We start from the raw sequence: 71,362 nt of genomic DNA, 5'->3' as shown, positions 1-71,362 counted from the left end.
TGGACAGGTGTAGAGGGAGTTGGTTATTAACTGACCGCTTTTTGGACCGATTGGGGTTCTGGGCTTTCATAAACTTGACTCTAGTAGGCAGGTTTGATTAATCTAGACAGGGGCTATAGTTGAGGAAACAGCTTGGTGTCTGTGCAGTTAACACAAATGCTTGTTTGGCCTTTGCTCTGTTGGTGTAAATGTCCGTCTTTACAGCATCAGTGAGTTTGAAGAACCTTATTGCTAGGAGCATAGGCACTTGTGGAATGAATCTCCCTCTGTTAGGTGCATAAATGCCTGCATTCCACACAGGCGGGATTTGATTTAAATCAAATGGATTTAAATCAATCTAAATCACTAGTCTGGAAGACTCGATTTAATCATGGATTTCTACATAAAAGTGCATTCTTGTTGGTTGTCATAACCTTAATACATATTCTTCACAACTCCGAGATAGAGATGTCGGTTTCATTTTTAGAAGGTACGCACTATAGATTTTTTTAAGTGATTTATATTGAAAACTTTTCAGATGAGTTTTACAGCTATATCAGAAAATGAATGATTGTTTGGCTATTTCATTTACCAAAGGTAATTGAAGCAGATAATTATGAAGTCATTGGGAGGTGAACGATCTCCAATTCAACAGGTTAATCATTAATATTTGGAGGATTTTCTTGCCATGCTATTTTAGGAGGAGAACATCACCAGAGAGACATTTAAATTGTTTTATTTAACTAAAACAACATTATGTATTCTGGATTTTTTCTTCAACAGCAAACATATCATATTTAAATAAAACAAGCATATGAATTTTTGAATTTATGAATTTATAAATTTATGAATTTAAACATTCAAGTTTTTTAAAATCAGGTTTGTTTTTGTTAAAATTGTTTTCAACTAAAATAGTTAGATGGAATATTTTTTTAAAAACAAAATTAAATTGACTGCACTTTTAGAGCAAGGTAAGGGATTGACTCTGTGTACACAAATTTGCAGAGGGACAATAGGGTTGAGGTTTGTTATTTCTCACCTCTATATTATTTACTTAAAAACATTTTTACTGATAACAAGCATGTTATCTTTGGAGACACATCCACAGTTTGAGAACTGCAAAACTAAGCATCTCTGATGGTATCTTCTAGACTGATCACTAAGTCCCAGTGGGTAGATAGAAAAATTAACCTAAATAATCTATACAGAAGCCCCTGGAACCGTATAAGATTGGGTCCCTAATCCATGAACTATTGGAACTCATTTACAAAACTTTTCTTAAACATTAATATATTTTCATACTATAGAATTAGAATTTATAATCCCTATTCTCTGATGAGATATCTTTGAGCTATTTATCTTAATTAAAACTATCTTTAGATAGGTTTTTTTTTCCCCCTCAAAAAACATTTTATCAAAAAAATCCAATTTAAAAATATTGGAATCAGGGTGGATAAAAATCACATGCTACCATACAAAATTCCAAACTGACTAGGCCTCTTGAGCAAAAGATACTTCAAAGAGGAAGAGAGAATGAAAAATAGGGTGAAACAAAGCAAAATAACCTCCTTAAACAGAATCTATGGGAGCACGAAGAGCTGTAAATGTTTTCCAGGAAACTTGTGTCACTTACTGCCAACTCCTGCTCTTACGAATGGGAACCCCCCCAGCCCATGGCGATAAAACCTTTCAAATTCCCCACCACAGTGTATCTGCTGTGGGTGGATAGTCTTGTGGGAGCTCAACAGCATGGGCAGAAAATGAGGCTGCTCTGTGCTGCTTTATTATGAAAGAAACGTTATTGTCTGTTCTACGGGAACACTGATCCAAAGGAACCAGCAAGAACATACAAATTAGGAAATCCCACTGCTGGGAAGGCCATGCTGAAATACAGGGATATGCCGATGATGTGAGCAGTGAAGGGAAGTGATATGTTCATCTGCGAGTCGTTTTGCAGCTTTGGAGGCTTGTGTCTGAAGAGGCTAATAACTGGGAGGTGAGGGAGATCATAGCCCTTTGTGCAGCTTTCCTGCCGGGAAGTCCCCGTTGTTATGATCAGATGATTATTAACTGATCAGATTGGTGAAACAATTGCAGATATTATGATAAAAGCATGAGATTTGCTAGAGTCTTAGGGCATGCCCTAATAAAGATTTTCAGCAAAGGGATCATCACCAGGGATCCTAGTTATCCGTGATAAAAAACTAAAATTCTCTGATAAAAAAACTTAAAAATCTGCATTTTTCTGCTATTAAATTAAAAAGCTGAACTTTCATTTCCCTAGCCACAATATGTTCAAGGATCACTTAAACACAAAGTTTTATTGATATACAGTAGAACCCCACTTATCCAAGCCTCCGCTATCCAGCTCTCCATATTAACCAAATCATCAGTCTCCCCGGGGCTGACTAGCCGAGACCCCGCTGTCCAGGGCTGACCACCTGAGTCCACCCGGCCTCTTAAAATAAGGAACAGAAAGCTCTTTGCCAATCCTCCTGATTATCCCAATTTTTGATTATCCAATCTGCGCCCAGTCCCAATTAGATCAGATAAACAAGTTTCCACTGTAAATTTAAAGTGCATTCAAAAATCAACTACAAGAGGGGGAGGCTGTGCACATTGAATAAGTCAGTGGTTCTCAACCGGGGGTACACGTATCTCTGGGGGTACGCAGATATCTTTTAGGGGGTACATCAACTCATCTAGATATTTGCCTAGTTTTACAATAGGCTACATAAAAAGCACTAGTGTCATCTACAAACTCAAATTTCATACAATGACTTGTTTATACTGCTCTAAATACTGTACTATACACTGAAATGTAAGCACAATATTTATATTCCAATTGAGTTATTTGATAATTATGTGGTAAAAATGAGAAAATAAGCAATGTTTCGGTCCTAGTGTGCTGTGCCACTTTTGTATTTCTACGTCTGATTTTGCAACCAAGTAGTTTTTAAGTGAGATGAAACTTGGGGTACTCAAGACAAATCAGACTCCTGACAGGGGTACAGCAGTTTGGAAAGGTTGAGAGCCACTGGACTAAGGGACACTAGTACTTTCAGTAAAATTTAGTTCAAAATTCATATGTTTTTTCCCCCCCACAAAATGTAAAAACTAAAGATTCTCAGTAAAAATGCAAATTCCATATTTTTCAATGGCAAATTGATTTCTAAGGTCCTTGGTCATCCTCAGCTCATGCCATGTTGGCTGTGGCAGCCATTTTAAATTACAAACGCTTTTTTCCTACTGATGTTTTTCTGTTATTGATTAGTTATGGTATTAAACTGTGACCAGGCAGGGTTTATATATTTATATTCCTATTTTCTTAGGTGTATTCAAAACTAAAGCAATTAATTGTGATGGCTTGAGATTGTACAGCTATAATAAGAATTAACATGCTCCGTAGTGGATCACCAGGGAGTATTTACTAACATATTAATTATATGGAAAAATAACATGAAGTTTACAATTTTCTGTTCATGAACAGCAAATTATACTTCTCTCTGCTGATAAGGATAGTTCAGATTGATCTGTGCGTAACAGGACATTGGTGTGTCTCAGAAAGACTGAAAAGGCAGTTTACCTAAACATGCAGCCTAATGCTAATTAAGACACAAAAAGGTCTTTCACAGTCTTCAGCATCTGAAACATCCTGTCTTCTCTTCTCCAGACTAAACAAACCCAATTTTTTTCAATCTTCCCTCATAGCTCATGTTTTCTAGATCTTTAATCGTTTTTGTTGCTCTTCTCTGGACTTTCTCCAATTTGTCCACATCCTTCCTGAAATGTGACACCCAGAACTGTACACAACACTCTAGGTGAGGCCAGTGTGGAGTAGAGCAGAAGAATTACTTCTCATGTCTTGCTTACAACATTCCTTCTAATACATCCCAGAATAATGATCGCTTTTTTTTCCCAACGGTGTTACATTGTTGACTCATATTTAGGTTGTGAACCACTATTACCCCAGAGCCCTTTCCTCTGTACTCCTTCCTAGGCCGTCATTTCCCATTGTCTATGTGTGCAACTGATTGTCCCTTCCAAAGTACTACTTTGCATTTGTCCTTATTGAATTTCATCCTACTTACTTCAGACCATTTCTCCAGTTTGTCCAGATCATTTTGAATTTTAATCCTATCCTCCAAAGCACTTGCAACCCCTCCCTGCTTGATATTGTCTGCAAACTTCATAAGTGTTCTCTCTTTGCCATGATCTAAATCAAGGGTCTCCAAACCTTTTGAATCGCGCACCCCCAGGGCCAGCTCTGCAGAAGCAAAAAGAAAAAAAAAAAGAGCTGCTGCCAGCGTGCCGCCGAGGACGGAGCGGGAGAGCCGAGCTGCCGCCGGCGTGCGGCCCAAGACGGAGCAGGGAGGGCTGACCCGCCGGCGTGCGGCCCAAGACGGAGCGGGGAGCGCTGACCCGCCGACGTGCGGCCCAAGACGGAGCGGGGAGCGCTGACCCGCCGGCGTGCGGCCCAAGACGGAGCGGGGAGCGCTGACCCGCCGGCGTGCGGCCCAAGACGGAGCGGGGAGAGCTGCCCCGCCGGCGTGCGGCCCAAGACGGAGCGGGGAGAGCTGCCCCGCCGGCGTGCGGCCCAAGACGGAGCGGGGAGAGCTGCCCCGCCGGCGTGCGGCCCAAGACGGAGCGGGGAGAGCTGCCCCGCCGGCGTGCGGCCCAAGTCGAAGCGGGGAGAGCTGACCCGCCGGCGTGCGGTCCAAGACGGAGCGGGGAGAGCTGACCCGCCGGCGTGCGGTCCAAGACGGAGCGGGGAGAGCTGACCCGCCGGCGTGCGGTCCAAGACGGAGCGGGGAGAGCTGACCCGCCGGCGTGCGGCCCAAGACGGAGCGGGGAGCGCTGACCCGCCGACGTGCGGCCCAAGACGGAGCGGGGAGAGCTGACCCGCCGGCGTGCGGTCCAAGACGGAGCGGGGAGAGCTGACCCGCCGGCGTGCGGCCCAAGACGGAGCGGGGAGCGCTGACCCGCCGGCGTGCGGCCCAAGACGGAGCGGGGAGAGCTGACCCGCCGGCGTGCGGCCCAAGACGGAGCGGGGAGAGCTGCCCCGCCGGCGTGCGGCCCAAGACGGAGCGGGGAGAGCTGCCCCGCCGGCGTGCGGCCCAAGACGGAGCGGGGAGAGCTGCCCCGCCGGCGTGCGGCCCAAGACGGAGCGGGGAGAGCTGCCCCGCCGGCGTGCGGCCCAAGACGGAGCGGGGAGAGCTGCCCCGCCGGCGTGCGGCCCAAGACGGAGCGGGGAGAGCTGCCCCGCCGGCGTGCGGCCCAAGACGGAGCGGGGAGAGCTGCCCCGCCGGCGTGCGGCCCAAGACGGAGCGGGGAGAGCTGCCCCGCCGGCGTGCGGCCCAAGACGGAGCGGGGAGAGCTGCCCCGCCGGCGTGCGGCCCAAGACGGAGCGGGGAGAGCTGACCCGCCGGCGTGCGGCCCAAGACGGAGCGGGGAGAGCTGACCCGCCGGCGTGCGGCCCAAGACGGAGCGGGGAGAGCTGACCCGCCGGCGTGCGGCCCAAGACGGAGCGGGGAGAGCTGACCCGCCGGCGTGCGGCCCAAGACGGAGCGGGGAGAGCTGACCCGCCGGCGTGCGGCCCAAGACGGAGCGGGGAGAGCTGACCCGCCGGCGTGCGGCCCAAGTCGAAGCGGGGAGAGCTGACCCGCCGGCGTGCGGCCCAAGACGGAGCGGGGAGAGCTGACCCGCCGGCGTGCGGCCCAAGTCAAAGCGGGGAGAGCTGACCCGCCGGCGTGCGGCCCAAGTCAAAGCGGGGAGAGCTGACCTGCCGGCGTGCCGCTGAAGACGGAGCGGGGAGAGCTGACCTGCCGGCGTGCCGCTGAAGACGGAGCGGGGAGAGCTGACCTGCCGGCATGCGGCCCAAGACGGAGCGGGGAGAGCCGAGCTGCTGCCGAAGAATTGAAGGTCCAGGAGCACTGCTGCCACCGCGCCAGTTACTTGGTGACCATGCCTAATACCTGTGACATGAGACACTTTCAGGAAGGATTCATCCTTTTCTAGAGAAGCCACTTTGGCCTGAACAAGGGGTTCAGTCCATCCACTCTCTTTTAGCCAATCTCCAATCACCTTTATGACTTGCCATTTCCAGATGCAGACCACCCACCATAATGACAGATTTGTCCTCTCCATCCCCTGCAGGCCAGGTCCACTGTATCGGTTTGGTTATGGGGAAAAGGGGCTGATTCACAGGGATCACTGGAACTTGGCGTGGTGATGTACAATGTTCCTTATCACATCCATGGCTGGACGAATCATTGCCACAGGCTCAGGAAGGGAAGAAGCCCAGTGCAGGCTGGGGTGAAGTCTTGCACTGGCTGTTTGCTGGCTTGCTAAGCTGCCCCAGAAATGTCTTGATCTCCATTGAAGGTATCCAGACTTGCTGCTTGCTTTACTTGTTCAAGCCATTTGCATTCTTCTTACAAGGCTTGTGTAATGAGCTGGCCATCAGCATGTGCAGCAGGGATGGGAGCACTGGTTTTCGGCAAGATCAATGAAAGGACAATTGTGACGACTATATCATCAGGAAGTGATGATATAGTCGTCTTCACTGATGTTGCTATCTCACAGCCCAGGGTGGGAATTTCACGGACAACTCCCCCCACATGAGTACTGGGATACTGAAAAAGTGTATCCCAGTTCCATGGAAGGAGTCTGTTGCCATGGTGGAGCTGGGAATGTGGTCTATGTTGTTTATGGTCACAGCAGTGAACAGACCAGCACGAAGCTTTAGAGACAGACTGCATTCTCATTCTTGAAGTGTTGGCATGCATGTTTGCCATGCAGGTAGAGATAGCAGTGCTCTGTCGTAGGAGATGGACAATCCATGTTTAAAGAAATTTCTACTGGTTCACTTTTTTCATGTCTGTGCATAAAATGTCAGACCACCATAGACTGGGAAAGGCATTTCTTGAGCTTTGTTGTGGTACAAACTGCTTAATTTGTGCCATGGCTTGCCAGAGCTTAGCCCCAGCACCTCTAGGCTTGGCAATTCATAGCCCTGGCACCTCTGGGCATGCTGCATCAGTTAAGAACATAAGAATGCCCCTACTGGGTCAGACCAAACGTCCATCTAGCCTAGTATCCTGTCTTCTGACAGTGGCCAATGCCAAGTGCCCCAGAGGGAATGAACAGAACAGGTAATCATCAAGTGATCCATCCCCTGTCGCTCATTCCTAGCTTCTGGCAAACAGAGGATAGAGACACCTTCCCTGCCCATCCTGGCTAATAGCCATTGATAGACCTATCCTCCATGAATTTATCTCGTTCTTTTTTGAACCCTATTATAGTCTTGGCCTTCACAACATCATGTGGCAAAGAGTTCCACAGGTTGACTGTGCGTTGTGTGGAAAAAATACTTGGTTTGTTTTAAACCTGCTGCCTATTAATTTCATTTGGTGACCCCTAGTTCTTGTGCTATGAGATGAAGTAAAGAACACTTCCTTATTTCCTTTCTCCATGTCATGATTTTATAGACCTCTATCATATCCCACCTTAGTTGTCTTTTTTCCAAGCTGAAAAGTCCCAGTCTTATTAATCTCTCCTCAGACAGAAGCCGTTCCATGTCCCTAATAATTTTTGTTGCCCTTTTCTGAAACTTTTCCCACCCCAATGTATCTTTTTTGTGATGGGGCGACCACATCTGCCCACAGTATTCCAGGTGTGGGCATACCAGGGGTGTATATAGGGGCAATATATTTTCTGTCTTATTATTCCTTTCTTAATGATTCCCAACAGTCTGTTCACTTTTTTGGCTGCTGCTGCACATTGAGTGGATGTTTTCAGAGAACTCTCCACACTGACTCCAAGATCTCTTTCTTGAGTGGTAACAGCTAATTTAGACCCCATCATTTTATACGTATAGTTGGGATTATGTTTTCCAGTGTGCATTACTCTGTATTTATCAACATTGAATTTCATCTGCCGTTTTGTTGCCCAGTCACCCAGTTTTGTGAAATCCTTTTGTAGCTCTTCGCAGTCTGCCTGGGACTTAACTATCTTTACTAGTTTTATGTCATCTGCAAATTTTGCCACCTCACTGTTTACCCCTTTTTCCGGATCATTTATGAATATGTTGAATAGGACTGGTCCCAATACAGACCCGAGGGGGACACCACTATTTACCTCTCTCCATTCTGAAAACTGACCATTTATTCCTACCCTTTGTTTCCTATCTTTTAACCAGTTCCTCTTATCCCATGACAGCTTACTTTGCTTAATACCCTTTGGTGAGGGACCTTGTCAAAGGCTTTCTGAAAATCTAAGTACACTATGTCCACTGGATCCCCCTTGTCCACATGCTTGTTGACCCCCTCAAAGAATTCTAGTTGAACACTCCTGCCAACAAAGCACTGTTCACATCAGCACTTAATGTAGACAAAACTTTTGTCTTTTGGTGTGTGTGTTTTTAACATCTCTGAACAAGAAAAGTTTTGTCTTTCACTTGCCAGTGTAGACAAAGCCTTACTTTTTCAAGCACTGATCTGTCAGCGGAACTGCATGCCTGTGGACTTGAGGATCTATGCCCAGAGTAGAAGCTTCATGTGTTTACCAAGCCAAGGTCAGATAAAAGCTGTAACCTTGGGAGTGTAATAAAAATTAATAGAAGCCTGGAGTGGCAAGTATTAATTTTTATTACACTCCCAAGGTTACAGCTTTCTCTGACCTTGGCTTGGTAAACGCTGCCACCACCCAAATGTAAAAAACCCCCTTGGATCCAGGAAAGAGCACTTGGGAATTCCTCCCTGTGCGCACGCTCGCGCGCGCTCTCTCTCTCACACACACACCCACCCCCCTCCCCGGGAAGAGCTGAGAGAGAAAACAAAGGAAAGTAGCTGTTGCCACCAGCTAATCAAACAGCATATGCACAAACCTCTTAGGACATCAAAAATCCAATCCTGTTCTTAAAAAAGGTAAATTTTATTAAAAACACAAAGAAAGAAAATACATCTGGAACTTAGGCTTTTGCTAGATTTTAAAAGAGCAATTCCAAAAACCAAGCACCCAAACTAGCTTTCTTAAGGGTTCATCTTAAAAGTTACAAGCAAATAAAAGCATCTGGGATTAGCACAGAGGAGATCCATTAGCCAAAATAAAAAATAAACCTGATTGTGTCTAACTAAACATTCCCTATCCAAATCATTTCCTCTAGATTTGGAAGATGAATTTTCGTACCTGGTTCAAGCCTTACACAGCACTGCAGCCCAGAGAACGACAGACAAAGGGAAAGCTTCTTTCCAATTTTAAAAAGTTCTACATTTCCATTGGCTCTTTTGGTCAGGTGCCCAATCCTTTTCTTTTACCTATGGACTTCTTAACCCTTTATAGGTAAAGCAAGCAGAGAACAGACCAAGAGGATTTTACAGCTAACTGGTTGGCTGGCTGTCCATCAAAGGGAGCTACTCTCCCCTCCCCCACTGCTCGAATCACACCATCATCTAATATACGTATGTCTGTGGATATGGGACGTGCCTTCAGCTTATAGGAACATCTGATATTTTCTAGTAGAGTTTGATAGCCACATCCAACATGCTCTCTTTCTGAGTCTGCTGGATCAGTCAACTCTGCACCTGTATCTTCCTGACAAAGTACACACTTGCCCCAGTCAATAGAGGAATGGCTCTCTGTTGATGGACCTGCTCTTGAATAAGCTTGTCTAAAAGATACATTTGAAGCATTAGTAATAGCCAATAATAATCTAATATCTTTCTCTACTGTGTGCAGTCAGTACCACCCCATCACCAAGCTGCTTTCACATAACCAAAGTACCCTCTGAAAGAAAAAGAGAAATGTGATTAAATTCTGCCAAGACCACACTGACAATCAAAATTAGTACAAAGATGTGTCCTTACGCTGATGTTAAGGTCATGTTGAAGGAAAACTAAGAATACAGCCCTTGTGTGTCCAACTGTAAAGCAATGTTCTTTGCCAATTATGGGAATGTTGTTAAAATGGCTGCCACAGCCAACACAGCATGAGTTGGCAATGGCCCCATCTCTGAAAATCGTTATTAGGTCATGCCCTGTGACTCTGCCAAGTTTCACACTTTTATCGTAAAGCCCACAAGTCTTTTTTTTTTTTTTTTTTGGGGGGGGGGGGGATCTGATTGGCTATATGAATGACCTCCAGCTACGGAGATGGTGATGTTCTTAACCAAAATGGGCTAAGTTATTGCTGGCAATGCTTCTCAGCCTTTAGTATTAGGGATGAATTTAGCCATTGCAGGAAGTTTTATCCAGCTGATAGCACGCCTGCAGGGCAAAGCAGATTTCCTCCTTGACAAAGTCATTTACTTCTCCCAGAGGTGAGGCCAAGTCAGATCGTACCATATGTGATCTAATGCTTTCTGGGAGTGCGAGAAGCAAGCTCTCCTTGTGACAGGTTTACCCTCACTGTTAAATAAATTGTGCATTATTCCAGTCTAAATGTGTCTAGCTTCAGCTTCCCCCTTGGATCTGGTGATACTTTTGTCTGCTAGACTGACGACTCCTCTGTTCTACATCACTAGCAATTTTTAATTCAAGATTGCATGTTTTTATGAGCTCTGCTCTAGTTCTAACACAGGTTAATTCAGGGATGTCCTATGATCGGCGTTATACAGAACATGCTGGGTGATCACAGTGGACCCTTCTGGCTTTATAACCTATGACCGGTGTGTTAAGTCACGTTGCTGCTCCTTGGTAGAAGCAATGGGTTTATTATGGCTGGGGTCAGCTTTTCAAGGCAGCCTTCTTTCTGCTGTAAGTGCAGTGATAAACAAGACCAGGCTCCTGCCATAAGGCGGAGATTGTGTGCTATTAAAATACTGACCGGATCAAAACTGCATGATGCATAATAAATACTGGCCTTTCAAAGCACATTTACAAAAAGGAGGGATTTGCTTTGTTTGTTTTTTGAACACACAGGGAAAGTAGGGGTAGGTGTGTTAATACCATTTCCAAACTTGGATCCATAAAGAAATACGGACTTAGGGGCAATCCTTTTGGTCCAAGAGACTTCACCAAGATCACAATGCAAGTCAGCAGCAGAGCTAGTGAGCTGTAGCTCACGAAAGCTCATGCTCAAATAAATTGGTTAGTCTCTAAGGTGCCACAAGTACTCCTTTTCTTTTAGTTCTACTATGCTATCCTTTGCTCTATCTCCTGACTGGTACCTTCTGGAAAGTGTTCTCTTGTCCTCACTGGTCTGGTTTTAGTTGTGGTATCATGTGACAGCGGTGGGAATTCCAATCTCCCATGGGAATGTTTGCTGTACCTCTTTGCATACTAATAAGCAAGCCATTCTGCCAACACCCAGCCAAGCAGGGAACGCACTTTTGTCAAGCTACAGTGAGCAGAGTTGTATTCCACAGAATGCCTGTGTTTGAAGGCAAGAATTGTGGAAGATTTTCCTCACATGCTTTCAGTCTCCAGCTTCTTTGCTTTTCAGGAGCAAACAGATTTACAAACAAAGCACAGCATTGGATGTTTCCCCAACATTTTATTTCCAGAGATTGAACTTCAATTTCAAGTACAATTTTCCATTCCTGTGCCCTTTCCCCAGATAAAGCAAATGCAGGGGGGAAACAATACGTTTCACTACAGTGATCAGTAAAAAATAAATATTCTAAAACTCCTGGACATCAAGACTTCATGTCATATTTTAAAAGAGCTGGTAGATTATTTTCTTCCCAACCAAAGATTTGATCAATAGAGAAGAGTTCTGTCCCCACAGTATTCAGGTGGGGACGGAGCTAATTCTCTTTAAAATATATTCAGGACTTCAACAACAATAAAAAACCACACTACAATTACTTCTGTACATTACATTACTATGACAGGTTTCAGAGTAACAGCCGTGTTAGTCTGTATTCGCAAAAAGAAAAGGAGGACTTGTGGCACCTTAGAGACTAACCAATTTATTTGAGCATAAGCTTTCGTGAGCTACAGCTCACTTCATCGGATGCATTTCCACTGAATGCATCCGATGAAGTGAGCTGTAGCTCACGAAAGCTCATGCTCAAATAAATTGGTTAGTCTCTAAGGTGCCGCAAGTCCTCCTTTTCTTCTTACATTACTATGTACATTTGTGATACATCTGCCAATTGAATGTTCTCTTGATCAGAATTCAATTGCCAGAACAGAACAGCTTCGCAGCAGTCTCCGGTCCTGCACACCACAGCTACAGATGAGCTACAGTCCATTTCGCCAGGCAGCTTCTTGCTTGGTGCGTTCGCTCGCTCCAACCCGTTAGTGGTGCCAGCAAATGTGCAAACAAAAAATGGGGACATGGAAGTAATGCCAGGTGTAGTCACAGCATCAGATAAGGGGCCGTGTTTAAAAAACACTTGGGAAGAGTCAGAGCACTCTGGGAGCGAAGGCTGTGCCTAATGGGAATGCTTCTGTTTGTCTTCCAGTTTTGCGTGTGTTGTGATAAGGTGCCATACGGGTGGATTCCTAGCTACTCCTTGCTCCACGCCAGAGGGAGGGGTACTGAAGGCCTCACAATGGAGCCATTCTTCTTCTGGCTGCAGAGGTTGCATCGATACCAGCCACAGGGCTATGCCTGCGCGTAGCCAGTCCCTGCTCCAGGGTCCACGAGCAACCACAATGCAAGAGAGACTAGGGCTCCAACAAGGCACTTCTGAGCACAGACAGGAAGCCACTGTTTAGCCTGGCTAGTTTTATGCCCTCTAGTCAACGGGACCAAGTTTAGATACTTCTAAGGATGCTGATGCAATCAGAATTAGGGACTCAATGGCTTGAAAACAGTCAAGTGCCCCTCTGCTTGGACCCACTGCAACAGCTGCCACATGCTATTGTGCCTGAATACCACTGGTGAACGCAAGGATTGCTCTACTGGCCCTCCTGGGGCACGCAAGTGACTCATTTGTCATTTCGAGACTCAAACACAGTGTAGCAGAAATATCAAGGTCTGGCACTGTGAAATGCTGAGCACCTTCAGTTCCCAGTGAAGTCAGTTGCATCTCCCAGGAGGCATTCAGGGCCTCACAGGATCAGGCCTCTAGAAAAGGAGCTTCAAAGTGCAGGACTTGCTTCGGCAGTTCTCATCAGTCTGCTCTTCCGGGGGCACACTTTGAAGGTCAGGCTTATTTTCACAACCCTAGAGAAGGTAGGAGGCAGAATCTAGGTGCTTACATGACCCACTTTCCCCTTTCCCAGACAGCTCAAGTGAGAAAACCTCAACCTTTATGAGAACACGCATTTGTCAAAAAATTAAGGCAGAAGGATCTTACCCCAGTAGTTTGGCTATTTTATTTTCAAATGCACTCTCAGACTGAATCATTAATTAGGAGGACACCAATGTTAAAAACTAGTTAATCCAATGGTTATTTTAATTAATTTTCTTTATCGGAATGATACTCAAATCATAATTTGTCAATTGAGGCCATAACTTGAACTGTAAGGGCCTGATTTGGGTCTCACTCCAGCTTTACCCAGATGTTAGTCTGGCTTCAGTGACGTTACTCCAGATTGACACCACAGCAAAGAGATCAGAATCAGGTATCAAGTGTTTCCAAAAATTTGTTTTACTGTTTTGCAATAGTTTTTGATCTAGCTACGCCTGGACTGACATAGGTGCATATGTATTAGGTCAATTTCCCTGGTCTTTCATCTGAAGTGAAGTTTGGAGCCTCAGACTTGTAACCACAGGTACAGTCCAAGTTATGTCCAGGGAGAGGTTTTCACATTGCCAAGACGACTCACTGTTGGGTAAAGTCCCTTCACCAGCGAAGTTTACACAGTGGGCCAAATTCCTACCTCAGTAGGTACAACTCCAGTACAGGCAATAAAGCTGGGCCAAGTTCAGACCTGGTGCAACTCCACAGACTTCAATGTAGTTACACCAGGATCCCAAACATTTAAGAGGTTATTCTTTATCCCTTGGTCTGCTAGACATTTTTCCCTTTTCAGAGGCAGGTGCTTTGTAGTGGGAGAGTCATAACTTTCCTTCCTTCAGCACAGGATTCTCTGAAATGATAAGGTCCCACTGCAGTGGAATTTTGGTCTGGTATAGTGTATGTATGGTTTTACGTTTCACTTACAAGATGATCTCACTAGTCTGATTACTTCTATGTGAGCATTAGAGGAGTTGGTGGTTACAATTTACAATATACAGATCTCAAATTTCAATGAGGAGCTGTTCATAATTATCTAAAATAGTAAAATAACCATCTACACTACTTTTTAGGTATACCTCTGCTTTCTCAGCCTAACTGATGAGAAGCCAAGACCCTTGGAGCAGGATAAAAGCCCTACCAGATACAGTATCTGCAGAGAATATAGGACTAGGTGATTCAATGTAAGCCATGTGCTTATGTTCAGTTAGTCACTGGCTCTTCTAAACATACATTTCCTAGCTGTGTCCTACCGCAGTCTGGGCTGCATTGCACCACCTCTAGAAAGGGGTGGTATGTTTTCATCTTTCGTGCAAATGCAAACACTGTTGCTGAAAAGGACTGAGAGCAATTTCAGATTGTCCTCAGTGATCCATTAAGAAAAAAGCCACTGTTGTGCTCTCCTGTGTATTACAAATATACAAATAAACCTACTCTAACTATTTTCATGCCATTTCATTGGGTTAGGACAGGGGACCCCAACCTACAGGCCACCAGAGCATTTCATAAGGCCCACACCCTGCTTCAACACAATATACTAATGGCCAATACATTAGCGTTTTGTCATCATGTTTACATCATTTTAGTTTACACGAGTGTGTAAACAGACAATACTTTACATAGAAACAACCTAGCTAAATACATACGAAACAAGCAGAACTTCAAATATAAATCAATACAGATGCCTTGAAATCTGATTAAAATCTGTCAAATCTGTTTGGCCCACCCAAGGGTCGTGCTTAAGTTCCTGTGGCCCACCCGTATAATAAGGTTGGGCACCACTGGGTCAAGGTGTTAAGCAGCAGTTTTCAAATCAACATCTCAGTGCTTAAGATACCAATCTCAGTGCTTCTGATACTGATCCCAGCCTTCCTGGGCCTCTTCCAGAGTCACAGCTGAGGTTGGGCCTGTGGGGTTGTTAGAGGAACCCCCATCGTGGGTGTCTACTGCCCTACAACTCTAGAAGAAGCAAATAACTTTATAAATTCATGATTTTAAGCATAATAAAAATCTGAAAATGAATTTCTCAACTTAAATCCATACAGTATCTTTTTGTAAGGAACATGTACTCACATCTTCAGCAAACCCTCAAATATCTGGGAGAGTTTAAATGAAGTTTCCCCATTAACAAGCGTTAAACTTCATGTTAGTTATTACATGTGGTGTCAGAGAGCAGGCATGACATGAACACTTTGAAACAGGCAGGGGAACTGCAGGAGCTGTGTTAACACAGATACTTCCTACCACTCCAGTTTGAAAGTGTTATTTGAAGTGACAAGTCGCTGTTACTTTCAAGTATAGATGATTTCAATGATGAAACCTTTAGTAAGGATTAGGCAACTCATGGATGTTAACACAGGATAAGTCTTCATTTAGGTCACAGGTGTTGCCTTTGGCAGGTTATCATGGTGACACATGAAGCTGTCATCTACACAATATCAAGCGTGCAGTTAAACTTTGCTGCTCCACAAGGCGACTGGAAAGAAGATGTAAGTAGTAGACCAAACGAGATAGTAGAGAGAGACTATTGAATAGGAAGAGAACAAAACCATCAGGATACCTGCAACAGGAAAGTAGCACAGAAAAGTAGGTCAGATACAATTGACAAGGTTAAACAAATGTAAATATGCATTTCACACACTTCCCCAAATCCCTGCCTTTCTGTCACTGAAAGATTTTCTAGCAGGTTTGAGCCTAAAAGATTCTTCTGTTCACTGCTGGAAATAAGTCCTTTTAAGAAACACCAGACACAGGTTGTTTAGTATGATCTGGTCTTCTCTTGCACCTTTCACAGCATGTAACTCTGCGGCAAAAGGAGCCATTGCCACCACGTATAATGTACTTCATGATCTTAAAAGAGAAAATATATAATCCATGAAAGTACAAGCTGCCAGAGCTACTCTTCTATACACCAGCAAAAACCTACTGCCTTCAAGGAAGTTGTGTTAAAGACTGCGACAGCAAATAGAGAGAAGGGTACTGCTAGACGCAGATGCAATGCCATTCCCATCGCAGAGTCTCTGCTGTGCAGCATACAGCTACTAGTCAAAGTTCTAACACTTCAACGGTCTCTTGTCACACTGCCTTCCTGCAGCACCATGCACAGTGCAGCTGCCAGCCTGGTGAGTTAGTTTCGTGACCCCACCTTTGTATACACACAGTGCTGTGCTTCTACTGTTTCCATGCCATGCCTAGAAGTCTGACAAAATACTTTTCTGGCTGTTTCATGGCTCCATTTCAGGGTTCTATAAATGAATAAAAACATTAATAAAAAATGCAGTTGTCCAGTATGAGCTGCTGGGTATTTTACACCTTCCTCTGAAACATCTGGTACTGGCCATTCCCAGAGAAAGGAAACTGAGCTAGATGGACCATTGACAGGATCTGGCATGACACTTTCTCTGCTTCTGAATCATCTAGGTTTATTTCAGGGAGGAGGGAGCATGACCTAAGAGTTTGATCATAGCAATTGAGAGTTGAGAAACTGGTTCTATTCCTAATCCAAACATGGCCACTATGTGATCTTACACCAGTAACTTCTGTGCCTCTGCCTGTTTGCCAATCCCTAAACACTGAGAAAATGCTCTTCCCCATTTTGTAGTGTGTATTCACAATGTCTCTGGTGACAAGCACTATGGACATTCCATGTATTCTTATTTCTGCTTCTCTTAAAGAGGCACACACTGTATTCAGGCAAGTAAGAACCCCCTCATGTTTCAAACACATGTTGAAGAAGATATATATTTTAGGTTTACAGTATAAAAAAGAAATGTATATTTTCATAGAGCTCCCAAGAACTCTTCGCATTAGTTTACCCTTTCCAGCAGTTCGGCTGAAGGATGAAGTCAGAGAAGGGACTCGATAATGAAGGGCAAAAGCACTATGCCTTCACCCCTTGTGTGTGTGTTATAAGAAACAAATGAGAGCCAAGGTTTTGTGCTGGTTTGTTTTAAAAACTTACCCCCTGCATAGACCATCTTTTTCCAGAGCTGGGACTCCAGTACTTTGTCATGGGGATAGAAGCCCTGGTCAACCATGAACAGGATCATTATCATGGCCACAATCCGTAGAACCACAAGGTTGCCCCCTGTCAAGAGGTATGTGCCCGTCAGGAGGGAAGAAGCATAGGGACAGGGCAGGCCTCGGTACATGAAAGGGATTCCTACAAGAAAGAGGAAGGAATGGGTGACTTTTCCTTTTTAAATGGCCACAAAGCTATAAGACAGAGGATTCTGGGAAATAAAAGAGAATGCTTGGTTCAGCCCTAAAAAGGGGACATGGACAGATTAACCAAAAATTTGAACAGTTCTTCCCCGGTTTTATTTGTAACACCTGACATAAGAAAAATGAACACTTAAAAATCATGTTTCACCATTTACTGTGTGTATTTTTCGTTTCCCTCAGCTGGACATCACCAACGATTAGGGGAACAGATTATCTGGGAGTTCTCACTGTGCCCATCACTCACCATCTCAACGCTAAGAAAATGGATCATAACCGAAAGAAGGACTGCAACCAAAATAGGGTCGTGGGCTAATTTTCCCTCCCTCCTTCCCCTCGAGCAATCGGGACTACGTTTGTTTTCTTCTTTCCTCTCTTCTCCTCCCCAATAGGTTTCCTCCCTCTTGCTTTCCTTTCTTCCACCTTCTCTTTCGTTGCTCTCTCACTCCAGCTATTGAAAGGGAAAATGCAGATGTTCACTGAGCCTTGGAGCACTGGGGAAACCCCAGATGACTGGAGGAAAGTCAATGTTGGGCCAGTTTTAAAAAGGGTTTAAACAGGCCGACCCAGGTAGTTATAGGCCTGTCTGCCAAACATCGACCCAAGAATTAAAAGGCGGCAACGCAATTAACGAAAGTCAACATGGGCTTATGGAAAACAGACCCTGCCTCACTAAACGTGGTATCTTTTTGAGGAGAGTACTTTTATCAACCAAATTTATAACCATGCTACTGTAATTTCCTGAGACTTCTGTAAGGCAAGTGACTCGGTGCCACACCACATTTTAATTCAACAACTAGAACAGTATAAAGTGAACATGGCACACATTCAATGGACTAAACGGGCTAACACAGAGTCTCAACGTGTTACTGTAAATGGGGAGCCGTCACCAAGTGGGTGTGTTTCCACTGGGGTCCCTCAGGGATTGGTTCTTGGCCCTGCGCTATTTCACATTTCTATCAATAACCTGGGAGGAAACATAAAACCACCACTGATAAAGTTTGCAGATGACACAAACATTGGGCAAGTGGCAAACAATGAAGAGGACAGGGCACGGATACAGTTTGGAGAGTTTAATGTGTTGTTAACAGCACAGACAGACACTAAAGTTGAAAGTCTCTAACATATACACAGCATCTCACCCACTCTCTCCCACAGAGGGCAAAACTATATCCTCTGAAAGAAAAACCTGCTGGAGTGGGACAGAGAGACCAGGAAACTCCACAAGGAGAACATGGTGGCCCCGAGGAGCCTGAACCCTTCCTACTGCTCCCCAGCCCCCAGGGGCTGACCTGCTCCCTCCTCCACAGCAGCAGAGATCCATCACTGGGGCCTCCCACACCTCCGAGCACTACCCCTCCCCCTCACACTCCCCCCACCCCCACACACGTGCCACCACTTGCAGCAGAGGATATGAAATAAAACCAATGAGAGTCCACACTGTTTAGAGCGGCCTCAGAAACTCACAGGGCATGGCTGCTTCTCAGCTACAGGAGTTCAAAAAGCAGGACCAGCACAATTCTCTCGTTCCATTTCCTCCCAGCAGGAGGTGCTGCCCGGCCCCTGTTAGCAGAGACTAGACCAGAACTCCTACAACCAGGTGACCGACTTTCAGCCGCATTACACCCTACTTACACGCCCTTATGACTGGCCGTAGCCATGCTCCAGACCCACGCAGAGGAAGGGAGACCACGCACTTACCACTCGAGAAGAAACACAAGCGGGCAAAGACTGCGAGCACATAGACCATCGCCAGCAAGCCATCCAGGATCCCGTGAGCCTGCAGCAGCAGAGCTGTGGCCAGACCGAATGACGTGAAGTCAGCAAAGTCATCCAGCTTGGCACCTGCAGCGAGTGACAAGTAGCTGCTCAGGTTGCGTGGTCGCTGATCCCAGCACCACAAATGGCAGGAAGGGGCAAACAGATTTCCCAAACCCAGCAGTGCTCTTGGGGTGAGTTCAGCATCACCCACTGGGGAACTCCATGGGCTGGACACGACTAGCATCATCACCACCAACACAGCACGTCCCTTACAGAGACTAAAGGAGCTACAGCTGTGCCTTGCTCAGGACCCAGAAGTGTCTAGACAGGGAGATTTCTGACAGCAGGGGTCTCTTTAGTCCAGCCAAGGCAGAATAAGAGCCAAGAGCTGGAAGTAGAAGCTAGTCACACTCAAGTGGAAATAAGGCCCAACTGTGTAACTGTCAAGATAACAAACCACTGGAAGAACAGGTAAGGGGCATGGTGGGGTTACTCTCTGGCTTGGGCTCCAGTGAGGCAGATGATGGCAGGAAAGATGTTCCAGCTTTGGCGGATGGGAAGAGTCAAGTTTTGACCTTTGATTTTACAAACCACTTGGAACAGTCAGCTAGGCACATTTTAAACTGCCCCCACTTTCTGGTGCAACTCCTTTCACCTCAAGAGAGGCCTGCCCTACTGGCTCCTTAGGGCCTCCCTCTGCCCTTCTGCCGAAGAGGAGGGTACTGAGCCTGGAGGATGTGGAGAGGAGACGGATCCTCTTGTCAAAGGGTTCATTTTTCCCCACACTATTTCTGACCCATCCATGATCAAGTTCTACCTGATGAAGAAGGAGCTGAGTTAGGCATTCAGGCTTGGCACCTCCCAGGGCATGCATGAGAAGTTCAGTTTGCAAAGTGGATGAGTTTCTCCACTTTGGGAGCTCTCCTGTCCTCTCAAATGAGCCATATTGCTCCTCCTCGCCTTTCCGCACAGCCGTAGCGGAGCACTGAATTTGGCTGGTTTCACATTCAGTGCACAGTGAGACACACGATTTTCTCTCCCTCAAGGCTACTACGGGTGTGAAAAGGCACCTAGGATCACCACCGCTCCCTCCCCTCCCCACACGCAACAGCCTTGGAAGAGCTGGTGGGGAGCGGTACTGTTAGTTTTCAATCAGCCCGGGAATGCTGGAGAAGTTCCAGAAGAAGCTGGTGTGGTGCTGATATTTAGAAAGGGTAAGTGAGTTGACCCAGGTAATTACAGACCTGTCAGTCTGATCACGGAGCGGCTGACACAGGACTCAATTAATACAGAATTAATAGTGGTGCTGGAAATTATTTTGTTAATACATTTATTGCGGTTTGCCCTGACTCAGCTGCCACACAAGCATTCTTTTATTAGTTCCAAAGGCCACTTGATGTTGGTTACATCCAAAATACAGATGTAAACAGATAAACTCACAGTCAATATCCACCAACAATACAGTGATAAGCAAATAAGTGATAAGCCAAAAAACAACCAGATCAGGCCTGGAAGACACCTTCCCATGAAAGCACGACTCCAGAGAGGTAAGGAAAAGCTCGGACAAGGAACCCGTAGAAAAACCATGCTTTATATACGCTAATGCATGAGGGATGTCATTGCGAATTACTGGACCTTCGCTAAAGTCAGCTGACGCAGTTTATATTGCTTTGTCGTATTTTTCCCGAGCTACTGGTCTAAGCATTTCTAACCAATTATTTACTATGCCTGGGATCCAGTTAACACATTCTCTTTATTTCTGCTGCTTATCCTAAATCTTAAATAAGAAAACTCTAGTACTTCCAGGCCCAATACAAGTCTAACACGAACAATCCTTCATTCTCGTGATCTTTTTTTTTTTTTTTGGTCTCATGCTTCAGGCCTATCACGCATATTAAAATCCACACTCAATTTAAAACCATAGTTTAGTGGGGTCTAATGTGGGCTTATATTCCTATAGAAGGGTAATATAGTCAATGCCAACCAACACGTGTAAATGGAAAGTATATCCTGTCTAACTCTCTCTTTTTTTGACGGGATTACAAGTTTGGTTGCCAAAGGTAACAGTGACTTAATATACTTAGACTTCTGCAAGGCATTTGACATGGAACTGCATGTTATATGCATTAAAAGCTGCCTAACTGATAGATCTGAAAATGTAATTGTAAGCAGGGGATCATCGAGCCGATGTGTTTGTAATGGGCTCCAACTCTTAGCCTGACGCTGTTTCACATTTTTAATCAGTGACCTGGAGGAAAACAAAATAATCAGTAATTATGTTTGCAGAGGCCACAAAACTGGGGGAGTGGTAAATAATGAAGACAGGTCACTGATACAGAGTGATCTGGATCGCTTGGTAAACTGGGCACAAGCAAACAATATGCATTTTAATGTGGCTAAATGTATCCATCTAGGAATAATGAATGTGGGCCATACTTTCAGGATGGGGGACTCTATCCTGGGAAGCAGTGGGGGTCATGGAGGATAATCAGCTGACCATGAGCTCCCAGTGTGACACTGTGGCCAAAAGAGCTAATGTGATCCTGGGATGCATAAACTTTATTACTCCTGAGGACATTCTGCACCACAAAATAATAAATTCTGCACATAGTATTTTAAAATTCTGCAAAATTCTGAAAATTTTATTTGTCAAATAAATGTGGACACTCCAGATTGGCACTGGGAAGCACAGGCCACTGGCTGCACTGAGGTGGGAAATCACTGTGCGGCTCCCCCCAGGATACGGACTCAGCAGTGAGGCTGCACCCAACCCTGACACAGAGCAAGCCAGGCCTATCCCAGAAACACCCCAGGGCCCTGCTCCTCCGTGCCAGGTATACCAGGTGCGGGCAGGCAGGCTCAGGAAGGCATGATCCAAGTGTGGAGGGGCCTAGTGTGGGGGGATCCAGGTGTGGGTTGAGATACTTCGGTGTGTGGCAATCTGGGCGCGGGAGGGATCTGGATGCACAGTGGCTTGTTGGGGGTTTTTGGGTGCAACAGTAATGGGACTCCACAGGGGGATCCAGGTGAAGGTGGTTGAGGCTTGGCAGGGGGGGTCTGGGTGTGGGGAGCTCAGTGGGAGGGTCCAGATGCTGGGGGCTCAGTGGGGTCGGGATCCAGGTGCAGCTGGTTAGGGCTCAGTAGGGTGTGGATCCAGATGCAGGTGGCTCATTGGGGTGGTTTAGGTGCAGGGGGAGTGGGGCTTGTCGGGGGTGGGGGGGTTCTGTGGGGGGGGGGGAGGCTCGGTAGGAGGGTCTGGGTTTGAGGGGGTCTAGATGCACAGGGGTTGGGGGGATGGGGGAGCAGCTCCCTGTACAGTGATCTCTTCCCCTGCAGCTGAGGAGCAATAAGTGCAGGAAGGTGAGGGGGAGAAGGGGAAGGCCAGTTTGCAGAGCTTCCTACAGCCGGGGGAGAAGTCTGGGGGTGGGTCTGACACAGCCCCAGATGCTGTGCGGGGGGAAGAGGAAGTCCCGTCCCCCCCAGCCCAGCTGGGACTAGCAGCTGAGCCCAGCACAGGGTGGGAGCAACCAGCCAGGTCTTCCCCAGTCCCATCCCCTGCCCCACAGTGAGTTACCGCTCTGCCAGCTGCCCTGGGCACCCGAAACATACTGCTGGGGAGGGTCGTATGACCGCTCTTGTGGCTTCCCTTTGCTTCCTCATCAGAAAGTCATTTTCTGTGGGGAAGAAAAGAAATCTGCAGGGGACATAAATTCTGTGCACGCACAGTGGCACAAAATTCCCCAAGGAGTAATAAACAGGGGATTCTGGAGTAGGAATAGAGGTTATTTTACCTGTGCATTTGGCACTGGTGTGACCATTGCTGGCATCCTGGGTCCAGATCTGGTTCTCACAATTCAAGGAGGATGTTGGTAAATTAGAGCGGGTTCAAAGAAGAGCCACGAGAATGATTAAAGGATTTGAAAACCTGCCTTATAGTGATAGACTCAAGAAGCTCAATCTATTTAGCTTAACAAAGAGAAGGTTAAGGGGTGACTTGATCACAGTCTGTAAGTACTTACACAGGGCACAACTGCTTAATAATGGGTTCTTCAATCTAGCAGAGAAAGGGCTAACACGATTCAGTGGCTGGAAGTTGAAGCTAGACAAATTCAGACTGGATATTAGGTCTAAAATTTTAACAGTGCGGGTAATTAACTACTGCAACAATTTACCAAAGGTTGTGGTGGATTCTCTGTCGCTGAGAATTTTAAAATCAAGATTCAGCGTTTTTCTAAAATATCTGCTCTAGGAATTATTTTAGGTAACTTCTCTGGCCTGTGTAATATCGGAGGTCAGACCAGATGATCACAATGGTCCTGTCTGGCCTTGGAGTCTATTAATCTACAAAGAGTAGGTGCCCTTTGGCTTAAGAACTTTCCTGCTTACTTCAGCTGAGGACTGTCAAAGGCATAACCTGTTTCCCTGCCCTGGCACAAACCCACCCGCACCTGAGGACAAGTCAGAGTCCCACACTCCCAAGATTACCAGGTACTGGAGGCAGCCACCATTTACAATTAATCCTGCCAATTCAGATAGTTGGACAGAGCCAGCACTAACCAAGTACTGGCTAAGAGAAAGGCAGTCCTCTGCTTTCCCCACTTCCTGTACTTGCCAAGCTTCCAGTGGAGGCTCCCCATTGACTTGTGCAAGTGTCTTGGTGCACAGCACAGTCAGAAGTAAACCACACCCTAGAGCATGAGACACCAGAATTGGTGCCACCACAAGATGGGTTTGAGTCAATGGGGAAGGACAGGGCATAAATAGCACCAGCACAGTCTAGAGTTATGGGAGACAGGAGGTGCTGCAGGAAAGGAGGAAGAGGAATTGGTCTGGAGAAGGTAATTAAGAGAGCTTCTGTTCTTGCTCTTTCATAACACCAGAACAAGGGACCATTCAATAACATTGAAATGTGACAAATTCAAAACTGATAAAAGAAAATCCTTTACACAGTGGGCCTCATTTACACAGTGAGTCTGTGAAACTCATTGCTAGGCTGTTGTTGAGGCCAAGAAGTTGGTAACATTCAACAAGGGATCGAGAACAAGAATATTCAGCATTACAATAACTAATGCTAACAAAAGAAATTTTGGAAGGGAGGGATATAAAACTGGATGCTGCAGGGCTCAGCCTGATCTCTGATTATATGGGGTTAGAACAAGACATTCACATGGAGGTTCAATTAGCCCACACCTGCCAGCCAAGAGGGTTCGTGCACCTTCCTGTGGCATCTGGTTCTGGGGCTGGGCATGTCAGGGGCAGAATACAGGACTAGAAGGACCAGGGGTCTGAGCTGGTATGGTGTCTTCCTATGTTTCTGCTTTCCTCCCTCTATGTTTCCCTCCTTCCTATGTTTCTGCTTCTCTACTCCCCCGAGCAGATACTTTTACTTCATTCGTCTTGGGGGCCAAAATTATTAGTAGTAGCAATTATTTGTTCTGTAAGACACAAAAGACTTTTACTGCACTAGACAGTTAAACCCAGCCCCAAAGAGTTACTGTCTGCAAGAGAAGAGGAGTTCAAGCTCCGTTTTTAGGACTCGGTCTTCGTTTTCCCTGAAGACCCTTTCTTTTAAAATTGGCACCTTCTTCTATGCTCCCTGGGTGTATCAAAGCCTCATCTGCCAACTTCACTGACTAAAATAAGTGTAGTTGTTTTCATTCCCATTGGCCCTGGAGAGCCAAGCTACAGCAGAGGGAGCAGGAGTCGGTTCTGGCCTGCGTATCGTCAGAACTGTTGACCCCCTGAGCCTTATGGAACAACCTAGCTTGACTCCTGGTTCCCAAGGGCACCTGGCAGGGCTGCCAGTTAGAAAAATGCTGCTTATAAACCAAGCACACCTGATCTAGAGTCGCTGAGAGACAACAAACCTGGAGAGCACCACAACGCCTTTTTCCCAGGAAACCAGTGAGCCAGTGGGGCCAGAGGCCGAGTTGCTCAGATGGAGGCAGTGTCCACAGCTCAACCCTACGCATGCTGCTCTACTCCCAAACATGGACTTACCTGGCTACATGCACAGGACAATCCTACATGGGGCACAGAGAGTCCATCATAGAGAAACAACCTGGGAATGTCCAGGGGCCTGGCTGTATAGTCCTTGCACTCCCAAAGCCCAATTCGGTGTTGCCCTGGGGCAATCATTCACACCAGTCCAACACAGGTGTTAAATGCCACCATTCAGATTTGGGAGCGGGAATTTATACTCACTTTGCACTTGTGTAAAAGACTCCCCCAAGTGCAGGGCAATGGCGAATCTGATCCCAGTGACTGCAGTGGAGGCTTTGGGTGGGTTAAAAGTGTAGCACTGGACTCCAGATCCCTACCCATCTCATGAACTTATCTTTTGAATACTATATTTAGCCCTCTGCCTTTGCAAGGCTGATTCTGTATTCACATACTCCTGTGGTACAGCAGGCCTGGAAAACCTAAACCATACCATATAACTCTCTTCGCGCTGGTCTGAAGGATAACAGATGAAGGCGGACTGCACTGGAAATTTGGATCTAATATACAATTTCTCTCCTCTGCCTCCAAACAGACTCTTCCATTAGCATGCTGCAGGAGTTGACGTAGAGCAATCACTATGGCCCAAATAGTTGGGTGGGAAAAAAAACAGGTGGCAATAGAAAACTAAAGGAGGTTTCTCTCAGTTTCCCCATCAGATCATTTATTGGCGATACAGGGAAGTTGCCTCCCTGCAGAATTAGAAGGGTTTTAAACCCACCCATCGGCAAGACTCACCACTCCAGAGTTTCACATGGATCTTGGGCCAAGCCAGAAACAAGGGCTCTTTGCAGTCAATCTGATGGTGGAAGATGAATGGAGAGCACCCATCCACATATGTGGATCCCCACTGGAAGTGGAGTCAAGGGGAAGAGTGCAGCAGAAGTCTCCATTCCACAGCCTCTGGACAGGGATGCAGTATGTTTCCTCTCTCTGTCCAGACGCCAGGGTCAAGGCCTGTTATTTTCCCCTCCCACACGGAATTTGCTCCCCACCTGTGTTTTCCATACCGACAGCTCAAACTGATATGGCTGTTTTAGTGATTCATAACGGCCTGTCTGCAATGCCATCATTTACGAGAACGACTGGAGAAACTGCTGCTGCTGATTGACTACCAGGAGAGGCACCATGTTAATGGCTATTGAGTTTTGGTGTTTCAATTTGCAACAAGGAAGGCTAGAATTAAAAAAGGACATAATCTGAAATCCTCTGGATTCTAATACGTTCCAGGCAAATTGGGGACTAACTGCGATTCTGAAGAATGCTTTTAAAGCACAGAATCCTGACCGAAATCTCAGAAATTCTACAGGCAAACGACCCTACGTTTAGCAAGAAGCCCCCAACACCAACGTGTGTAACGATTACCTGGCACAACAGTCTCTGTGCTTGAAAACCCACTGTCTGGTTGTGCAGTGATGGGGTAGCAATACAGCCCGTGGGCTAATTTTATCCCTAGGGTGCAATTTATCCTGCCCGACAGGGATGAGTGGACCTGTTATGACTCGTTTGTTCATTAAGTAGATTGGACACTGCCTGTCTCACAGCCTGAGCAACAGGCCTCGTATTCTGAGCTTCTAAAGGACGACAAGATGGAACTCACCCAGGGCTGAGCAAGCATTCAGTTGCCTAGCAACCGCTCCGTCAGCTAGGTCAAGCAGGAACCCGATCAGGAGCAGCCAGCAAGCACAGTGGTATTGCCTAGAGGACAAGAGCAAGGGAAGGACATTAGGGTCTCCATGACTACGTCAGGTTCGGAGGTTTATAACAGGCAACAAGAGCAGGGTTGCTGGGAGACAGCCTGTGAAGCTGGAATGCGCATGGCTCTGCATCAGTGCAGGAGACTGAAGTCAGAGCTCACGCCCAGATCTTCCGATACACGCTGCCTTTCCCACCTCCCAAGCAGTAGCTCTCCCAGGGGCCTGCCCGCACCTCCTGCTGCCTTGTTCACACAGGCTCTCCGGAAGGGGAGGAGCAAATTCCACTCTGTGATGTAGGGGAGACAAGAGTCCTGTTCCGTACACATGCCACTTGCTCAGCCTTGGAAGAAGGGGACGTCCTTGACCTTGACCACAGGCAGGGGCTGATAGGCTTCAATAGGGAAGCATTAGAGGATAATCACACAGGGGAGGAGGAGGGCAGTCAGCAGTGTGTCCGGGATGGCATGGCCTTGACTGAACCGGATTAAAGTGCGTAAGAGCTTCCCAGGGAGATCAAGCAGCCAAAACAGATTTGGCAGGGGAGCGTTGCAAGATGCCTTAGCATGGGGGCAATCATTTTTGCAGCGCAAAATAAGTCCCTCCCCAGCTCTTCACTCTCCTGCTGATGTCCCCCCAACGTGCCTATGGATCTCCTGCATTGTCCTTCCAAGGGCCCCTCTGTTTTTGTTCAAGTTGTGTCTCTGTCCCTCCCAGGTGTAAATGGAGGACAGAATTTGGTCCAACTTAGTAACAGGATACTGACTAGCAGTACAGTGCTGCGACTTCCTGGGCTCTGGGAGTTACTGTAACATCTGGCCAAGGCATCACTCATGGGCGGCGAGAACAACAGACTCAGCCTCCCCTCGTGCAGCCACTGCTGCCGGACCCCTGTTGTGGGTTTGGTGGGGGAAATTTTTGCTTTTTATTATGCCCCATGCAGGTTCTGGGGTGGCTGAGGCAGCAGAATGTGCTACTCAGCTTCCTGGATTCATCAGTAACTCGCTAGACTCCAGGGAGATGAACCCAGGAAGCTGAGTAAGACATACCGCCTCTCAGCCGCCCCAGAACCTGCATGGGGCATAGCAAAATCTCAGGTTCCTCTTCTGGAAGAGAGACAACAACAGCTTTTGAATTTTCCCATGGGGAGGCTTGGGGTCTGCAGAGGGGAGGTGTGGTCGCGGTGGCTCTGGCCAGCCCAGGGCTCCTCTAAGCAGGTTGGGGGGCCCCCCCCTCAGGGCTCCGGCTGGCACGGGGCTCCTTTGGCAGTGGGGGGGGGGCCGCAGGGTGGTTTCAGGGCTCTGGCCGTGGAGGGGAGCAAGGGGAAGGGGTGGAGTGGGGCTCCACTCGCCACTCATGGCTTCGCTGCTTTCATAAGCGCCGCATTTATTCATTCCTGTGCACCAGGCACATCCCTTAGGCTGCTGAGGTACGATCTCCATTTGGTTGCTGTGGTACAAGGTGGTATCCAAACGGCAACAGAATCCCTGCCCTTCAAGGAGTATCTGTTCATCTGTCATCCACATCTACCTAATTTGTTGTGTTCACTTCACCTTGAGGGAGAAAGGGTGAGCGTCTCTCGTCCAAACAGAGCTAATACATTTCCCTGCAGGCATTCGATGATCGCAGAGGTTCCTAAATATGATTCATGAAAAGGGCCTTACCAAATTCACAGCCATGAAAAACATGTCATGCACCATGAAATCTGGTCTCCCCTGTGAAATCTTGCTATTGTAGGGGGGTCACGGTATTGCCACCCTTTCTTCTGCGCTGCCTTCAGACCTGGGCGGATGGAGAGTGGTGGCTGCTCGCCGGCACCCAGCTCTGAAGGCAGCACAACAGAAGGGAACCGTCCTTACTTCTGTTGGCAGCAGCGCTACCTTCAGAGCGGGGTGCCCGGCCCCCAGCTACTGCTCTCATGCCCCCGCTACAATAGTCTTGAGACCCTCTTTTGGGTCAGGACCTCCTGTTTGAGAAATGCTGACGTCTGAAGACATCTGCAAAATTTGCTATTTATGCCATGACCAACTCGTGAAAAATTAGTGATTTCTCCATGATTTAAGTAGACCTCTATTCATAAATGGGATATTTGGGTGCAAACCCCAAATTGTGTGGTTTAATACCACTTAGAAACGACAGTAATAGGTGTTATAGAAATATCCAAAATAGGTACTGGGTTGTCCTATTATGTTCTCTCTTGCACAATTTTTGTTTGCCCCATGGATCAAAATGTTTGTATTGTAATTTCATAGTTTTCACTACACTGCATACCATGAACTCCTGGCCCTTTGCACTGCCAGCCAGGATAGAACTCAGCTCCTCCAGTTATGAAAGCAGAATCTCCTCCCACCTGAGCTAAGAGTTGAATAATAAATGTTCCTTTTGATTTTATAGACTAAGTTTTTTGTTTAAAAAACACCCAAACCTAAATTTGGGGGCTCTATTGCTTGACATCTCCCTTCCCCCCTCACTTTAATATTAACAGGTTTCAGAGTAACAGCCGTGTTAGTCTGTATTCGCAAAAAGAAAAGGAGTACTTGTGGCACCTTAGAGACTAACCAATTTATTTGAGCATGAGCTTTCGTGAGCTACAGCTCACTTCATCGGTTGCATCCCATAAAGTGAGCTGTAGCTCACGAAAGCTCATGCTCAAATAAATTGGTTAGTCTCTAAGGTGCCACAAGTACTCCTTTTCTTTTTAATATTAACATAAATCGTGCATTAGGGAGCCATCTGTGTTACCACAACAGAGTCACGTACACCACAATCAGATCTGTAGTGTGGACAGGAGCTAGCCGTATTGTAACCAGGTCACATAACGAAGCTAAAGCCTGGCATGTGACCAAGGCTCAATTACAGAGCTTTACTCTAGTCAGTGGAACTACGCCAATTTACACTATGGGGGACTGTGACGAAGTGGGACTGTTCTTAATGTTTCCTCTGAATAGTGTGGGGGTGCCTCAGTTTCCCCTAGGCAGTTCTTAAGTATCTAGGTGGTGGGATAAGGGTGTATGATCATTGCAGAGCCCTAGAGGGCAGGTGTGTGCAGGGGTCTGGACACAGAGAATGGCCGACACCCTGTTTCCTGGCAACTGAGGGCCTGGGCCCTTCCCCCCTGCAAGGTGAGAGCTAAAGGGTTGGAAAACAAAGGAATCAGGTGACCTCCTGGCCCGGGAAATGGACAAAGCCCAGAGGAGGAGGGGCTGGAGGGAGTTTCAGTTGCGGGCTGGCTGGGACATGGAGTGAAGGGCAGACGTGGTTGTCTGGCTCACTGCCCCCCAAAATGGACCCAGCTGAGGGGTCCTGTTCTCTGCACCTGCAAGCTCTGTTTTAGACCATGTTCCTGTCATCTAATAAACCTCTGTTTTACTGGCTGGCTGAGAGTCACGTCTGACTGCGAAGTTGGGGTGCAGGACCCTCTGGCTTCCCTAGGAGCCCCGCCTGAGCGGACTCGCTGGGGGGAAGCGCACGGAGGGGCAGAGGATGCTGAATGCTCCGAGGTCAGACCCAGGAAGGTGGAAGCTGTGTGTCCTGAAGACAGGCTGCTCACAGGAAGGCAACTGCCCCAGAGTCCTGACTGGCTTCATGGGGAGCAGTTCCAGAGCATCGCCCAGGGACTCCGTGACAGGGACTAAGAAACCAGCCCTTTTACTGAGCTGTAACCAAGCCTCCAACTCTGTTTTTGTAGCTGCAGACAGGCTTAAAGTGAAGCTAAGGAGAGCAACAACTGCACACTAGACTGCCACGTTGGCTCTGCTCCAGGAAAGTGTCTCCCTGGGATTCCCCCTCCTGAACGAAACAGCACACAAGTGATATCACATGGAAATAACTCTTAGGCCATGCAGTGCTATTTGTTGTTCTATCAAAGAACATTTCAAATGTTTGCCTGGAGGGCAAAAGTCTGGGATGACCACCTCTTTCCTTTTTATTCTATTTTATGAGCAGACACGATTCCCTGTTTGACAAGCCCCGATGAGATTTCAGACCCCGAGTTAGCAGTCTGAACTGAGGCAGATCTCTACAGTGATGTCAACAGGAGCTGTATCTGAGTAGGGCTGCTGGACTGGGCAGTCAATTCCGGATGCACCATATAAATTAACAAGTTCAAGGAATATTTTTAGCTGGGTATCCTTACAGGACAATATAAGTAAAGGCCCCTTTGGCATCCTGCAGAAATTGATGGAAATTCCCACTCATACGGGAGGAAGACAACCTTGAATATATTCCCCTGTGCCTGTTTAACTCTCTTCAATCACTTCGCTGTTTTGTTACCTCGTCAGGTCGCTTTTCTTTCCTACCTACCGTGTTGCTTACTGAGCCTAGAGGAGATACTTTGGCAGCACACTGGTAATGCAGTGCAGAGAAATTTTACGGTACATAGGCCAATTCTTATCCTGATTTACAGTCCAGGCATTCCACTGAAGTCCACAAGGGGGCAGAGGGTATAAATCATGGCAGGACATAGCACAGAAATACCTTGTGGCAACAGCCACCCCTCACCAGCACCGATAGCCGTCACCTTAGAGATGTCAGGGGACATCAACGCAACCTGGTCACCTTAGGCCACGCCCACACGAGGACAAAATGTCACGTTTTGAAATGCACACCTGTTAGCAAATGGTTTGTCTACACAGCACCACAGTGCAGCTACGGGGGTACGAACTGCAGAGCTCACCAGAGCGGCTCTTTAGCTGCCCCCTGCGCACGCTGTGGGTGTGAACTAAAAGGTTCCTAGTTCACATTAACACAGTCCTGGTGGAAAGACTGAATTCACGTGCACTCGGTCCTTTTTGGTTTGCAGCAGGAGTGTCCACAGGGCAGTTAGTGTGCAGACCTTTGGTGCACTCTGCCATTCACACCCCTGTAGTCTTTTCAAACGTAAAGATGGCCTTACCGGCCCAGACCCTTCCCCCAGTGGGGCAAACAGAAGTTTTGCCATTGATTATAATGCGGATTCCCTGTCCCTCCCTCCACCCCTGCCAATTATGCAGTCCTTCCCATGAAATCACGACACTGTGTGAAGCCCCAGACCCAGACATACCCATTTAGACTGCAGAGGATGGAAGACAGACCCATGATCAGGTTAGCCACAGAGAGGGCATTGGCGACATTCTTGCGGACAAACTCCAGAGCCTGGGCTCGGCCTGCTTGCTCACTCAGGAACAGCTTCTTAAAGTGGTGAAATATACCTGGAACCCAGCAGGGGGAGAAAGAGTCAGGACGAGAAGACCTTTGCGGCTGCCTTTCAAAAGGAAATTATTTAAGCACAGATCCTTGAAGAACAGGAGAGGCCCAATGGATCAGCGTTGAGTCTATAGTTAAATTCCCCAAGTATCTGTGAATCGCGTCTAGGGTCAAGCTGAGGGAGTCTTAGAGAAGGCTGATTTTATTGTGTGAACATGGAGCTAGGTTTCTTATAGGGATCCTATTGCAATGTGTCCTGGGACACAGAACAGCTGTTACAAGGGGACAGGAGCTTCTTGGCCTTATAGGTTTTTTTCCTTAAATAAAAGTAAAGCCAATAAAACACTAAATACCAATTGCAGCCCAGTTTGGATTTTAAAGAATTGATGCAAAAGTGGCGGAACAGGGACAAGGACTAGTGCCCCGCAACTCCAATGCTCTATATTTAGATCCTTCCTTCAAAAAAGTTTGTTTTGGGACAGCCTTACAAAGAGGGGAGTTTTCCGGCTATTGGTGTGTAAATTAGTACCTGACTCCTCTTCTTCGTGGGGAGACCCGAGACAGCCAGCAGTTCCTCTGCCATTAAAGGGGTCAGCACTCATCTTGGTGCTTCCTTTGGCAGCTGTCAATGCTGAAGTGCCAGCCTGGCTGTAGCCCTTCTGCCCCACATCATGAGACGATTAACATGAGATTAGCTCCCAGAGGTGTCTTTTAAAAACCATACATGCTGCCCAGAGTATTTTCATGCACTTTCAAGCCTTATAGTTTCACACCTGCCTAATTTCTAGTCACTGCATGTCCTCACTCAGCTCAGCTTCACTCACTTGCAATGATCTGGCCAGTTGCAGCCTTTGCATTCTTATATATGCACACCTGTATAGATTCATAGGGATAGATGCCTTTTGCTTTCCTCTGTCCTTGAATAGCATGTTACAGAGGGGAGGAAAGACTGCAACATTAAGATGTCATCTCAGGTAGTAGCCCAGAAGAATTGCTACCTCTGTAGACTTTTTATTCATAGGAAGGGGACATTCCTGTGCAGGGGGCTAGCACAAAGCCTACGCACCACTGAAGTCATCAAAATTGGGTTTAAATGGAGCATAGGGCTTGTGCTGGCCAAAAGTGATGGGAGTTTATGCACGTTAGTTTTGAAAGACATTGGGGGGGGGGGGGGGGACCACATCAGTTGAGTTCTAAACCACCGCAGCCAGAGATAACATCACAAATGAGCAATTCACTCTTCAGATGTCCAGCCCAGCTGCCCCAGTGGCTTTCATTCACCCCATTCTATAACCATGTGCCACAATTATACAATTGAATATGCATTTTTTTAAAAAGCTTATCAGAAAATTCTTAAAGCTGTTTCTATTTTACTCCCCCACACCCAACCACTAAAAGAAACATTTTTACTTAGGAAAAAAACCAAAAACCAAAACTTACAATAAAACCAACCCCACGTTTTAAGCTCTATTTATCTTATATACCTATAGGGCTACTCTTTAGAGAAAAAGGTTAAGGGTCATGTCCTACTAGTGTGTTTTGCACCCTGCCCTTGACGTGTTTCCAAAGCCAGGCAAGTTCATGAGATTCTTCATCTGAAAGAAAACAGCATGTCAGAGCAAAAGCCATCAATGTGAAACGAGTCAGATTGGTGTATACGGCTTTACCGCCCTCCCTTCAAGCCCTCCCAAGGCTCATACTGGGACAATACAGTAAAAGCCAGTAACGTGTAAGACACATCTTTATCAAAGTTTCACTAGCACTTGCTCTCGTGAAAACAAGTTTCCCACGAGGCAGCCATTGGGCCCCCATTTGGAGGTACCATCTGCAGTCAGGCTTATTCTTTTTAAACTTCAGCGGCCTGCTCACTTGCTTGATCTTTGTACAAAAGCACAAGTTAGTTTTTAAAAAATAACTGTTAAACATCCCATCAAAACTGTAAAGCTGTGTCCATTCTAGGCAAAGTCAGAGGAACCGAGGGAACTAGTCCACTTAAACCTAATACTTGAGCAGATAAAACATGCACCTGGAGGACTACGAAGTCTATTTACCCCACATTAGAAACAACCCCATTTAGATTAACATAAAACACAGCAAAAAATTGGTTAGAAGAGGCACCATTTACATCAGTGTGTGCATTTGAAATGTTTGATTGACTAAAACCAAACTGATTGTCAAAGTAATGCTCATGAATCACTGAAATGAGATACCTACTAACAGATCTCCCAAGGTAAAAATGTTTCCTGTACTTAGGGCTTGTGGGGAGCTGTCAATTACATCCAAATTTTCAAATGAACTTCCTGAAAAATATTCTGTAAGAAATGAAATGTAAAGGACAGATTCTTTTGTAACCATCAAAAGCTGAAGAGCTGGGCTGTTGGTTCATTTAGCATCTGTTCCATTTTTGTAGGCTGTGTTCTTTTACCACAAGCTAAGAGAAATGTCAAAGGTTACAGACACCATGGAAAGAGAGGCAAGTAACATACAAGAAATCGGGGTGATTCCATATGAATTAAATGCATGTCTATTTGTAGATTTGGGACCAAATTTGCCACCTCACTTTGGCTGCTCTGTACTGTTACAATGATTAAAAGCAGCAATAAACCAGTCTTCAACAACCATTTAAACCAAGTTTGCAGCCACCTAGCTCCTTTATGCTGCAAACTTGGTTTAAATGGTTGTTGAAGACTGTGGTGTGGTGATGAAAAATGTACTGGTGATACTGGCTCATTATATTTGCAGGGATAAGGCTGTTTACAAGATTACACCCGTGCACTCCCACACAATTCAGTAGATACAACCAAGGGAAGAGTCTTGTCTCTCTATCTCGAGTGCTTTTTTAATTGTGCTGCTGGTTGGAGATTGGGAACAGCAATAAAGAAATAACATTTTTAAATAGATTATAATTGCACTTTAACTTTTCATCTCAGTAATGTAAAGACTCCAATATCACTGTTTATCAAAGAAATAGAAGGCCGCCTATATGCACAAAAAAAAACACCACAAAACGGCAGGGAAGGGCAGGAACAAAAGAAAAAAATCCCCTGCCCTAACTTGTCCACCTTTGTGCAACTATGGGAACTGAAAACAGCAGCCAATGGTAAGAAGCCAGTTTCAATCATTTTATTCAATCGCTCATTTTCTTCTCTGGAGCAAAATTCATCCCTTTGTAACACCATTGACTTTAATAGGTTTGTACTAGGCTTGAATGTAGTTTTGTATGTTACAAGCGACTTGGCATCAGATCTTGTATTGGGCATTCCATTGAAAACTGGGGCTCTGGGTTTTCAGCAACTGAAACTAAGCCTGGGGCAGAAGACCCACTTGCAAGGGCCTATGTACCATTTAAATCCCATTTAACTCTTGAAAATAGGGTTTATGTAGGACTTAAGAACACCAGGGTGCCTTGCAAGCGACCCTCCATACAGGGTGGGTATCACCCAGAGTGAAAGACTGAGCCTTCTATTCTGAGACCCACTCATTCCAGCCTGCAGAGTGTTTTCCTGGGTTACACACATTCCGCTTTGTACCAGTTTGCTTTGTTTTATGTTAATTCACCTGCATTCTATATATTCCAGCAGGAACCTTTAGCACCGGGACTTCGTTTCCTCTCTCAATTAGAAGGGAACTTTTTCTCCCTCTCTATTGCAAGGACAGTGCAGTCATGTTGTAGGGAGAGTTGCAAATTATCTTGACCTTTCCCTACCTGGATTTGGGGTCTACCCAAGATGAAATTTTTGTCTTCCCTATGTAATTTTGCAGAAGAACCTCAGATGATCCTTGGAGGATTCCTATTCAGGTACAGACCCAGCCAGATCCTGTTTAGCAACATACTCTGGAGGCACAATGGCAGGATGGGCATAATATAGTGCATGTTTTATGTGCTAAAATAGTATTTTAAGTGAACAGCTCTCTTCATTCATATCCCAAAACACCAGTTAACAGCTCCTTAGTTTGGTGCAATAAGTGGACATCACAATTCATACTATACCTCTCAAATGGAACACATCTGTGATGTTTAAAGACAAAAAAAAGACTTCTTTGCCTATAAATTATTTCATCATCAGGTACTATTCCCTCTGCCTTTGAATGCCTAGTGTATTGAACACTGAGCAGTCACACACACCCCTGCCCCTACTCAATAATCACCACCCACCTGATTTTATTTGTTGCTTTTGTTGGAATTCAGCAACTAACATGCAGCCAAATGCAACAGATGCAACATTAACAAGAGACCCTCACAGCGTATTAAATTTAAAAATCTAACCACGGATATTCAGTTTTACTCCTTCAGCTTTTCCAGCTGAATTAAACAAAATACTTAAATCTATTTAAGGAACAACCCCTGATAGGACACCTGTTCTCACCCCATACCAAATGGACCTTTCCCCATCTCTATGATTTTCTGTCACAGTTGAGAGGTAGGCCGAAAATTATTGCAAATGTCATGAAAGTGTTTTGTCTTCAGACACACAGGTGGATCTGGCTCATGCTAGAAAATTCCCAGAATGAGCCTTGCAAGTGTCTTTTCCTTAGATGCCAATACCGTTACAAGTCCAAAATTTAAAAACATCCAAGATCTCTGCTGGGATTTTTTTTTCATTATTATGATTTGATGTACAACAGCTGTTCTCCCACATTATGAGCTTCTTCAGAAGAAACAGAACCTCTGAACTGAATCTGCCAGGCAGCGGCTTGCTGGTTTTTTTTTATTCTACCACTGATACTGGCTCAAGTTTTATTTATTATGAAACAGTTATTTTCACAGGGAGCATACAACAGGGTCTTGACTGAGCGTTAACAGAAACCTACCAAAGGCCTAGAGGCCTGATTTTCCCCTCACGCACACTGGTACAAACCCAGAGTAACTCACTAATGTCAGCGGAGCTACATCACCATACAGAGGAGGTGAGACTCATGCCCTATGCAGTCCTTCACGTCCATGCAACGTGGGTATAAATAAATCCCCCACGCCAGATGTCTTCATTCACTTACACTCATTTAGGGCCTGATATTGCATTCCCTACTCAGGCAAGGCTCCAACTGACTTTAATGAAGCTTTGCAGAAGAAAGCCCTGAAGGATCCAGCCTTTGCACACTAACCCTGGCTAACTCTTGGGATCAATGTCACCCCAATCCCAAGGGGGCCTGTATAAACTCCAGTACACCACTAGACCCGTAACAAGGGGCCTTGTTTAGGCCCTCTGCACTAGGATGACTTTCACTCTTTATAACCTCATTCTTACAAGATAAGTTTGAGAAAACACAATATCCTAAACCAAAATTAGGGCATTCAGAAGAGTTGTCTTAAAAAGGAGGGCTGAGCAGGGTTGTTTACATAGGTTAATTCTTTGCGTCACTCCATAGTTGCAGGGGGACTAATTAAGTCAGGCCATTAAATAAAGAACTCTAAACCTATTATAAGCCCGTACTGTGACATCAGTGAAAATCCAGCCTTATTAAAGTAGCCTCAGAACTGTCATCACTGACCCTTCTTCAGCCCATAACATCTGGAAAGAAGTGTCAGGAAAAAATAGCAGGATATATTCCTCAGCGCCGCAATAGCAGCCAGCTTGATGGTCTTCAGTCAGATCACAAGTGAGTAGCCTTGAGGGCTACCTGGTGAATTTCAAGATGCTTAGATAGATATTCTTGGTAGTTATCCAACAAAGCAGCCATCAAAACTGATAATTCACTAGACGTATGAGACAACCTTGAGCACATACATTATGCCTATTTATGCCAACAGAGTTCGACAGCGTGACAGAGAATGGACTCCACAGTGTAACTTTTAAAATTATTTGTCCTCTTCCTCCCCTCTCATTTCCCTGCTCCCATAGAGGTCAACACAAGTTTTGCCATTGACTTTAATGGAACTGGACTGGGCCCTCAAGTTATAGGACCTGATTCATCTCACCAGATGCATACAAGTCTAACTTCCACTGACTTGCAGTAGTGTCACTCGTTAGTCATTCTGGTGTAAGTAAGAGCAAAAAACAAGAGTAACTCCACTGAAGTCGAGTTACAGTGCTGTAAAACGGAGGAAAGTGAGAGGAGAATCAGGCCCATAGACTTACGTTAACTCCTTTCAGCCATGTCACAAAATAGGTCAGACATTTAGTTTAAATAAGCTAAATCCTTACTCCAAACTCCCCTTTGAATAGATTGTCTCTGAGTTTTGCTGGTGTAGATCCAGAGTAACTCTGCCAGGATTACTTGTCATTTTCAATGTACATCAGGCTAAATAAGATCTGAATCCAGTCCATTACCTTCAGTGGTCGGAATAAGGGCTGACGGATGTGGCCCACAGAAGTGTATTCTCCTATTATTCTCTTTCAAGTTAAATATCAGCCCATCCCCCAAGAGTTAAAACTTAGTTCTTCTGAAGAGCCCTGTCAAATTAATGAAACCTCCCGGCCCAATATGAACTGCGGGGTTACTAACCACCTCAGAGTTGTTGCAGACAGGAATCCTCCCCAGCAGAAATCTTGGATTTTAACAATCAGTGAAAACAGAGAAAAGCAGCAACAAAAGGATCAGAATCTTGATATCCAACGATGCTTTTGGCATCACAATGGCCGGCTGCTGGCATCAGCAGTAACAGAACATGGAGAGAGGGTGCTCAAAGGGTTTTAAAAACAAACCAAAAAAAAAAAAAAAAAAAAACAAATCCAAGTATGAAATTGGCATTTCTTTACCTTTCTGTTGTAAAAAAGGGATTATCCACTGGCCTCCAGTAAGGCAAGTTTGTTCCACTTTTGAGCAGTGTCTTTCACAATAACCTGTGTACACTTGCATCAACTGCGATTACTTGGGGGAAGGAGGTTAAAACATTCAACCAATGAGTGTTAACTATCAACATCCCACTCCCATGTCCACAGGGCCTGATTCTCCTATCGCATCAATGAGACTCCACTGGCTTCAGCAACGTTTCCCCAGTGTGACAGGAGGATCAGGCTCAGTGTGTCCGGCGTGGCGTGAGGCAGTCTAGCCTCCCCACATTAAAGGCACAATCCAGCTCCCACTGAAGTCAATGAGTCTTTCCAATGGGGCCAGATCAGGTCCCCATGCCATATGGGCCACATTCTACCTTTGGATGCACATGGGCCTCTCCTGTGGAAGTCAGTAGAAGTTCTCAGTAGAGGCCAAAGGCAGGCTGGGCTCCTGCAACTTCCCTCTAATTTTTCCCATCCATGGGCAGAATGAATTTTGTTATGTGCACCAATATGGAGGTGATGTTTGGTGGGATTGGGGTTAGGAGTGTGGAAGGGGGCTCAGGGCTGGGGGTGCAGGCTCTGGGGAAGAGTCAGGGATGAGGAGTTTGGGGTGCAGAAGGGGGCTCAGGGCTGGGGCAGAGGGTTGTGGTGCAGGGGTGAGAGCTCCAGCTGGGGATGCGGGCTCTGGGGTGGGGCCAGGGATGAGGAGTTTGGGATGCAGGCTGTCCTGGGCCTGGGGCCAGAGGACTCCCCCCCAGCCCTCTCCCCACCAGCAGCAGCTCTGGGGCAGGGGCAGAGGCCCATGGCAGCCCTGCATTCCCCAACTTGCTCCCCTCCCCCCACCTGTGCGGCCCTTTATAGCTTGCTGCGCGGCCGCGCAGCTTAGCAGGAACTTTGGGCGCCTCTATTTCCGAATACAGAACACCATTGCTAGAGATAGGAGAATGCCTCTGGTTCTTGGAGCATTTCCAACGTGAGCTGTCCAAGCCAATGAGCTCATTATACATGAATTGTCCCAAGACAGACCAAGAAGGCAAATCCTCACTAAGTCATCCAGGTTGCAAGCAACATATTGCCTAACCTATACCCTTCTACAGAGAAAATCTTCTTGTGGAAATTCCCACTTCAAATAGTCTTTTCTCTGAGTTTCCAATCTTGAATTTAAAAAACAAAATGCTAGCTCAGCAAAATGATATTGAGACCCTAGTGAATCTGAAGAAAAATTCTGTCTCTCTCCATCCAGCTAACACTCGGTGGTGCCAAGAAAGTGTCTGAAAAAGGGAACGGGGGTTCTTTGTGCACAGTACACACAGTACTATGCAAGTGGGCTTCTTGCACGGCTGGCTTATTTTAATTGTGACATGGTTTAACGTGGCTTTCAAAATTGTAGCTTTTTGTGGCTTCCTGCAGGAACAGCTAGACAGAGAGCAAACATGCCTCTTCGTATAAACTGAAAACAAGATAGCCAAGCTCGGATGATCCACAGTAGAAGAGTCAGAAAGAGGTTTAAAACAATAAAATAGTTCTAGGATAGGTTTAGATCGTATTCAAATCCAATGTAAGTCTAGCAGGAGGCACTCTTCTGGCTGAAATGAATATAGTTATTTCTCATAAATTTACACATTGGCATATTGAAAAGGAAGTGACACGAGATAATGCAGGGTTTCCCCCAAGATTTTAGGTAAAGGTGTGGACAAGTTCCCAGATGTCTGAATATGCAGCCTCAAATGTACAATAGAGCATAGTTGGCTCCCTGTGGAGTTAGTTTTAGAGCTGGTTAAGAGGGGAGCAAAGTCTTTAAGGAACAGGGATGAATGGAGGAGTTGGTGCAGAAAATGACATCATCAACCCCTCCTTAGAGCTTAGGGGAAACTCTGCAAAGGAAGAGGAGAACAGTGAAGGCTCTAGAAGGTTTTCCAGTGTCCCTGCTGGGCATGCTCAAAGTGGTGCCATTGAGCAGGGGAAACAAATTCAAAGTCAATTCTAAGAGCATGCAGTTTCACCTGCCAGGAAGCCATTGTGGGCCTGATTCTCAGGTGATGTAAACGGGTGTAGCGCCAATGACTTTGCGCCAATTTGCACCAGCTGAGATCCTGGCCCTGCAGGAGGTAGTTTTATAGTTTATGAATATTGGTGACCTACCTCTCTTACAGGTTCAGATCCAAAGTATGCCTGTTAAGGTGACACACACCCCTTTTTGGTCCCCTTCACTCAGTTTTATACCAACAGTGACAATTCTCCACTAGGTAAGAGGGAATCGGAGTGACTTGCAAAGGAATAGGGGAAATGTGTCTCATAGGTAAATGGCAGGATAGGAGATTTTGCTTCTTGGAATAATGTTGCTGCAGTAGACTCCTATGAAGATTAAGTGGTAAACTGCTATTTTTGTTTCCAGTGAAGCAACTGTTTGTGCTTCCAACCCAGAAGGGCCTTCCTGTCCATCAGGAACCTACCATATTCTGGATCACCACCTTGTACTTGAAAAAAAGTCATCTAGGTTTCAAAACATGAGCTTTGTTATGGTAGCCTCAGAGCTTTTTAACAGCTGGCATGGGTTGATGCAAAGGCTGAGTCTAAGAACCCCTAGAAACTGTGGTCAGACTAAATTAAAGTAACTCCTCCCACTCTCCCCAATTTGGAGAGCTAAACTCAGGGCTTGTCTACACTACCTGCTGGATCAGGTATAGACGCGATAAATCGACCGCTGAACGCTCTTCTGTCGACTCCGGTACTCCACCAGAACGAGATGCACATGCTGAGTCGATGGGAGAGCGTCAGCTGTCGTCTTACCACAAGTAGATCTAAGACGTCGACATCAGCTACGCTATTCACGTAGCTGAAGTTCCATATCCTAGATTGACCCTGCGCGGTAGTGTAGACAAGCCCTCAGAAAAGCCAGCATGCTTAGATGCTATGATCAATACATTTTCCTTCAGTTAATCCCATGAAAAGGGACATCAAGGTTGGTAGACCCAAAGAGCTAACTTGTATTTGCAAAAACCTACATAATTCATTAACAGCTCAATACTTAAATGCTATTTTCTCAGATAAGAAAAAACCCATGCAAGTCACCCAGCAGTCATGCATGCAAGTTTTAAAGAACATAATTCTGATAAGGGAATTTCAGTATCAAGTTCCCAAAGGGTGATTAATCAGCAAGAAAAATGGAACTTAAACCTCAGTGTCCTTTTAAAGGACAGATTTGCAGTAAAATTCCCCTTAGTCTCACTATAACTAATTTTGTATGACTTCAATTATCTCAGTCTACCAAGCAAAAGCCTTTCAGCAAAGTTACCTTTAAAATATGAACGTGCTTCCCCCTCTCTCACCTGTTCACGAAAGCATGAAATGTGCTGCTTACAAAGCAAGTTATCAATTTCCAGCCACAATTAAACAAGACATGTCACCCCTCTGTTCTCTAATAATACAGGGAGCTGAGTGGCAAAGAGACAACAGCCTGATCTGCATTCCCTGCCTGCACTATCATCCCCAAGGACCTGCCTCTCCACTGTCTTACGTCTTGTGCAGCCATTTACACCTATGCAAATGGGGGTAGAACACACAACTTCTCACTCACATAAACTAGTGTTAATCAGCAGTAACATCAATGAGGTTAATGGCATTACACTAGTTTTTCCACCACAAAGTGCAATCAGAATCAGTCGCACAGGATTTAAACACTATCTCTGCTAACTCCGTTGTTCATGCTGATGTGAATGGGACATAATTAAGAGACTGTCTATTCCTCTACCTTCTACAGCAAGGTCCCCTGATTTCTATAGGACCCCAGTGCTGAAACGTAGAAATTCTGCAGCAGCTTCAGGAAAATGTGGTTTCTTTTAAAGGCTTTTTTTCAATTACATATGAAAATGCTTCACACAATCACTACGGAAGCTCCTGCATTATTTATATCTACATTAAAATGAATTTCTTTTCCACTCCCACAATATTTGCAAAGCACTGTGTATTGGCAACTCAACTGCAGTGCAGAAGATGTCAGGGAGAAGCTGAGGTTTTGGCAACTAGGAAGGCATGGGCTGGACATATTAGCTGAATTAACTTGCTAGAGTGAAAGAGTTAAACAGGAGCATTTGAATTTTCATCATCAGCCATCAATAGCCAACACGCCACTGACATGAATGGGGCTAGTCACCATCTCTCAGATGTTGTTCCCAGCCGGCTGCATAATCAGCAAGACAATTTTGCATTGATGTAGGCTCAGTTCACACTTAAAAGGTTATCTGGCAAACACAGGGATGAGCACTTTTTAAAAAAATGAAATGCACTTCTGTGGCACAGGATGGATTCTGTGACACTGTCAAATAGATGGGTATAATTAGACATATTGAGACTGGGGAGACACCCAAGGCCAGATTCTGATCTCACTTATCCTGCTTTTACACCAGCATAATGCCATCGACTTCACGTGGTGTTTGCCCTGATTGACATCACTACCAGAGAAAACACACAGTCTGGGCTCAGGGTCACAAGAATGATTCAGGACAAGTTTCAAAATTGCATCCCAGGTACACAGGACAGCACGGCTGTATTGCTCTCGTGTAATCCTTCTGTGGGGCGGGGGGGGGAGGGAAGAGGGGATTTCACCCACGATTAATTTCAATCGAACGCTGGCATCTTAACCCAATGGAGAAACTGTTGCACGGAGAGGCTGTGAAAGCTAATCTCATGCTACAAATCCAGTCATTCTGCAACCAAGCAAAACAGAAATTACAGTTTACGAAATTTAAACCCGTCTCCATTCAAACCTTAAAGACAGTGGTTTTGCATGACTCAGCTACATCCAGTGTATTCCTTGGCTGTTAGAAGGAAGTATTTAAAATAGGATCCAATTCCTGTTCCCCAATGCAATCACCTCTCTTGTTCAAAGCAGACGGAACTCACCCTTACCAACTGCACAGGAGTACACAATTGCTAGTTCAAGCTGACTGCAGTCTGCGTTAGGCTAGCAGGGAGAAAAAGGATAGTAGGAGAGAAGCAGCTATCACATGAGCCAGCTAGATTCTCTCATAAGCAGCACACAGAGCCTCTCTAGTTGTATACCTCCAGTGGAGTGAATGTGAAAAAAAGGAAATAGTCAGAGACATTTAAAAACTAGCAATATCACACAATCCTGATACTGTAGGGCCATTCAGGAGAGGATTTCTAAGTAAAAATGCTCCCTTGGCACATACTGTGTTTTAGGGGAGCTGAAGAAATGCTAATTCAGAACCTGTGTTTTCCTACTTGTTTCCTCATTAGGTGGAGGGCAGCATGTGACAGCATAGGGACCGGCTATCTTGGAAGGGAACTGTCGCTGGGGGGTTGTTTGGTAATTAGTAGTTACACGATCATTCAAATCAGATTGTGAAAGTTCAGAAGTAAAGATGGATCATGCCCAGGAATGGTTGTGTGAAAAACCTTCTAGAACACAGACATGGCGACCAGTGAGGAAAGAGAAAACTCAAACCTACGTTAAAACAACCACAAACAAACCAACCTCAGCAATATCAAGGAAGGAACTTTATGGACATCACAGAATCACACATTACAGACCAAATACTGCCTTTGGATGCGTGTGCACAGCTCCTAATGACTTCAAGGAGAGTCGCATGCACCCATCGCAGAATATAGCTATTTGGCTCCTTGGTCAGCCTATCACAAACGGAGACAGAAAAGGCCCTGATCCAAGAGCCATTAAATTCCATGGAAAGACTCATGGATTTCAACAGGAAATGGACTGGGCCCCAAGTACAAGAACAGTGTCAGGCTTAACTTTCAATCTCCAGGCTTTGTTCCTTGTCAAACCAACACTTACAGTGCACTTGGGGGGGGGGGGGGATTTTAATACACACAAACACATGTTAAAATTACACTGAGACCCCAGCAGGCCAGGCTGGTCAGAATGTTAAATGATTATGTTTAATATTTTAAGCTCTTTGAGACAGAAACCATGTCTTCCTCTAGGTTTGTACATTAAGTGCAATGAAGTCTCCTGTTCTTGGGACTTCAGATGACAGGAGCTACTGCCATTAATAAGAGGTCAAGTTTTATTTTTTCCATGAAGTACTGAAAAGAAGGGGAATGACTTTTGGCTGAATTCATCTTTTTACACCTTGTCTCAGTTGTACCAGAGTAATAAACCCCACATGCCAGTGGATTGTTAATCACAAGTAATTATTAAGGGCTTGTCTACACTGGCAATTTCCAGGGCTGCAACTTGCTTGCTCAGGGGTGTGAAAAAAAACACACCCCTGAGCGCAGTAAGTATCACCGCTGTAAAGCGCCCGTGTAGACAGTGCCCCAGCGCTGGGAGCTGCGTCCCCCGTGGAGGTGGCTCTGCTGTGACCATACAAGCCATGTTACGTTGCCACTGTAGACTAGCCCCAAATCTTACATCTACATGTTGTGTAGTTCTTTGTGTGGCTAAGCCTGGTAGGCCACATTTCAGCCCAAGGGCTGGCTGTACCCTTATACTTCGGCCAGGGGGAGAGGGGGAACTAAAGTCACCAGGAACAGGCAGGAAGAAAGGGTGTGGAAAGCAGGGCACGGTGACTCTGCTCTGTGCTCCTTTCCTCTATAAACGGTCCCTCCACAAGCATCCACAGGGCTGGGGCTCTGCGGAGTACGATGGGGTGTGCTGGGACCAGATGCTCCACTTGAAGCTGGTGGATTCTGAGAACTCCAGCTTCCCCTTCAATTCCTCATCTAGGACAGTATGGGGTGAACATGTGTGGGAGGTGCAGAGCCAGTGTCAGAATGGCTTCGGAAGAATCGAGCGGTTGGCAGAGGGGGAAATGGGAAACCCAGGGACCACTGCCTGCCTATGCCACAATCCCAGGATCTGTGGAGTTGCAGTCTGGTAGCTCTGCAGGATTTCAGACTACAACTCCTTCCCTCTGCTCAAACCGTAATCAAAGCCAGAAAAAAGGTCCCATTAAGAAGGGCAACACAACTGGCCAAAAATGACCAGAAGTGGGTGAAAAGTTTTGAAATTCTGACCCCAAAACAAGTGATGGGCAGGGGGTGTACAAAAACATTCACAAATTCCCACCATTTTCCAACCAGCTGCAAGAACTACTGGACAAGCTTGGTGGTTGTCTCTTTGCAGTTTCTGGTCTAAAATGAAATCTTTTCTCCCCTCGTCCTCATCTATACACTAACAAACCTCTGGCAACTAAACATCTTTGCATGATAAATCGAACATTTGCTCCATGCTTCCTCTCTGGTTCTCAAGTTTTATGGATGCTGGTTTGTTTGTTGGTGTTTTCAGTGGAAAAAAAAGAGTTGGATCAGTAGATCAGTATGCAGAAAGGAGTAAGACATGCTCAAAGTTTCAAGAAGTACTCACCAGAAGGGGGCGACACCATCCACATCTTTGCTGAATTATTATGGGATACTGCACTCTTCTACTACTGAAGACTAATAAAAACATTTACAGAGGTTAGATCATGCTCACAGCATCTAGTGATCATTGCCCAAATTGCTCATCTCAGTTACCAAATGGGTATTATAAAAGGCCAATTAACTGGGGAAGGCTCTGCCTGCATCTAAATACACCCACTGTGTGCGGGACTTGTTACCAAAGCAAAACAAAAAACACTTTCAAGTGCTCTTGTACCAAATACCCAAACTTCCCTAGTGGCCAGAAGTACAAAAGCTACACACCAGAGACGGGCATATCCTTCGGAACAATACAGCTCAGCATTTCTGCTTGCCGGCACAACACCTCATTAGCATGAGGCCAAAGCTTGCTTCACACAGTTAAACAAACAATGCTCTCAGCTGACAGAAGCAGGCTCAACTAGCAAATAGATTGCTTCCTGGTCTCCTGTGACAGCCCCCACCGCTGTGCTTCCGCAGGAGCATTTGGTCCTAGAACCCCCTGAAAGCAAAGCGCTGAGATTCTGTGCGTGAGTTTGAGCTTTGTCATTGCTGCATAAAGTGAGCATCCACATGGCACTACTAAACTCACAGGCTGGGTCTTCCAAGGGGCCGAGATGAGTTGGGGGTTTAAATCCCACTGATACGGAGTGGGAGCAGAATTCCTAACCCAGCCTGCACTAGGCTCAGAATGAAACTTCCTAGGACTGATCTGGGGACAATTCCACAGGGTATTATGGTAATTACTGTAGTCTGAAAGGAAGATTAGTGCTTGTGCAATTTCAAGACAAAACTTGCTTATATAAAAGAATCCCTGAGATTTGAAAGACAATTTATTAAGTTTAGAAACGCACTGTTAAATAATTAAACAACCCTTCCCTCTTACACAGAGAAAAACTTTAAGGAAACTGATAATTAACATATAGATACAGTAAGAGTAAGTGGCAGAGATGGACTAAAAGTGATTTTGCTATAAGGCCCTGTTCGAAAAACAAGATTTAAGCCTGAAGAAAAGTTTATCCTCTGCTGGATCCAGTTACATGTCCCTGCAGTCGGAGACTTCCCTGGTATTTTCATCCCGCAGTGCATTGCGCTCCTGAAATCCCAGGGTTCAGAGACTGCTCCGAGGTTTCGGAGATGCAATGTTATCATTCTAGAGCAGGGGCGGGCAAACTTTTTGGCCTGAGGGCCGCATCAGGTTTTGGAAATTGTATGGAGGGCCAGTTAGGGGAGGGAGGCGTGCCCCCCCCCCCCAACTTCTTGCCCCCTGACAGCCCCCGGGGACTCCTGCCCCATCCAACCCCCCCTGTTCCCTGACTACCCCCCTGAGACCCCTGCCCCCATTCAATCCCCCCTGTTCCCTGCCCTCTGACCACCCCGACCCCTATCCACCCCCCCACCCGCTGACCAACCCCCCAAACTCCCCTGCCCTCTAGCCAACCCGCCCTTCTCCCTGCCCCCTCACCGCGCAGCGCAGAGCCCAGGGTCAGGCCGGGCTCTGCAGCTGCTCTGCCCCAGGAGCTCGCAGCCCCCCCACCCGGAGCATCATGTTGCCGGCCGGCCGTGCAGTGAGTGGAGGCTGCAGGGGAGGGGCCGGGGGACAGCCTCCCAGGCCAGGCAGGAGGGTCCCGCAGGCCAGATGTGGCCTGTAGTTTGCCCACCTCTGTTCTAGAGCATGAAAACAGGGAAGTTTTAAAGTGCAAGGATGAGTGAATTGAGGGACAATAGCAGATGGATCCAACCAGGGTCGGCCTTCACTGCCCAGAGCGGGTGGGGGTGTGGTCAAAAGACAAGAAGCAGGGTGGGGCTGTGAGGCCGGCCATGGAAGGGAGTTTGGGACAATGGGGGGAGGCAGCGGGGCCCAAGGGCGATGGCTGGGGAGCCCAGGGGGAACAGCGGGGACCGGGAGGATGGGTGGGGAGGCAGTAGAGGCCGGGGTCATGGACTAGGGGAGGCAGTGGGAGCCAGGAGCAATTGGGAGGGGAGGGGGACACAGCTGGGGGCCAGGAGCAATGGGAGGGAGGTCCCGGGGAGGCAGAGTGGGCCAGGAGAGACAGGGGCAATGGCAAAGGGGGAACTTGCATGTGTATTGGAGATGTAGCCACCTGCAGCATCTGGCAAGTGGTGTGGAGAAGGGGTGAATGTTAGGGGAGGCCAGATTGCACATGTGACAGCTTTTCAAAAGTTTAGAGGGAAAGGAAGGTCTGAGCTGCAGTTCGGGGATGGAAGGGGGCTCAGAAGGTTGGTGTAGTTCAGAGAAAACTTTGGAGCAACCCTCTGGGCTAGTCTTCTTCTCGTTCCACCCTCCACACCAGAGCTTGTCAGGTAAAAAACTTGCAAGTGCTCCTTCTAACCTCAGAACATGATCAGGCCCTTTTTTATTGGCAGTGGGTAGATTTTTAGCCACTCTAAATCCTTTTGAGCAGCGTAATCCATCACACAAGTACCACTTCCTTTGTAAGAGACACCTACTAAATCCAGTGCCTTTATCCCACCAAGTCACTTGCAATAAGAGCCCATGGCAACAGAATGCCAACACTGGAATGTGTTACCTAGGGAGGTGGTAGAATCTCCTTCCTTTGAGGTTTTTAAGGTCAGGGTTGACAAAGCCCTGGCTAGGATGATTTAGTTGGGGATTGGTCCCGCTTTGAGCAAGGGGTTGGACTAGATAGCTCGTGAGTCCCTTCCAAGCCTGGTATTCTATGATTCTATGAACCAGGAGGAAAAAGGCCTGACTGTAAGGGACCAAAGTGATCAGTTTTGCAAATCACTCAGACAGCTCTTGCATTTATTGCACTTTGGCCTGGACAGCATGAGAAATCTCCCGTCAGTCCCAGCCACTGGAAGGGAAAGGAGGAGCTTGGCTGGTCAAGCTGTGTCCATCTTTTGTAAATGCCTCACCTGGACCGGACATTCTTCTACTGCTTTACTAAAAGCTACTCAATCTGCAGGGTAAGCTTAGAAGAAAAACAAGTTTTCCTCTGGGAAGGCTCCCCCCGTGGAGAACAATAAGAAAGCACCATAGGCAGCTCTGGTTGTCCCCACCAAGAAGGTAACAGGATAAATTGGACAATCTGGGCTATTAATATCTTCTGCAGACAAAGCAGCCCCAATGCCATTATGAAGGCGATTAGACGGCGAGGAGAGAGCATTGCCCGGCAGCCCATAGTCAGTGACCATTAGGGGCCCTGGGCCAGGTTCTCCTTTCATTTACCCTCGTGGGAATCAAGGAATGGCACCAAAGTTATTGGCATAATACTGATGTAAAAATCAGGTGAAGGGAGAGGAAACTGTTCTAAAAAGTCAGTCAGCTGCGAACCAGCTGAGCGGCGAACAGCAGAGAGGCTAACAGAGGGAGTTTGCCTGGGATCTGCCTGAGAGGAGGTACGCTAAGGGCTGCATTAGGGAGGCTGTGTTGGTGAATATCTGAGTGTCTGTAGTGGGGACAGTTTGACCGTGTGCTTGATTGGTTGTTTGCAAAGTGTGAATTGGGTGTGCTTTGTTCGAGGTGAGCCTTGAGTGGGCCTGACTGTTATAAAAAGCCAGTCAGCTGCAAACCAGCGACCAGCAGAGAGGCTAACAGAGGGAGTTTGCCTGGGAGTTCACCCGGGGAGAGCTCACTGAGGCTTACATCTTGCCGGCTTCTCTGAATAGTCACTACAACTCCTGAGAGGTTTCAGAGTAGCCGCCGTGTTAGTCTGTATTCGCAAAAAGAAAAGGAGGACTTGTGGCACCTTAGAGACTAACCAATTTATTTGAGCATAAGCTTTCGTGAGCTACAGCTCACTTCAGCAGTGCATAGACAATCCAGGAAGTTTTTGGAAAGCGTAGGGGACAATTTCCTGGTGCAAGTGCTAGAGGAGCCAACTAGGGGGGGCGCTTTTCTTGACCTGCTGCTCACAAACCGGGTAGAATTAGTGGGGGAAGCAAAAGTGGATGGGAATCTGGGAGGCAGTGACCATGAGTTGGTTGAGTTCAGGATCCTGACACAGGGAAGAAAGGTAAGCAGCAGGATACGGACCCGGGACTTCAGGAAAGCAGACTTCGACTCCCTCAGGGAACGGATGGGTAGGATCCCCTGGGGGACTAACTTGAAGGGGAAAGGAGTCTAGGAGAGCTGGCTGTATTTCAAGGAATCCCTGTTGAGGTTACAGGGACAAACCATCCCAATGAGTCGAAAGAATAGTAAATATGGCAGGCGACCAGCTTGGCTTAATGGTGAAATCCTAGCGGATCTTAAACATAAAAAGAAGCTTACAAGAAGTGGAAGGTTGGACATATGACCAGGGAAGAGTATAAAAATATTGCTCGGGCATGTAGGAATGATATCAGGAGGGCCAAATCGCACCTGGAGCTGCAGCTAGCCAGAGATGTCAAGAGTAACAAGAAGGGTTTCTTCAGGTATGTTGGCAACAAGAAGAAAGCCAAGGAAAGTGTGGGCCCCTTACTGAATGAGAGAGGCAACCTAGTGACAGAGGATGTGGAAAAAGCTAATGTACTCAATGCTTTTTTTGCCTCTGTTTTCACTAACAAGGTCAGCTCCCAGACTGCTGCGCTGGGCATCGCAAAATGGGGAAGAGATGGCCAGCCCTCTGTGGAGAAAGAGGTGGTTAGGGACTATTTAGAAAAGCTGGACGTGCACAAGTCCATGGGGCCGGACGAGTTGCATCCGAGAGTGCTGAAGGAATTGGCGGCTGTGATTGCAGAGCCATTGGCCATTATCTTTGAAAACTCGTGGCGAACTGGGGAAGTCCCGGATGACTGGAAAAAGGCTAATGTAGTGCCAATCTTTAAAAAAGGGAAGAAGGAGGATCCTGGGAACTACAGGCCAGTCAGCCTCACCTCAGTCCCTGGAAAAATCATGGAGCAGGTCCTCAAAGAATCAATCCTGAAGCACTTGCATGAGAGGAAAGTGATCAGGAACAGCCAGCATGGATTCACCAAGGGAAGGTCATGCCTGACTAATCTAATCGCCTTTTATGATGAGATTACTGGTTCTGTGGATGAAGGGAAAGCAGTGGATGTATTGTGTCTTGACTTTAGCAAAGCTTTTGACACGGTCTCCCACAGTATTCTTGTCAACAAGTTAAGGAAGTATGGGCTGGATGAATGCACTACAAGGTGGGTAGAAAGCTGGCTAGATTGTTGGGCTCAACGGGTAGTGATCAATGGCTCCATGTCTAGTTGGCAGCCGGTGTCAAGTGGAGTGCCCCAAGGGTCGGTCCTGGGGCCGGTTTTGTTCAATATCTTCATGAATGATCTGGAGGATGGTGTGGATTGCACTCTCAGCAAATTTGCGGATGATACTAAACTGGGAGGAGTGGTAGATACGCTGGAGGGGAGGGATAGGATACAGAGGGCCCTAGACAAATTAGAGGATTGGGCCAAAAGAAATCTGATGAGGTTCAGCAAGGACAAGTGCAGAGTCCTGCCCTTAGGACGGAAGAACCCAATGCACAGCTACAGACTAGGGACCGAATGGCTAGGCAGCAGTTCTGCGGAAAAGGACCTAGGGGTGACAGTGGACGAGAAGCTGGATATGAGTCAGCAGTGTGCCCTTGTTGCCAAGAAGGCCAATGGCATTTTGGGATGTATAAGTAGGGGCATAGCGAGCAGATCGAGGGACGTGATCGTTCCCCTCTATTCGACATTGGTGAGGCCTCATCTGGAGTACTGTGTCCAGTTTTGGGCCCCACACTTCAAGAAGGATGTGGATAAATTGGAGAGAGTCCAGCGAAGGGCAACAAAAATGATTAGGGGTCTGGAACACATGAGTTATGAGGAGAGGCTGAGGGAGCTGGGATTGTTTAGCCTGCAGAAGAGAAGAATGAGGGGGGATTTGATAGCTGCTTTCAACTACCTGAAAGGGGGTTCCAAAGAGGATGGCTCTAGACTGTTCTCAGTGGTAGCAGATGACAGAACAAGGAGTAATGGTCTCAAGTTGCAGTGGGGGAGGTTTAGGTTGGATATTAGGAAAAACTTTTTCACTAAGAGGGTGGTGAAACACTGGAATGCGTTACCTAGGGAGGTGGTAGAATCTCCTTCCTCAGAGGTTTTTAAGGTCAGGCTTGACAAAGCCCTGGCTGGGATGATTAAACTGGGAATTGGTCCTGCTTCGAGCAGGGGGTTGGACTAGATGACCTTCTGGGGTCCCTTCCAACCCTTATATTCTATGATTCTATGAATTCAGCCACTTTCTCTGGTGCCGAATGACAGCTGAGCCCAAACTCCCCAGCTCATGCACTGGTGAGGCCAGGCCTCCAGACCCCAGAGCATCTTCTCACTCTCTGGTGCCTCACGTCAAGCTGCTGCATGCACCTCAGAGACGCTGCAGGGCACAGGGCTGTGCTCCAGCTTCACTGTTCGTCTTGATTCCAGGTGCTAGCGAATGCCAAGGCCAAGGGCTCTGCCTCCCAGTTTTGATGTGTTTGCCCAAAGCGTGATGTTAGGACACGTCTCATTAGAGTTGGTATGGCAACCCCCATCTTTTCATGTTCTCTGATATTCTATGATTCTATGATTCATCGGATGCATCGAAAGCTTATGCTCAAATAAATTGGTTAGTCTCTAAGGTGCCACAAGTACTCCTTTTCTTTTTACTGTATGTAAGAGAGCAGTATGACTACTCAGAGCTCAAGTATGAAACTGCAGAAAAACCCGAGTGTCTCTGGATTAAGTTTAGAACCGTGAGCAACAAGGGTGAGGTCGTGGTGGGAGTCTGCTATAGACCACCGGACTGGGGGATGAGGTGGACGAGGCTTTGTTTCGGGTACTAATGGAAGTTACCAGAACGCAGGCCCTGGTTCTCATGGGAGACTTCAATCACCCTGATATCTGCTGGGAGAGCAATACAGCGGTGCACAGACAATCCAGGAAGTTTTTGGAGAGTGTAGGGGACAATTTCCTGGTGCAAGTGCTGGAGGAACCAACTAGGGGCAGGGCTCTTCTTGACCTGCTGCTCACAAACCGGGAAGAATTAGATGGGGAAGCAAAAGTGGATGGGAACCTGGGAGGCAGTGACCATGAGATGGTCGAGTTCAGGATCCTGACACAAGGAAGAAAGGAGAGCAGCAGAACATGGACCCTGGACTTCACAAAAGAAGACTTTGACTCCCTCAGGGAACTGAGGGGCAGGATCCCCTGAGAGAACAACATGAGGGGGAAAGGAGTACAGGAGAGCTGGCTGTATTTTAAAAAGAAAAGGAGTACTTGTGGCACCTTAGAAACTAACAAATTTATTTGAGCATAAGCTTTCGTGAGCTACAGCTCATTTCATCGGATGCATTCAGTGAGCTGTAGCTCACGAAAGCTTATGCTCAAATAAATTTGTTAGTCTCTAAGGTGCCACAAGTCCTCCTGTTCTTTTTGCTAATACAGACTAACATGGCTACTACTCTGAAACCTGTATTTAAAAGAATCCTTATTGAGGTTACAGGGACAAACCATCCTGAAGTGTAGAAAGAATAGTAAATATGGCAGGCGACCAGCTTGGCTTCACAGTGAAATCCTTGCTGATCTTAAACACAAAAAAAGAAGCTTACAAGAAGTGGAAGATTGGACAAATGATCAGGGAAGAGTATAAAAATATTGCTCGGGCATGCAGGAGTGAAATCAGGAAGGCCAAATCACATCTGGAGTTGCAGCTAGCAAGAAATGTTAAGAGTAACAAGAAGGGTTTCTTCAGATATGTTAGCAACAAGAAGAAAGTCAAGGAAAGTGTGGGCCCCTTACTGAATGAGAGAGGCAACCTAGTGACAGAGGATGTGGAAAAAGCTAATGTACTCAATGCTTTTTTTCCCTCTGTCTTCACAAACAAGATCAGCTCCCAGACTACTCCACTGGGCAGCACAGCATGGGGAGGAGGTGACCAGCCCTCTGTGGAGAAAGAAATGGTTCAGGACTATTTAGAAAAGCTGGACGAGCACAAGTCTATGGGGCTGGATGCGTTGCATCCGAGAGTGCTAAAGGAGTTGGCGGATGTGATTGCAGAGCCATTGGCCATTACCTTTGAAAACTCATGGCGACCGGGGAAGTCCCGGACGATTGGAAAAAGGCTAATGTAGTGCCCATCTTTAAAAAGGGGAAGAAGGAGGATCCTGGGAACTACAGGCCAGTCAGCCTCACCTCAGTCCCTGGAAAAATCATGGAGCAGGTCCTCAAGAAATCAATTCTGAAGCACTTACATGAGAGGAAAGTGATCAGGAACAGTCAACATGGATTCACCAAGGGCACGTCCTGCCTGAGTAATCTAATTGCCTTCTATGATGAGATGACGGGCTCTGTGGATGAGGGGAAAGCAGTGGACGTGTTGTTCCTTGACTTTAGCAAAGCTTTTGACACAGTCTCCTACAGTATTCTTGCCAGCAAGTTAAAGAAGTATGGGCTGGATGAAAGGACTATAAGGTGGATAGAAAGTTGGCTAGATTGTCGGGCTCAACACGTAGTGATCAATGGCTCCATGTCTAGTTGGCAGCTGGTATCAAGCGGAGTGCCCCAAGGGTCGGTCTTGGGGCCGGTTTTGTTCAATATCTTCATAAATGATCTGGAGGATGGTGTGGATTGCACCCTCAGCAAGTTTGCAGATGACACTAAACTGGGAGGAGAGGTAGATACGCTGAGGGTAGGGATAGGATACAGAGGGCCCTAGACAAATTAGAGGATTGGGCCAAAAGAAATCTGATGCGGTTCAGCAAGGACAAGTGCAGAGTCCTGCCCTTAGGACGGAAGAATCCCCTGCACCGCTACAGACTAGGGACCGAATGGCTCGGCAGCAGTTCTGCAGAAAAGGACCTAGAGGTGACAGTGGATGAGAAGCTGGATATGAGTCAACAGTGTGCCCAAGAAGGCCAATGGCATTTTGGGATGAATATGTAGGGGCATTGCCAGCAGATCGAGGGACATGATCGTTCCCCTCTATCTGGCATTGGTGAGTCCTCATCTAGAGTACTGTGTCCAGTTTTGGGCCCCACACTACAAGAAGATGTGGAAAAATTGGAAAGCGTCCAGCGGAGGGCAACAAAAAGGATGAGGGGACTGGAGCACATGACTTATGAGGAGAGGCTGAGGGAACTGGGATTGTTTAATCTGCAGAAGAGAAGAATGAGGGGAGATTTGATAGCTGCTTTCAACTACCTGAAAGGGGGTTCCAAAGAAGATGGATCTAGACTGTTCTCAGTGGTAGCAGATGACAGAACAAGGAGTAATGGTCTCAAGTTGCAGTGGGGGAAGTTTAGGTTGAATATTAGGAAAAACTTTTTCACTAGGAGGGTGATGAAACACTGGAATGTGTTACCTAGGGAGGTGGTGGAATCTCCGTCCTTAGAGGTTTTTAAGGTCAGGCTTGACAAAGCCCTGGCTGGGATGATTTACTTGGGGTTGGTCCTGCTTCGAGCAGGGGGTTGGACTGGATGACCTCCTGAGGTCCCTTCCAGCCCTGAGATTCTATGATTCTATGGTAGGAGAATCTGGCCCTGGATTTGCCCCCCAGTGAGGGCAAATAGGATCTGACTGTCCTGACGCTGAGAACACCTCGCGGAGTCACTCCTGATCGGGGCGGCGGCAGAAGAGGCCAGGGAAGGCTCTGGCTCCCGTGGGCTGCCCTCGGACCCGCGGCTGCGGAGCTGCCGCTGTATTATGCCCCATGCAGGTTCCGGGGCGGCGAGCAGGCGGCATGTACTATTCAGCTTCCCGGATTATCTCCCTGGACTCCAGCGAGTTACTGATGGACCCTGGAAGCGGAGTAAGACATACCGCCCCCTCGGCCGCCCCGGAACCTGCATGGGGCATAGCACAGCTGCTTCGGACCAAGCCGGAGGCTTTTCCAGGCAGCCGCTTGGTCTCTGCGGAGGGGGGCGCGGCGCGGCCAGCCCCGGACTCCGCCGGCCGCGGGGGTCTCGGGGCTGCTCCGGGCGCGGGGGAGGAGCAGGGGGGCTCGGGGCTCGCCTCCCCTAAGGGGGGGGCTCCACCCGCCGCCCATGCTTGCCCCTACTGCATTCAAGGCACGGTCCACAAACCAGACCCAGCCTCACATCCAGGCCTGTTACCGCTTTGAAAGACGGGAAACCGAGGCACGGAGACGTGACTTACCCAAATCAGTGGCAGAGCCAGGACTGGAGTGAAGCGTTTCTTTGCTCCTAGCCCTCTGCTGAGAACAGCGACCTGGCGCACTCCTTCATTTTATAGCCAATGCCCGTCTCAGATGCCGGAGTCACGGAGCCGGGCGGGGCTAATTTACAGGGCAGAGGCTTTTTGCAAATCATGGTGGACTAGCGGGGTGGGAGGAGCGCTGGAGATCGCGGGCGCAGTGCTTGGACCAGGGTTTACTGCCTTCCGCGACGGGGCGGCCCGAGGGGTGCAGCTGCAGAAGCGGCGGGGCGCTGGTGGCCCGGTATGTTCCAGCCCCAGCCCCGCCGCTGCACTGCGGTAGTGTAGACAAGCCTCAGCGCGGCCCTCCAGGACAGCCGAGGGTTACGATGTAGATTTCAGTTCGTGTCGGTTTCGGTGCAGTTTGGTGTTGGTGCCTGGGGCATCGCGGGGAAAGTGGACCAAGAAGCAAATATTTTTTCTGCGAAATGGGCAAGACCTGTCATGCCGCCTTCGGTTCTGAAGCCGCATAGAACAGTTTTGCAGCGCTGACAATTGTGGTGGAGAGCTGGGAGCAGGTGTTCCCAAGGGAAGGTAGTTGGGGGCCTAGATAAAACCCTTCAGAGACTGGGGGCGAGGAGTAACTTGGCACAAAGGCACTGAGGGTTGTGGGGGCAAAACGAGGCCCCAGGCAGTTACTGGGTTACTGCAGCTAAGATCACTTGGGGGGAACATGTCGTGCCTGAGGGTGTGAGGAAGGGATGGAAAGGGAGTAAGGAGGGGGGGCAGGGGAATAGGCTGTGGCCGAAGGAACAACAGGCTGCTGCTAAGAGGGTCCAAGGTGGCTGAGTGGGGCCAAGGCGGGTCAGGGCGCAACAGGCTGAGGCGGGGGGGGGAGGGGGGGCTAGGGAGATGACGGCCTGGAGCTGGGGTCGAGCGAGACAGGCTGCAACTGGATGGAGGGGAGTCCAGGAGGGTGAGGGGGAGACAGGCGGCAGCCAGAGGGTAGCAGGGCTGGGTGGGGGGGTTGGGATGATGTGGGGCAGACCGGGGGTGTCAGGTGCAGGGCTGGGGGCTTGGGGTGATGGGGGCAGAATGGGGGTGCGGGACAGAGGAGGCTGGAGGCGGGACTGGAGTGCAAGGTGGGGCTGATAGGGACAGGGCGGGGTGGGGGGATGGGGGCAGGATAGGGGAGCGGGCAAGCCAGGGGTGCAGGGCTGGCTGGGAGGGGGTCAAGGGTGCAGGGCTGGGGGCTTGGGGGTGATGCGGGCAAGCTGGGGGTGAAGGGCTCGCTGAGGGGGGTCGCGGGGTGCAGGGCTGGTCCCGCTCCCCGCGCACGGGTGCTCGCAGACGCTGGACAGCTCCCGGGGAGACCCGGACCCGGACCCGGACCCGCCCGTACTCACCGGGGGGCGGCGCTCCGCACTCCGACTTGACTCCGGCTCCGGCTGCTGCTCCCGGCGGCCCCGCGGTCGCTTTTATGCCCGCTCCCCTCCTCCATCCCCGGGAAAATTCCACAGGAAGTGACGGCTGGGGCCTCCGGAGGGAGGGAGGGACGGGAAGCAGCCCCCTGCACCGGCCCCATGCATCCCCTGCACCCCCTGCCCGTGGCCCCCGAGCCCCAGTATGCCGCCCCCTGTACACCTGCCCTGTGCCACCCTCAGCAGCCCCCTACATCTCCTATGCCTTCCCCCAGCAGCCCCTATACACCCCTACTCTGCTACCCGCAGCAGCCTCCCCCCCATATATCCGCCGCTTTACTGTTCCCCGGGAATCTCTGTACACCCCCTATGCTGCCCCCAGGCAACCCCTTTACCACCACCAGGAGCCCCCTTTATCAACACTGTCACTATATCACCCCCAATAGTCCCCTATACATCTCCTCATCTTGCCCTCAAGCATTCCCATACTGCCCCAAGAAGCCCCTTACACTGCTCCCTGCCACCCCCACCCCGCATAGCCTGCTATATTGCCCCCATACAACCCCTAACAACCCATTAAAAAGAACAGGAGTACGTGTGGCACCTTAGAGACTAACAATTTATTAAAGCATAAGCCTTCGTGAGCTACAGCTCACTGCATCGGATGCATAGAATGGAACATATAGTAAGATTTTATATATATATATATATATATACACACACATACAGATAAGTGGAAATTACCATACAAACTGTGAGAGGCTAATTAGTTAAGATGAGCTAGTATCAGCAGGAGAAAAAAGCTTTTGTAGTGATAATCAGGATGGCCCATTTAGACAGTTGACAAGAAGGTGTGAGGATGCTTAACCTAAGGAACTAGATTCAGTATGTGTAATGACCCAGCCACTCCCAGTGTCTATTCAAACCCGTTGTATATCTTACTGTATGTTCCATTCTATGCATCCGATGAAGTGGGCTGTAGCCCACGAAAGCTCATGCTCTAATAAATTTGTTAGTCTCTAAGGTGCCACAAGTCCTCCTGTTCTTTTTGCAGATACAGACCAACACGGCTGCTACTCTGAAACCTAACAACCCTTTATACATCCCCTATTTAACCCCCCATCCTGCCCCAACATCTCCTTATATATTCACCAATACAATCTCTGTACTGCCCGACAAGCAGCCCTGTGTACATCGCTCGATAGGTAACCTTCCCATACTCACCCTGGAGCCGTCCAGCTGAGGTAACTGCCTTCACGCCTCAACAGCTGCCCTCCTGAGGCAGCTCCCCTGCTAAAAAAAGAATTGGAATTGCCCATGATATTTTTTTTAATTTAGCACTGAAATTGTATTAACTCGCTGTTTAAGGACAGGTGGTTGTAGATAGAAAAGGTGAAAAGCAGCTATTTGAAAGTCTTCTGTTTGTTCACAGGCCTTATTTCATTTTCAAGGGTGAGGAGAAAACCTCAGAGACCATCTACATCAGTGCAGAATTCTGCTCACAAACAACCTCCTGGCTTTTTATTCACAAAGGGGACTTGGGGGTTGCCATGCTCAGCATTGCAGTGCCTAAATTTTAGGCACCTTGCTACCTCGTGGAATCCACAGTTAGGCACCTAGACAATGCATGGGGAGAGTAAAGTGCATAGGAATGGGATCCACAGAAGCCAGCGTGCTAGCCAGAGAGGGGTCTGGCCTGAGCCCCACCCCTCAAAGTGTGTGTGTGGATCAGAGGGAGCGCCCATCTCTATTTTGGGTTCTCGGCTGTGATCCCTTTCCTGCAAAAAACGTGTGTGTGTGGGGGGGGGGACACTGTTACTGTCTCCCCTTAGAACTTTTAGCCCAGAAGTCAGAGCACTCACCCAGGATATGGGACCCTGGGTTCCAATCCCCCTGCTCCAAGGCATATGTAATTATGTATGCACCATGGAACTGTATCAACAGAAGCGATTGAGGAGCCCTGACCCAAGAATACCCCATAGGCCAGTAGTCAGGGCACTGTCTGGGGAGGTGGGAGACCCACATTCAAATCCCTTCTCCACAGCAGGCCGAGGAAGGAAATGAACCCAGGCCCTGGGTGAGAGCACTAACCACTGAGCTAAAAGGTATAAAGGGGAGGGTGTTGACGGGGGTCCAGCTCCCTCTTCCCTCTCCGTTCCCAGGCACAGTTCACCGGAAGATAACAGTCCAGAGTCCAGTCTGCAGGCAATGGGAGGGGTTTACTGGGGCTAAACAAGCAAGCGTATTCCAAAGCCCTTCACAGCAGTCGGGCCAAACGCTATATACCAATAGAGTTTTCTTCTTCGCCTCCCACAATCAGAGTTCTATACACCGATAGAACCCCCTTCGTCTCCTAACCCCTAGCTCCGCACACCGATGGACCCCCCCTCTTCTCTCACCTAGTCTTGTAGTGCCCCTCCCCTTCCAATATATGGTCGTGTTCCGTTCAGGGGGTCTGGAGTCTAGGGGCAATAAGACCACCTCTTTCGTACTTGACAGGAGGGGTAAGGAGCGGGGTTACTTTTGGCCGCGGTCACTCTCTCCTGGACTCAGTGTCTCTTCCTTACACCTTCCAACTGCTTGGTTACCATAGCAACCCCTTGCTCGATTGGGTCCTCTTATCTTCTCTTGTTACTGAAAGGCAAGGCTGGGGGGGGGGGGGCGGGGCAGCTTTGTGCTTTCACTTCCATTCTCTTGCTTATTCCGCCTGTTTAAACTAAAAGCAAGGCCAGAAGCAAGATTATTATTGTTTAGTCTTTATCCTATTTACTTCACATTCTTCTAACAGGGTGCTTCCTCCTCTGGTGGCTTTTTGTGCCCCCCCCCCCCCCCCCGAGGGACCTGCGGATGAGACAGGCCTAGTTTGAGGATCATGCTGGGGTTTAGGAGTGAGGAGAGTGCCAAGACCAAGGCAGCTGTCCACCTGTTCACTGGCAGAAATGTAGGTATGATGGGACTTTAATGGCTGAATGTCAGCACCCTGGAACCTTAGGCACCAGCTGAATGGGGTTTTTGAGGATCTCAGTGGTGCTGATGTCCTTTTGTGGCTCTAGCCCAAATACATTGACTATTGAGGGATGAGAGGTATAAAGCTCCAATTACTATGTACTGTTTAAGGCCCCATCTATGCTTAATTAATGTTTTCTGCAGTGGCTATTAATTTAAAAAATACTTCAGGTCAAAAGGGTTTTAACCTCATTTGGCCCCATCTGTGTTGTGCAACTAAAATTTGTTAGCCTGAAGGGTTTTCAGGACTGCTTCAGGACCCCTGGTTAAAATGAAAGTCTGGGATTTTCAAGGAAGCTAGAGAGTTAGTTGCCCAAATTAATGAGAATTGGACACCAAACTCCCTTTGACTCCTTTGAAAATCTGAACCCAAGTGTCTGTTTGATTGATCTATGAGCAGGTAGCCAGAGAAACATCCACTCATATTTTGGAAATGTTCTATTTTTCATCAGAACCAGGTGGATCTCCCCTACTGATGTTCTGAACCAAGTTTGTCTATTGACCAGAGCGACTGAGATCACATTTCCACAGTCACTGCTTCTGAGGGGTGGATGTTGTTCTCCTCCACTTCAGGTCTTGGTGATTTCTCTTCCCTGGACACTCAATTACAGACCTAAAACTCACAATTATTCAACAACTTCAAAAACAGACTCCAACGAAAAACAGCAGAAATGGAATTAATCTGCAAACTGGACACCATTAAATTAGGCTTGAATAAAGACTGGGAGTGGATGAGTCATTACACTAACTAAAAACTATTTCCCCATGCTAATTTTCCCCCTACTGTTACTCACACCTTCTTGTCAACTGTTTGAAATGAGCCATCCTGATTATCACTACAAAAGTTTTTCTTTTCTCTTGCTGATAATAGCCCACCTTAATCGATTGGTCTCGTTAAGAGTTGGTATGGCAACCCCCATTTTTTCATGTTCTCTGTGTGTGTATGTGTATATATATATATATATATAAAAATATCTTCCTACTGTATTTTCCACTGCATGCATCTGATGAAGTGGGCTTTAGCCCACGAAACCTTATGCTCAAATAAATTTGTTAGTTTCTAAAGTGCCACAAGGACTCCTTGTTCTTTCTGCCGATACAGACTAACACGGCTACCACTCTGAAACCTCTTAATTCTGCTGCTTGATAATGCATGATAAAGATGAAGCAGTGAAAATATGTATATGGCTTCAGGTTTTAATTTCTTAAGTTTGTCAGAGATTAAGAGCCCATTTCTGAAGTCCTTAATCAAAGGTCCCTGCTGAAGTCAAAATCTGTGAGAATGTTACCAGTAAGGACTTCAGTATCATTAAGTCTTTTAGAAGTCATATTTTGCTAGGATTGATCAAAGCTGCACAGAATCTATGTTGGCGCCACACTGGTTCTTCCCAGATTTGCCACATTCAGTACAATTCTTTGGCATCTCAATTGCCTGATGTAAAACAAACTGGTAATCAAAACAAGCCACTTCGTCCTCTTACCTGCTCCATGTTTTATGAGGAACTTCAGATGCAAGCAATCTGTTTTGTTATTCATTAGTTCCTGATGCAGTGCATCGTGGTTGTAGATCAGTGTGTGGTTAAGTCCCATAGATATTTTCCTGTTTGTTAGCTATTGAGAGAGTGACATTTCTTCACAGGTTAAAATCTCATTCTCATAATCATAGTTTTTGGTAACATTATATACAGCTTCCTCTTTTATCCCTTTGTTTCTTTTTCTTTGTTTTTTTTTTCTTTGCACACCAGTTTGCCAGGTTTGTCCAGCTCTTCTCCTCTGTGCTTTGTTTCATGGCTTCTCTTCACGGTTGACAGCTTCTTCTGAGAAAAGCACTATCAAGAGTCAGTTGTCTTCTTCCCGAACATCACACCAGCTAGCCTAGGATCTTCTTAGCTGGTCACTTAGGGTATAGATCCCTTTCGAAAAGAGGGACCTAATTCTTGGCAGTGGATTTATAAGAGTCATCAGAGGAATCAAAATGAGCTTTCTCATAGGCCACCATGCCCTTGGCAGGAAATGAACGGTTAGGAGAGAAGAAGCCTGGTTCAGTGGTTAGGGCAGTAGCTTGGAAGACTTGAACCCAGGTCTTTGCTCCATCACAGACTCACTGTGTGACTTTGGACCAGTCTCTTGAAGGTAGAATCTTTGACAGGACTTTGGTGTTGCAATGCTGAGCATCACGTTGCCCTAGTATTCCCAGGAACAACACTGTGATTCACAAAGCCACCTAAGGACCTAGATGCCCTAAACAGAATAAGTGGAGAGAGATGGGGCCTTAGACCAGGATGTGCAAAAGCCAGCTTGCTAGGTGGAGAACCGCCTAAGCTAGCCAGTGGGAAATGCTGACAAGGGGGTGTTAATCCCCACCCTTCTCATGGAGCTAGGCACTTGTCTCTGGTAGTGGTACAGGAACCAACTGCCTGGAGTTCCAGGCCTTAGGTATCTACATTGTTTCCTGCATGAAGGAGTGAGGAACCCGCCTGGCTCCACACAAAACAGCTGAAGGAAGAGTGGGTGGTTTCCACCTTGTCACTTTGGCCCAGTGGCTGGCGCACTCTCTGGGGTGTGGGAGACTCAGGCAGCGGTGGATTATCCATGGGGCCCATGCCCAGGGGCCCCTGTCACTTGGGGACCCCCGGAAAAATGGGCACCCCAGCAGAAATCTGCTGCTGGGTAGCAGAAGCCCAGAGCCCTGGCAGAAGCCATGGGGTGGGCAGGGAAACCCCAGCTCCCTGACCCCGGCAGAAGCACCAAACGGGCAGGGCAGGGGAAGCCCCCGCTCCCCAACCCCAGTCCCCAGCAGAAGTGCCAGCCAGGGAAGCCCCAGCACCCAGACCTTGACTGCAGCCCTGGGACAGGAGGAGCTCTCGCTCCCTGCCATGGCCCCAGGGCCATGGCAGGGGGAAAGGGCTTCTCCGGTCTTGGGGCAGCACTATGGGGTGGGGTTGTGGGTGGAATAGGGGTGGAGCTGCGGGGGAAGGGGCAGAATGGGGTGGGGCCATGGGCAGGGCCGCAGGAGGAAGGGGCAGAATGGGGGCAGGGCCACAGGTGGAAGAGGTGGAGTAGGGCCATGGTTCTGGTGCCAGGGCCCCCCCACTTGCTCTGGCCCAGGGCCCCAGGAGACCTTAATCCGCCTTTGGACCAGGTTCAATTCCCCTCTCTGCCAGAGGGGGAGAAAGGATTTGAACAGGGGTCCCACCTCTCAGGAGTGCTCTAACCACTGGGCTCTGGGATACTCTGCAGTGGGGCTCCCTCATTCTCTCCTGTTGAAGCTGTTCCACTGTGGATAAATACATAAATAGTCACTGGGTCAGAAAGTGAGAATGACTCTGAAGACCAGTAGTTAGGTACGCAGCTACGAGGTGGGAGACCCAGGGTCTAGCCCCCTGCTTCAGTCATTCTTACATTTCTTTATCCAGAGTGGAACAGCTTCAGCAGAAGTGACTGAGGGCACCCCACATTAAAGTATCACAAAGCTCAGTGGTTAGACCACCCTCTGAAGAGGTGCCAGACCCCACTCCAAATCCTTTCTCCCCTGTGGAAGAGGGGAGAATTGAACCTCGGTCTCCCACATCCCAGGTGAGTGCTTTAACCACTGAGCTCAAAGTTCTTACTTAGCTACCCTCTTCCCATACAGCCATATTCTGAACTGGACTGGATCCAGTAGGCAGCCTCTGTGCATGCCTATGGGATCAGGCCCAGCACATGAGTTAGGCGGGTGAACTTCTATCCTCCCCTGGTTTGGAATCCTCCTGGAGTTCAGGCTTGGAGATAGGCAGCCGGATGCCTAGAGGAAGGCAGAAACATTGGCATCTAGGGAACTTTTACCTTGAGAAGTTAGGTGTTGAGTGGGTTTAGGCACCTGCAGGTTCAGCAGGAGTTTTGCAGATGGCAGTGGAGCCAAAACTGGAACTGGAACTTGAACATCTAAACCCGAGACGCAGGCACCCAAATCTGGGGTTTAGGCACCTAAGCAGCTTTGTGGGTCTAGGCCTCTGTCTCCCAGTTCCCCATCTGTGCAACAGGGCTAATAGCACAGCCCTGCCTCACAGGAAAAATACATGAAAGATCGTGAGGTGCGCAGATCTCCTGGTGACTGGGGCCAGGTCAGAACCGTAGCTGGACCTTTCAAACATCAGCGTTCCATGCCAGCCAGCCAGCCGGCCAGAACTCACTTTTACACTCTCCCCACCAAGGTGTCTGTCATTAATCTCCAGATCACCCCATTCATAAAACACCTTAGCCGTCCAAGCATTGCCTCCTTTCACTGTTCTGCTGATGATGATCATGATTAGAGCTGTCTGAGTAATTCATTGTGTCTAGTCATTGCAAGTTGTGTCCTTTATTCATCAAACAATTTTTTGCCAACAACTTTTTTCGCTATCCAACCTGTTGTAATAGTGTCTTCTTCACTGGTGCTATAGCACCCAACGGATACTTCAAGGCTTTCCAGCACAAACTGTTTTAACTGTCTCTGCTCCAACATTCTCACAAACTCTTTCCTCCACAACTTGCTTTGGCTGCATTCCATGCTCTGCAACCTGACACAAAGCATTAAACTCCCGCTCATCTTTCTGCTGACTGGTTTTCAAAACACATAGTACAAACAGGGAGACTCCAGATCTGTACAAATCTCTTCTGTTTTTCCTGTGCAATGTGCTCACATATGCTGTGATGAAGCTCTGGGCCTGATTCTCTGTGTATTTTACACAGGTTTGCAGGAGCATAACTCAGCTAGCTTGGTTCCTTATTGCCTGGCACATTGTGTCATCATTTACACCTGTACAAAGGTGTTGTGTGAAATACTACCACCTCAGAATTCTCCACCCACATTGGCGGTAGCATTTTACACTCATTTAGCACAGGTATAAGTAGCTACCTATGTTGCAAGCAGGGGAATTGGGCTTGTTGATTGAAATGGAATTACTCCTAACACAGAACAAAGTACCCAAAGGGAGAATCAGACCTTGTGTATCTTAAATGTAGCCTGGGAATGGGCATTTTAGACAAACTGTAAAATGACAGTGAGATCCTTCTGTCTCCTCTGGTAAACCCAGGACAAACAGCTACAAAAGGGGGGGGGGGTAGTAATTAGTCCCAGGGGATTAAAAGGCCCCTCCCTATCCACTGAGGAGAGAGAACCAGGAGGCAATAAGGTTCAGCTGGAAAAGGAGTTGCTAGGGAACCAATTAGGTTCAGCTGACTCCAACTACTTCTGACCTTTTTAAACCCTCCCCTGGTAGGGTGGTAGGAGGGAGAGAGTGGGGGAGTGAGAGGAGCAGGGAAGCTGCCAGTAGGCTCTTTGCAGCAAGACACCAGACCTTCCCAGTAGGGAGGCTGCACTCGCTCCCCAGAAGGAAAGGAAAACAAGCACAAGAGACTGACTGAGGAGAGGAGTAGCAGGACCCTGTGCCTCCTATAAGAATTCGCCTTGCCCCAAACCTGAGTCTCCAAGTCTAAAAAGGACTCAACCTACTGAGGCAAACAAGGTATTTTGTCACATGTGGTGTCAGCGGTGGGATGTGGTGAGTGAGTAAGGCTCTGTGGCAAGCCATCTCAGGGCAGGGTAAATCTCACACACACACACACACAAAGGAGGATGTAGTGAAGGCGCTGGTACAGGCCACTGCGGCCCAACAAGAGGCTACCTGGGTGCAGATGCTTGCCCAGCAAGAGTCAGTACGCGTCCAACAGGAGACGAACCAATTACTGATGAACCAGGCGACTCAAGATTAAGCCACCCTGAATGAAGTAGTGAACCAGTTAAAAGCCCTGACCACGCTGATGCACGGGTCCCAGGGGATCCGGCCGCTGCGGGCAAGCAACTATTTACAGCAGATGACTATGGATGACAATATAGGGGCATATCTCCTCGCCTTTGAGAGGACAGCACTGCAGGACGCCTGGCCCCAAGACCAGTGGGCAGGTATCCTGGCTCTATTTCTGTGTGGGGAGCCCCAGAAGGCCTATTTCGACATGACCACAGAGTCAGCTATGGATTAGCACCAGCTGAAGGCAGAAATCCTGGCAAGGTCAGGTGTGACGTCAGCCATATGGGCCCAGCGCTTCCATGAGTGAAAATACCAGGACAGCAAACCACCGAGGTCCCAGCTATTTGATTTAATCAACCTCGCCCGGAAGTTGCTCCACCCCGAGATCCATGGGCCGGAGAAGATAGTGGAAATCCTCTTGTTCGACAGGTACATGAGGGGGTTGCTGCCAGACATACGGGGGTGGGTCCGCCAAAACTATCCCTACTTCTATGATGAACTATTTCAGAGTAACAGCTGTGTTAGTCTGTATTCGTAAAAAGAAAAGGAGTACTTGTGGCACCTTAGAGACTAACCAATTTATTTGAGCATGAGCTTTCGTGAGCTACAGCTCACTTCATCGGATGCAAACCGTGGAAACTGCAGCAGACATTATATACACACAGTTAGTCTCTAAGGTGCCACAAGTACTCCTTTTCTTTTTATGATGAACTAGTTGCCCTCATAGAGAGACACCTACCAGCCCAAGAACTTTCGCGGACCACGGAGAAAGAAAGGCACCAGAATCGGAGACAAGTCTCTGTGCCGAGGCCCTGGTTTGCCCTAGCACCAGGCCGGACTATGGAGGGGAGGAAGGAGGCCGAAGAGCAGCCAGAGGCCCCGGAGAGACTTGAGGACTGGGGGAGAATGGCTTGGGGGATAGAATCATAGAATAGAATCATAGAATATCAGGGTCATCTAGTCCAACCCCCTGCTCAAAGCAGGACCAATTCCCAACTAAATCATCCCAGCCAGGGCTTTGTCAAGCCTGACCTTAAAAAACTTCTAAGGAAGGAGATTCCACCACCTCCCTAGGTAACGCATTCCAGTGTTTCACCACCCTCCTAGTGAAAACGTTTTTCCTAATATCCAACCTAAACCTCCCCCACTGCATCTTGAGACCATTACTCCTTGTTCTGTCATCAGCTACCACTGAGAACAGTCTAGATCCATCCTGTTTAGAACCCCCTTTCAGGTAGTTGAAAGCAGCTATCAAATCCTCCTCATTCTTCTCTTCCGCAGACTAAACAATCCCAGTTCTTCAGCCTCTCCTCATAAGTCATGTATTCCAGTCCCCTAATCCTTTTTGTTGCCCTCCGCTGGACGCTTTCCAATTTTTCCACATCCTTCTTGTAGTGTGGGGCCCAAAACTGGACACAGTACTCCAGATGAGGCCTCACCAATGTCGAATAGAGGGGAATGATCACGTTCCTCGATCTGCTGGCAATGCTCCTGCTTTTATGCAGCCCAAAATGCCGTTAGCCTTCTTGGCAACAAGGGCACACTGTTGACTCATATCCAGCTTCTCGTCCACTGTAATCCCCAGGTCCTTTTCTGCAGAACTGCTGCCGAGCCATTCGGTCCCTAGTCTGTAGCAGTGCATGGGATTCTTCCGTCCTAAGGGCAGGACTCTGCACTTGTCCTTGTTCAACCTCATCAGATTTCTTTTGACCCAATCCTCCAATTTGTCTAGGTCCCTCTGTATCCTATCCCTACCCTCCAGCGTATCTACCTCTCCTCCCAGTTTAGTGTCATCTGCAAACTTGCTGAGAGTGCAATCCACACCATCCCCCAGATCACTTATGAAGATATTGAACAAAACCGGCCCCAGGACCGACCCTTGGGGCACTCCGCTTGATACGAGCTGCCAACTAGACATGGAGCCATTGATCACTACGTGTTGAGCCCGACAATCTAGCCAACTTTCTATCCACCTTATAGTCCTTTCATCCAGCTCATACTTCTTTAACTTGCTGGCAAGAATACTGTAGGAGACTGTGTCAAAAGCTTTGCTAAAGTCAAGGAACAACACGTCCACTGCTTTCCCCTCATCCACAGAGCCAGTCATCTCGCCATAGAAGGCAATTAGATTACTCAGGCAGGACTTGCCCTTGGTGAATCCATGCTGACTGTTCCTGATCACTTTCCTCTCCTCTAAGTGCTTCAGAATTGATTCCTTGAGGACCTGCTCCATGATTTTTCCAGGGACTGAGGTGAGGCTGACTGGCCTGTACTTCCCAGGATCCTCCTTCTTCCCTTTTTTTAAAGATGGGCACTACATTAGCCTTTTTCCAGTCGTCCGGGACTTCCCCCGATCGCCATGAGTTTTCAAAGATAATGGCCAATGGCTCTGCAATCACATCCGCCAACTCCTTTAGCACTCTCAGATGCAACGCATCCGGCCCCATGGACTTGTGCTCGTCCAGCTTTTCTAAATAGTCCCGAACCACTTCTTTCTCCACAGAGGGCTGGTCACCTCCTCCCCATGCTGTGCTGCCCAGTGGAGTAGTCTGGGAGCTGACCTTGTTCGTGAAGACAGAGGGAAAAAAAGCATTGAGAACATTAGCTTTTTCCACATCCTCTGTCATTAGGTTGCCTCCCTCATTCAGTAAGGGGCCCACACTTTCCTTGACTTTCTTCTTGTTGCCAACATACCTGAAGAAACCCTTCTTGTTACTCTTAACATCTCTTGCTAGCTGCAACTCCAGGTGTGATTTGGCCTTCCTGATTTCACTCCTGCATGCCTGAGCAATATTTTTATACTCTTCCCTGGTCATTTGTCCAATCTTCCACTTCTTGTAAGCTTCTTTTTTGTGTTTAAGATCAGCAAGGATTTCACTGTGAAGCCAAGCTGGTCGCCTGCCATATTTACTATTCTTTATACAGTTCGGGATGGTTTGTCCCTGTAACCTCAATAAGGATTCTTTAAAATACAGCCAGCTCTCCTGGACTCCTTTCCCCCTCATGTTATTCTCCCAGGGGATCCTGCCCATCAGTTCCCTGAGGGAGTCAAAGTCTGCTTTTCTGAAGTCCAGGGTCCGTATTCTGCTGCTCTCCTTTCTTCCCTGTGTCAGGATCCTGAACTCGACCATCTCATGGTCACTGCCTCCCAGGTTCCCATCCACTTTAGCTTCCCCCACTAATTCTTCCCGGTTTGTGAGCAGCAGGTTAAGAAGAGCTCTGCCTCTAGTTGGTTCCTCCAGCACTTGCACCAGGAAATTGTCCCCTACACTCTCCAAAAACTTCCTGGATTGTCTGTGCACCGCTGTATTGCTCTCCCAGCAGATATCGGGGTGATTGACGTCTCCCATGAGAACCAGGGCCTGCGATCTAGTAACTTCTGTGAGTTGCTGGAAGAAAGCCTCGTCCACCTCCTCCCCCTGGTCTGGTGGTCTATAGCAGACTCCCACCACGACATCACCCTTGTTGCTCACACAACATCACCCTTGTTGATAAAGCCCAGTAGTCTGAAAAATTGGGGGCTGCCCTGAGCAGGGTACCGATGTTATGCATGTGGTGAATTGGGGCATATCGCTGCCCAATGCCCAAATCTAGAAAAGCCCATGCAATGCGAACTGGGAGACATAGGGGGACCATGTGATCTAATAAATCTAGTAGGGGTTGCGATGGTTCCCTCATCAATACACTAGACCCGTTAAGATGAATGGTATGGAGACCACCACGTTAGTAGACTCGGGAAGTGCAATCACACTGGTCTCGGGAAAGCTGGTCGGGCAGGACCAACTATCCCGGGCCAAACACTCAGGAATATCCTGTGTGCATGGGGATGTCAGTTACTACCTGACCATTCCTGTAAAAATAGAAGTTCTCGGAAACCCCACTAAGGTGACGGTGGAAGTAGTTCCGAAACTCCCCTACCCAGTCCTTATCGGATGAATCTTCCCGGGATTTGATAGCCTACTTCCTGGGGAGAAGGTGGAAGAAAATAATGAACCCGAGACCCAGGGGCTGGCCCAGATAGATAACCCCCCACCCTTCCATGAACTTGGCCAGGATTTGTTCTCCTTGCTGGGAAAGCCCCGGAAAACTCAGAGGGAACGGAGGGCAGATAAAAGGAGGGGAACAAGGATCTTGACCCACTACCAGAAATCTACGCTTGTAGGGGAAAGAGGTGGCTCAACAGACAGCGGGGCGGGGCAGGAGATCAACGACCCAATAGCTGGACCTAGTTCCCCGGGGGTTTTCCCCGAGGGGGAGACAGAGGTAGATCCCCCTGAGTTTGGACAAATGGGGACCTTACTCAGGAATTTTGGTCAGGATTAGGCCAATAATCCAATATACAACAATATTCTTAAAGAAGTAGTCGAGGTAAATGGGGTCCCCATGGAGGGGAGAGTCAAGGGCCCAGGGCCATATTATGTGATTAAGGGTGATCTGCTATACAAAGTAGTCCGGGTCCAAGAGCAAGTCATAGAACAACTCTTGGTCCCACAGAAGCATCAGAAGGGCATGATGGATCTGGCCCACAGCCATATGTTTGGGGGCCATCTAGGGGTAGATAAGACCCTTGATTGGATTCTGCAGAGGTTTTTTGGCCCGGCATTTATGCGGCGGTCCGGCGATATTGTATCTCCTGTCTGGAATGTCAGTTACATGGGCCCCGACCATACCTAAGGGCCCCTTTGGTACCTCTAGCAATTACTGAAATCCCATTCAAGCGAATAGCTATGGATCTAGTAGGGCCACTGGAGAAGTCAGCCCGGGGTCATCAGTGCATTCTGGTAGTACTAGATTATGCCACCCGATATCCCGAGGACGTACCCCTACGGAACACTATGTCCAAGACCATAGCCAAAGAATTAGTCTGGATTTTTTCCAGAGTAGGGATACCTAAAGAGATCCTGACGGACCAAGGGACCCCCTTTGTGTCTAAGTTAATGAAGGACCTATGTACAATGCTCCATATATGGACCCTCAGGACGTCAGTCTATCATCCCCAGACCGATGGTCTTGTCGA

General features: G+C 47.6%; 1 protein-coding gene and 1 long non-coding RNA gene across 8 annotated transcripts; one reads left to right on the top strand and one right to left on the bottom strand.

Annotated features, from left to right (window-relative positions):
• Positions 1 to 12,049: 12,049 nt before the first annotated feature.
• On the bottom strand, positions 12,050 to 57,709 carry TMEM269 (transmembrane protein 269). 6 transcript variants are annotated; one of them, XM_048824973.2, is made up of 8 exons: positions 57,557 to 57,676; positions 46,036 to 46,106; positions 33,456 to 33,566; positions 31,829 to 31,976; positions 26,694 to 26,791; positions 19,034 to 19,177; positions 17,073 to 17,273; positions 12,050 to 15,671 (listed from the first exon to the last, which is right to left on the bottom strand). In XM_048824973.2, exons 4-8 carry the CDS (start codon positions 31,861 to 31,863, stop codon positions 15,562 to 15,564), a joined length of 588 nt encoding a protein of 195 aa, XP_048680930.1. In that variant the 5' UTR covers positions 31,864 to 31,976; positions 33,456 to 33,566; positions 46,036 to 46,106; positions 57,557 to 57,676; the 3' UTR covers positions 12,050 to 15,561. The 6 variants fall into 6 exon arrangements, with proteins under 6 accessions (XP_048680930.1, XP_048680931.1, XP_048680928.1 ...); XM_048824974.2 differs by having other exon boundaries at positions 33,502 to 33,566; XM_048824971.2 differs by lacking the exon at positions 33,456 to 33,566 and having other exon boundaries at positions 57,557 to 57,709.
• On the top strand, positions 56,631 to 61,651 carry LOC142069542 (uncharacterized). 2 transcript variants are annotated; one of them, XR_012665426.1, is made up of 3 exons: positions 56,631 to 56,744; positions 60,409 to 60,512; positions 61,030 to 61,651. It is a non-coding gene; the product is annotated as an uncharacterized LOC142069542 (long non-coding RNA). The 2 variants fall into 2 exon arrangements; XR_012665427.1 differs by having other exon boundaries at positions 60,409 to 60,516.
• Positions 61,652 to 71,362: the final 9,711 nt, after the last annotated feature.

The sequence above is a fragment of the Caretta caretta genome, chromosome 18 (assembly GCF_965140235.1).
Source record: "Caretta caretta isolate rCarCar2 chromosome 18, rCarCar1.hap1, whole genome shotgun sequence".
Lineage (NCBI taxonomy): Eukaryota > Metazoa > Chordata > Testudines > Cheloniidae > Caretta > Caretta caretta.
The sequence above is the reverse complement of the archived record's forward strand: the minus strand, read 5'-3'. Positions and strand labels throughout refer to the sequence as shown.

What these genes read in the sequence shown, in the direction of transcription:
- TMEM269 (XM_048824971.2), bottom strand. Translation starts at nt 46,060, where the DNA reads ATGTGGATGGTGTCGCCCCCTTCTG. An exon ending in GAATGCTTGCTCAGCCCTGG is followed by an intron (nt 19,178 to 26,693) that starts GTGAGTTCCATC and finishes CACTCGCTGCAG; the next exon opens with GTGCCAAGCTGGATGACTTT. An exon ending in CTTGTGTTTCTTCTCGAGTG is followed by an intron (nt 17,274 to 19,033) that starts GTAAGTGCGTGG and finishes TCTTTCTTGTAG; the next exon opens with GAATCCCTTTCATGTACCGA.